Source organism: Psittacula echo, assembly GCF_963264785.1.
Source record: "Psittacula echo genome assembly, chromosome: Z".
Lineage (NCBI taxonomy): Eukaryota > Metazoa > Chordata > Aves > Psittaciformes > Psittacidae > Psittacula > Psittacula echo.
The window spans coordinates 68,120,086-68,192,174 of record NC_137742.1 but is presented as its reverse complement, the minus strand read 5'-3'; the positions used below and the strand labels follow the sequence as shown (position 1 = coordinate 68,192,174).

The 72,089-nt window shown below is 40.8% G+C and overlaps 1 protein-coding gene across 1 annotated transcript; it reads right to left on the bottom strand.

Annotated features, from left to right (window-relative positions):
• Positions 1–17,266: 17,266 nt before the first annotated feature.
• On the bottom strand, positions 17,267–56,478 carry GRAMD2B (GRAM domain containing 2B; the record flags this gene model as incomplete). Its single annotated transcript, XM_080637110.1, has 14 exons — positions 17,267–17,308; positions 20,989–21,082; positions 22,640–22,741; positions 23,152–23,239; positions 23,433–23,555; positions 25,280–25,391; positions 26,054–26,149; positions 26,267–26,338; positions 27,450–27,545; positions 31,479–31,582; positions 32,535–32,601; positions 32,927–33,014; positions 35,046–35,168; positions 56,354–56,478. The coding sequence occupies 14 exons, from the start codon at positions 56,476–56,478 to the stop codon at positions 17,267–17,269; spliced, it is 1,332 nt and encodes a 443-aa protein (XP_080493236.1).
• Positions 56,479–72,089: the final 15,611 nt, after the last annotated feature.

Below are 72,089 nucleotides of genomic sequence, written 5' to 3'. Positions count from 1 at the left end.
ACAAGGTCTTTTTTAATGTCTTGTGTCTGGTATTCTGAAATGTGTATTCCTTAATCAGCAAAATATGCTGTCATTTGCTACATGGCTAGTGTTTGAAAACTAATAGATTGTTTGCATTCAGTTGTTTGCAGATTGCTGCTGCCACTAAAGTACTTCTTTTCAAGCAGTGAAGTGTCTCATCTAACCTTGCATTTTGAACATGGTTGCCTGATGGTACCTGGTACCTGGTACAAAGGTTCTGTCACAGATTAAGTCTTCTCGTAAAAGAAAAGCAACAATATACGTTATTGACACAGCAAAGTTCAAAGGTAAATGTGACAGTGGTTTAACAATATCCAGTGGCAAGGTAGATTTTATTGTTTACTTGTGTATAGGATGGAGTCAGACAGAATTGTCAGGGAAGCCTTCCCATTGATGTTTGTGGGAGTCATGATGTTCAGAAAGGACCCTCTTGCTTTCTAAACCTCCTTCTCAGAGAGGAGTCCAGGTGCAGCTGCACCCACCCCTAGTCCCAGACTTGGGCAATGGTTTATGTCTGAAGGATTATATATGCACAACCTTTTATATTACTTAGCTAAGATTTCAAAGTTTAGCATGCTGTTAATCACTTACCAAGGATCTGTTGTGGCAAGGAATCTCTCATCCTTGGAGAATAACTTTGGAAGATGTCCCTACTCAAGGGGAGAGTACAACTAGCTGCCTTGCAGGAGAGTTCACTGGGGCTTGGACCTGGGCTCTCCAGTACTTCTATAGCAAGATGATTGATTTGCATACCAGCAGGAGGTCTGGGTCAGCATTCCAGATAGCTCTTGGCTGCCATGTAGCCATCTGTTTCCCGATGTCCAGAGTAAGCTGGATGCAGTCGTTAAAATCCCCACTAGTGGTTACGGCTTAAGTAGTGGGGGATCACACTGCCACAGGTGCATACTTGTTCACAGCCTCTCTCTTCTGCTAAGTGATTAGCTTAGATTCTCCGTACAGCTCATTGCTTTTCTCCAGATAGCAGGGAAACTCTTCTGCATTTTGAGACAGACTTGCACGGGAAGGTGGGGCACAGCAGTTTTTTTTACTCGCCCTGTTCCTCCCGGTGTCACTGTTGATCAGGCTAAAGCCCTGCTGAGGGGCAGCCTTTCATTCACTAGCCGCTTGTATAAAACACAAATCTTCATCTGAATGTCTTTGGTATTCCGGCACATCTGGAAACACTGCTTCCGAGCTGGTAATTAAATACACTTTATTCTGCAAAAGCCTCAGCTGACTTGTGCAATTCTTACATAAAACATTAACTTCAAAAGAGAAAGGATAAAATTGTTTCAGCCAGGTACTCATCTCCAGGGAAGAAAAAATGCTTAATACATACTTGACCCCATGTATGACTGTTCTCTGATACTCAGCTCTGTTTTCTTGAAACCTGATTTTAAGGTGAGGTTAAAAGGAACAAATAGTGCAAGCTAGTTCTCTGAACTTCAGAGGAGGGCACTTCCTTTTGTTACGTTGAAGTCTGGAATGCTGGAAGTTGCTGTAATTGTTTCATGCTTTCCTAGCACTATACTTAGAGGTGTCCCAAACCTCCTTAGATGTGGTAATGAAGTTAACATCACCTGTTTACTTATTTAAGGGAATGTTACAGAGGTAGTGAAGTGACAGCATGCAGGTTTAAAAGTGAAAGACTGAGAAGAACAGAGGATAAATACCATTTCTTTTGCTCTTAAAGCTTTCATTTAATGCCCAATCTATTACTGAGTACTAATCATCTTGGGTCTTTTGCAGATTTTAAGAGGCTACTCACTGATTTGCCTGTGATTTAGACAGACCTGTAATGATAGAAACCTCTCAGCCTGGGGCAGCAGCTGTATTTTAAAAGTATCTAAAAAGTGCAGCACGTACCTGTTCTTTCAGTTGTATTTCTTCTAACTACATTTTTTACCACAATTGCTGTATGTTTACGTACTCAAATAATCCCAGAGTATGAACTTCTTTCTAACACACATGTGACTGTACCCCCTTGTGACTATATGCTTACAATTACATGTTTCAGAAATCACGGGTATCTGTTTGCCCCATAAAAGAGTAAAGATATTCCTCCTCCTCAATTTGACAGAGACAGCACTTGATTTATGGTCAGGGTTTAAGGCAGAACAAATAGCAGAGTAAGGTTATGGTGCTATTTCATGATAGTCAAACAATTCTCCTAAACTTTGCTACAGTATTAAATATTTGTAGGTTGAAAAGACAAGGTGAAGACCTTATCTGAAGGAGAGGGTATGTAGGATCATAGAATGACAGCAAAGGAAACAGAAACTTAGGGCAATAAGAAAAAAGACAGGGATGGAGCACAAGGTAGAAAATCTAAAACTGGTGAGTCAAGCACTGCTGTTCCAAGCAGGCTTAACCAACATTAGTTACTGTGCCCCAGTCTCGTCTCCTGATTTCCATTCTATATTTTTTGGTTAGCTGTGTTTCTGATATTTATTTTCATGAGAATGATGTAATGCTGAAGGGACTCCATGCAAAGCCTGACAAGCACCATAAGTGTGCAACCTGTAGGAAGGCAACAGCCACTGGCTGTGAAAAACCGATGCGCCTTGAAAGTGAGAATAAGGAATTCAAAACCACCAGCAAAGGAGGTGGTGAAGCCAGGGTGAAAGACATAGGCAGTGCTGCAGAGAAGAGAGAGGACCTAATACTAGGCTTTTAGATGCTGGATGTTACATTGGGAATACTGGGGAAGACAAGGCAGGACCATTGCATATGGGACGTAGGGCACAGTGCACAAAATGGGACATATGTGAACAGCATGTTTCTGAATATAGTATAAAGGAACCAAAGGATAAGAAAGCTATTGAATGATAACAGAGAGAGGTGTCAGATGCAGTTTAACGTAACACATAAGGGTGCAATTAGGGCAGATAAAGCATAGACAGACACATTCACTACGGAATGACATCATCACCAAAGGAGGAGGTGATGCGTGCTGAAGAGGCCCCACCGTATAATAAACTATCAGAAAGTGAAAAGCAGTATGCCTTGTTTACTGATGGGTCCTGCCATATTGTGGGAAAGCATCGGAGATGGAAGTCAGCCGTATGGAGTCCTCAACGACAAGTTGCAGAAACTGCTGAAGGAGAGGGTGAATCGAGTCAGTTTGCCGAGGTGAAAGCCATCCAGCTGGCCCTGGACATTGCTGAACGAGAAAAGTGGCCAGTACTTTATCTCTATACTGACTCATGGATGGTGGCAAATGCCCTGTGGGGGTGGTTGCAGCAATGGAAGCAGAGCAACTGGCAACGCAGAGGTAAACCCATCTGGGCTGCTGCACTGTGGCAAGATATCACTGCCCGGGTGCAGAACCTGGTGGTGAAGGTACGCCATGTAGACACCCATGTACCCAAGAGTCGGGCTACCGAAGAACACCAGAACAACCAACAAGTGGATAAAGCTGCTAAGATTGAAGTGGCTCAGATGGACTTAGATTGGCAACATAAAGGTGAATTATTTTTGGCCCAGTGGGCCCATGACACTTCAGGCCATCAGGGCAGAGATGCAACATGCAGATGGGCTCATGATGGAGGGGTGGACTTAACAATGGACACTATTGCCCAGGTTATTCATGAATGTGAAATGTGATGCCATTAAGCAAGCCAAGCAGTTAAAGCCTCTCTCGTATGAAGGACGATGGCTGAAGTACAAATATGGGGAGGCCTGGCAGATTGACTATATCACACTCCTACCAGCCTTCCAAAGCAAGCGCCATGTGCTAGAACCACAACACTGTGAGCTGCTCAATCCTATTATCGGCACAACCAATAATAATAATGTAGCCAGCCACCATTTTTTGTGAGGAATTGTTCACTGCAAGTGCTAGAGAAGTGGCAGAAAGACAGCTAGTGCTGGTTATTCAGAAAGCCCTGCACTCCCATGGCCTAGCTCATGACATACATTATTGCCAATGAAATGCTAGGTGACCAACAACCAACAACCAGCCCTAGGAGAGAACTGGGCTGATTGCACATGACTTACTTAGAGGAACAAGAACCACTGAGCCTACAATAGAGGTGTGAATGGATTTTTTTTTTGTTGTTTGTTTGACTGATTTGCACTTCCTGAACTGTGCCCTCAGTAGGACAATTAGATTTTGATAGTAAAATTATTGGTCTCTCATTTTTCCTCAAGAAGCCTATATTGAAAGTAGCAAAGTGGCACCAACTTGCGCAGTGCTGCTTCTCAGGTGCTGGCATTTGCACTGCTACCAAAAGGCTGTCACTCCTCTGAGCCAGAAGGCAATGTTTGCTCAAACATCTTAGCCAGTATACACTTACTCACTGCAGCAATTCACACTTAAATTGCATTACCGTATATGTTATACAATTGTATGTGATGCAAAGCAGTGGGGAGTCCAAATAAAGACCATCACAATACAGAGACTTTAATCTTTTGGAAAAATTCTTGATCAAAGATTGATTAGATAATACTTTTTGATGGGGCAGATTTTCTACCAACTTTTTTAATAAGGTTGCCAGAATTTGCTCCGGAGTAATGGCAGATATAAAGACAACGTTGGAGACTTCATTTCAGCACATAAAAGATCTGGGTTTCGTGTGCCCAAACTAAACATCCTAATTACCCTGCAATGATGGCAGACTTTTGCAGCACTCAATGTTACACTTTTCACCCTGGCATGATTGATAGGAATGCTGCAGTCTCCTGTCATGAAGCTGTGGTTGCTAGCCTGTGTGCAATCCTACTTGCTTTGAATTTTTTGTGTCAGGTTCAATGTAGGGCAGAATAGTTCTCTCCTCTTAGGGATTCCACAAGTGACCAGTATGGGATAAGCATCTATTAGAAGTGCATCTCCTCATCCAACATCAGTGGCACATGGCTTGAAGTGGTGGTTACTTCACCAGAAGTAACATCCAGTAAAAGTGGTGAAATAGCTAGAGATTTAAAATTTTCCCAGTGAAGGTACAATGTGGAAAGACTTTTCCTGGGGATGGCGTGTGTGGAACTGGCACTTCCCCAGACAGAGCCAGGAAAAGGCAGTAGGATAAATCCTGTGCTGCTCTGAGGTTTCCGAGTCCAGGCTTCCAAGCACCCGTCTAGGGTGGCCCAAGGACATCATGCAACAATAATTTAGTGGCTAAAGCAGCATAGCTGTTACATGCTCACTCATCCATGCTTGAGGGTACTGTAACAAATTTTACCTTGTTGGAAAAACACCATATAAAAAGCATGTGCTATGATTTAGACATTAACATCTCTGTTTTTCCAGTGTGATTTGAATACATCTGGTTTTGCAGTACATTCTTGCACATTGTATAAGAAAGAACAGATCAATTCAGACTAGAATAAATACCTACATTCTGGAAATCAAGCTAGCTTAAAGATCTCAGTCTGGGAGCTGAAAATAGTTCCAGAAATACAGAAAAAAAGCTTTTGAAAAGAACACTATATAGCACACTGTACAGTTGATTCTGTATATCATCAGCACAAAAAGAACCACATTTTTATCTCCAAATGCAGAAATATAAATGGAAGTTCTAGCATTAGCCTGAAGAGCTTATTATAAACCTTAAAACAGGCCTGGTATTTGATGGCCTTGGTTCTTACAGCAGACCAGAGCAGATTCATAAAGAAGAAGTGAACAGGAAAATAAAAGTAGTAAGCAGAGAAAAGAAGAGATGGGGGAGATGATTTCTGTTTGGTGTCAGTGCCTGGAGACTGATTTCACTATTCAAAAAAAGGATGAAAAAACCCAGTGAGGTATGCCAGCATATGGCCTTGATTTTGCAGGAGCAAAATTAATTATTGCTCTTAGCTTACAGCCCATCTTATCCTGAGGCATAGTTTTTATGGCTGACGTGCTTCCAACTTTGACATTAAAGGCTAAAGGTCAAAACTTTAAAAAAAAAAAAGTCTGATTTCTATAGGGTGGTAATAGTAATAGAGGCCCAATTACAGCTTCTACCAGCTTCCGGAGGGAACACAAACAAACGATCACAGGACAAATGCATTGTCCTTTGATAATCCTCCATTGTCATACGTTAAGAGGAGTTTTCTCTGATGCTTACAGTTAAGAAGTGCAACCAGAGCTGTGTAGAAGCCTAACTTACTGCTGCTGATGCATTTGGCCCATGTCACTCATCTGTGTCCATGGCTCCTTGGGGAAGCAGAGAGGTGTGGGGTGGGTGCACAGAGAATTTGCTTCAGAACATTCTTGCAGTTTCCAATGTTGTTTCACTTTGCATGGAATAAAATTACAGAAAACAATAGAGGGAAAAGTAACAATATCACAAAAACTCCTAAAAGGCATTGCTGAACAGGCTTGTCTTTGATACTAGGCTGTCTTTCTGTTGTGGTTTAAACCCAGCCAGTAACTCAGCACCACACAGCCCCTCACTCACTCCCCACCCCAGGCAGGTGCAAAGCCATGAGTTGAGATAAGAACAGTTTAATAATACAGTTTACAGCTTAAAATATAATATGATACTACAACAACAATAATAATTATAATAATAATGTGAATAACAAGGGGGAAAATTGTTTTTGGATGGGTTGTTATTTAGCAGAAGAGTTTTTCAATTCGGGTTGCATCTGTTAGCACAAAAAGGGAAATGTAGGCAGACAATGGGCTTACAAGAAGATAGAGGGATCTCTCAATACCTAACTCTGAACACTCTTGTTTCTTTAGTTCTAACCCCAATTCAACTGTTATGCTTCTACTAGTTTAATTAGATCCTAAACCACAAAGTCTTTTCATGGCAGGAGTCACTGTGATAGTCTAAGTGTGATATCAGTACCAGAAATACATGAAGGGTCTTGAAAGAGAAGTGTTGAAGTTGTGTTCCCACAAACAAGAAGTTCAAGACTTTCAGCTCAACAAGAGTCTTCCTCATAGCCCTTATTATTGAACAGTCTTTAGAAGGCTGACCACTTCCAAAGCAGCTAATGTAGATTTCTCCGGGTTTTGATTTTTTCTTTTCCCCCAGTAGCATTGGTTCGACCTGTTTAGGGAAAACATGGAAAAACATCTCTTCATGCTAGTGGCATAAGCCAGTGTCATAAAGCATTTATTTTTCACATGACTAATTTGTGAGAGAAGGTTCATTGTTCATTACATATGTCGCAGAAACAGCTGTTAGTACAAGCTGACTTTCTTTCTACCTTGCCCCTACTCCAGAATGCTGTTGATTGTGCATATTGCCACGATAGCAAGGTACAAGTGTGGGAAGGGTTCAGAGCTGTATTTTGCCTTGTGTGTCAGGTCCAGCATGTAAGGTTATAATTAAGTTACCTATTAACTTTTCTTCGTGGAAGAAGCCCTTATCTGTCTATCTGTAGATAGGGCAAAGATCTGTTTTCTAATTCTGTACTTGACAGCATATTGTAATGGTTTTCCTTTAATCTCCTGCTAAGCACTGCTAAAATGCCAGGTCAGTGGAAATTTGCCTTATCGATACCATTAAAGTGAGAACAGCAGTTGAGAAGGCCCTCACTGTACAGTCCAAACTGCCTGCATTGCCAAGGACTAACAAATGCTTGGTATGAAGCTTAACATAGAACGTCACACCTCCAGAACAGGATACAGTTAAGAACTGACATGAGCTTACTGTTTGTTACGTAAACCCTGAGAAAAGATACCTTTTTAACTTTAAGAACAAAATGAACTTTTAAACAGTATCCAAACAAAAACTGGCAAGGCAAGAAGGTCACATACACAATAAAATACATTGGCACTGGCTCCACACACAATAAGCAAAAGGGCAAAAAGAATGGGGGGAGAAGACCTCTCTGGATTGAATTCAGAGTCAGCTAGGAAGCCAGTGAGCCCAGTCAGTCTGAAATGTATATGGAGGGTAATAAATTTTAGGACACTCTCTTCAGGAAGCTAATTTCTAATTTTTTGGCACAGAGGTCTGCTTAAGTAAACAGACATCCAACTCAGGGTGGTATTCCTTCCACCAACAGCTACACTCTTGGAAAGGCATTTGGACTTCCAGGAGAGGAAAGATTGTTGGCACAAATACTGCCCATAGTGGCGAAAAATGGTAAAGTGCTTCATGCAAAGCATTTGCAGCTTCAGGAGGGAATAGCTGGAATATTCTTACGCTTTTTTATTAGAAACACAAGTTTGGAGAATGCTTCGCTAACATGCGTTTGCCTTGAATTCTTGCTTGAAGTCTGCTTGTTATGATTCTGCATCCTGGCCTCTTGTTTGCAAATTAGAATAGAGATGATACCAGATACATAAGAAAGACAAAAGGTTTTTTTTATTGTACCAATCCTGCTGGCATCCTCTCAGAGCACTTTATTAATCAGTTCTTTCTTGGGATCATTCCCTTTAAGGGTTCTACGTGGCAGGTGTGAAGACACAGGCTCTATCCACAGTGCAGTAAGCATGTAGGCCTAGTCATCCAAACCATTTCAGATTTAATCTGAGTAGGCACAGTATTGCAGGACAGTTTGACTAAATAGAATCTTGGGGGTCATTAGATGTCACCAGGAGGAAAAACAGAAGATCTAAAACCAATTATACATGCACAAGTAAAATGCCTGTATTTTTGACAAGAGTAGTTGCAGGCATAACATTGTGTGAAGCTCAGGGAATAAACTCTTACAACAGCTGCTGATTTAGTGCATATAGAATAGATTGTTTTATAACATGCATCTGATATTACTTTTTTTTTTTTTTTAATCCGGGAAGGCTACTGATAAAACACGGAATAACTTAAGAGACAATTAAATGAAATTTGCTGGCATATTTTGTTGTGGCTGTCCGCTAAACAACAGGCTATCACAAAGCTCCACAATTAAAAAATTGTATCACACCGATTTTATAACTCAACAAAAAAAACCACTCATCCCTTCTGTGAAGTCTCATTACATGTAACCATGTTTAGCAGAAAGCTCCACTGCGTTTAAAGCATAAACCTAGGAGTGTCAAATGAGATTATTCAATTTTCCCTGTTGAGCAAATTTGCATGTGAGGCTCAGATAGTCTCGTCAGGCAAACTGAAAGCAGGTGCTGGCAAAATCCTTCCAAGTGATGTTATTGCTCAGTTGTTTACAGAAGTGTACGCACAGAGGCTGTTTGCTCAGTTTTCTGTCTGAATAGCCAGCTTTTTCATGATTGTTACTGCATGTCATATCTGCTCTGTAAATGCAAAATCTTCTGTGTTCTTGGGAGTCAAGCCCCACTGGCAGCTGCAGCTGAGCCAATAACACTATCCTGGAAGTTTATATAGTGTTTGTCAGCTGACTGTGCAACTTGGAAATGAAAGTGCAGGCTTAGCAGGAAGTGGGGAGCATTAGCACACCTGCATGAAGGTTCAAGTGAAAGCAGTGACAGTATTAAATTGAAACACATGCACACACATATCTGTACGTCTTTTCAGCAAATGCTAATGTGGGTCACTACATTTTATTTTCTGCTGAGAGGGAGCTTTATAATACTTCCTCTTCGTAGAGGTGCTAGCTTTATCCTTCACACTAACAGCATCATAAACTTAATAACCTTCAGCCCAAGGCAGGTCAGGCAATTTGTTTGGCAGAAAACAAATTCAACAACCCCCTCACCCAACCAGCCTCTCCAAACCCACATTACTTTTTCCTCTCCTTTCTACTATCTGGGAGAATGCAGAAGAAAATAACAACTGGGAATATGGAAGAAAGGAGAAATGGAAAGAGGACTCCTCCTCTTGGCAGCAGCCTGAAGATAGGTGAGCTCTAAAGCCATCAGAAAATCATGCCTATAATATACTTCCATTCTCCCCGAAGCCACCTCCGCCAGTGACTATTAGCTATTTGGTACGTGTTCATACTAGTGAAGTGGAGAAAAACACTCTAAATTAATCTTACAAGGCCAGGAGTCTTGCTGGACAGTGCCAGAATGTGCGTCAAAAAGTCAAGTCTTGTCTATGGCTTCTACCCACAACCACCAAAGTGGCTTGGAGTTTTTTCTTCAAAATTAATTTTCAGTTGTTTGTTGCTTTCCTTTATATCTTTTTTCCCCTCCTTTAGTGTAAGCATTCATATGAACTAAACAAGGCTGGGATAAGACTGTTAAGAGAAAATAACTGGATTACGAACTACAACTACAGAAAACATTAGTTAGTGATGTGTCCCTGTTGCCTTCTATACATCTGCAGTTTCAAAGCACCTTGCCAGAGCCTGGTACTACTACTAGGTCCTTCATGGCTGGGGGAACCCAGTTGTTTTTCTAGCCACCATTCTATGACGGACAACAGATAGACGAAACTGGAAAAACAAAACCAAGAGAAAAAGAAAATTACCTTTTAAAAATCAGATTTCCAGGTAGACTACACAGCAAATAATAACTGAGTTTTATTAACACTGTGTGCTAAACATTCGGTGTAGATTTCAGACTTCCCTGAGGTTGCACACTTTTCCCACCTATTTCTGCAAACTAGCACTTCACCTGGACCCAACAGCACAACCTCTCCTCATGACCTCTGTTTCACTGCCTAACACAGACACTGGGAGGATAAGCCGCCTTACTCTTTGCTTGACTCCCATCCTCAGAGGAAGCAGCTTTTCCTTGTTCATTACTGCTGTTGGTACTTATCTCCCAAACAGGACTGGGACAAACCCCTCCTCTTCAGTTACAAGACTGAATAACTTCACTCACACTTCTGAACTTTGCCACACAGGGTTTTGTGTGGGCTCCATCTCCCAGTTTAGAAGTACCACGGTACTACATACACACTGCCCAGCTGCAGCACACTATGAACAGTGTGACATCCTCCAGACATCCTTCATCCTCTCTCTTGCAAAAGGAGGAGAGAAGGTACCAGATAAAAAGCAGAGAAGAGGCCACACTGATTGCCCCATGAGCTGATGTGACCACAGGTCACAAGTGCTAAGCACCAGCTCTTTCTTTGCAGTGCAATTTGCTTCTCTGCCATTTGAAAAGACACTGTCATGCCTTTGTCCACACTCACCTTCTCTGGCATGCTGGCGCAGTGGGCCAAAAAGCATGCATCCAGCTTCGATTACATTCACCCTAGGATTTATTTTGGTCGCTTATGGCTAATGATAAGGACTTAGCCTGCCTGCTTCACATAAGTCACATGGCAAATATTCTCTCTCTCCCCTTGTTTCCCTAGTGAACACATCCTTGCTGCTGTAAAGGCTAACTCAGTTCAATCGCTGGGTATAATTAGATTTCCTTGAAGTTCCTTTGAAAAAGATAAATTGTGGCATCAATTTTTAAACCATAAACAGAACTACAGATTTCTGTTACTTAGGGAAGGAAAGGGAGGAAAGTAAAGAAGAACAGAGAGGATGAGGTCAGAGTCCAAAATGTTACACAAGCTTGTGGGAATACAAGTGGCCTGCCAAAAACCTCAGGCAATTGAAGATGTGAGGGACATAACCAGAACAGCTGTAAAACATCACAGATGTGAATAACAAATGTTGGTATGCAACATATCCTGTATGGGAGGACACGAGCTGATAAGCGGGGATGGTGTGAATCGTAGTGTTGGAACTGATCAAAGCTTAGCTAGTAAAAAAACAAGGATAACAGTTGAATAGTTAAGATCTAAAAATAGCTTGTCTAAAAATAGCTTGTGTGATTTTGTACAAATATGGCAAGAAACTCAGTAAAAGTGATTCAGTTTGCACACGCGTGCTGTCTCTGTCTCATACTTCACTGCAAAGGATGCCCAAACAGGGACTCTTCACTCACTGACTGAAGTACCCCCAGTGAGCCAAACGGGAGAGAGAACTATGACACGTCCATCCTTCCCTGCAGGTATTTTGCACAGGTATACGGAAGTGGCCAGAGTAGCATAATGGGGCAGACTGCAACTAAATCGCAGCAATTACATCACCAAATGTTGATGCTGATTACAAAGGAGCAAGGGTATCATGTGGCCCCCCAGAAAGTGACTCTTTTGCTGCTATGGATAGGACGCAATTGTCCTTGGTACCCTTCTACAGACTCTGATGAAAAACAGGATTGGAAGTGTGTGGGACAGCAGTTACAAACTGTACAATCTGATGACCATGATATTAATCCTGCCCAGTATATAAACTGAAGGAGTTACTCAGAAGGGCTAGATCACTGCTGGGGGCGGGCTGGTGTTTTCAGTTGTTGCTCAGTAATGTTTACTCTGACCAAGGACTTTTCTGAGTCTCATGCTCTGCCAGGGAGGAGGGGAAGCTGGGAGGAAGCAGGGACAGGACACCTGACCCAAACTAGCCAAAGAGGTATTCCATACCACAGCACGTCATGCCCACTATATAAACTGGGGGGGAGTTACCCGGAAGGGAGAGATCACTGCTCGGGTCTGGCTGGGTATCAGTCAGCAAGTGGTGAGCGGTTGTATTCTCTTCCCTTGTTATTTCCCTTATCATTATTATTATTGGTGGCAGCAGTAGTGGTTTGTGTTATACCTGAGTTACTGGACTGTTCTTAGCTCAACCCGTGGGAGCTACATTCTTTTGATTCTCCTCCCCATCCCTCTGGGGGCGGGGGGAGGAAAGGGGAGGGGAAGTGAGTGAGCTACTGCGTGGTTCTGGGCTACTGGCTGGGCTTAAACCACGATACATTGGCGAACTTGGTTATGGTACATTTGATCCCACCATCCAGATCAGCTATGTGAAGACATTGAACAGCATTGGGCCCAACATCGATCGCTGAGGGATCCCACTGGTGCCAGGTCACCAGTTTGAAAAGGAGCCATCTACCACCACCACCTGGTCTCACCAGCTCCCCCCCACCACATTGACTACCTGTCTAGAGCTTCTCTGGGAGGAGGGAAACAGTATCAAAAGCCTTGGAGAAATCCAGACAGACACCGTCCACCACTCACTGTGCATCAACAGAGCAGTTGTTGTAGAAGGCGATCAGGTATGTCAAGCATGATTTGCCCTGAGTGAATCTGTGCTGTTTTTTCACAATCATGTGTTTCATTTGACTTGTGATAAACCCAGCAGGATTTGCTCCATAACCTTCCTGCAGGCTGAAGGAAAACAGATGAGCCAATAACTTCCTGGATCCTTCTTTAAGTCTTTCTGGTAGATGGGAGTGATATTTGATTTCTTCCAGTCTCCACAACTCCTCAAGGATTATGGAGAACAGCCTTGCAATGATGCCAGACAGTTGTTTTAATACCCTCAGGTGGATATTGTCAGGGCCCATAGATTTGTAGGGTCAAGCTCCTGTAATAGTTCACATACCAACTCTTACTTCGCTGAGGATGGGTCTGGATTTTTGTTCCCAAGGCTTGGGACTCAGTGCTGCTAAGACAGAGGTGACAGAAATGTTGGAAACCTCTGCCTTTTCAGTGCTGTTGGTGACTAATTCACCACTCATGCTCAACAGTGGGACAGTATTTTGCTACTGTTTCTGCTTGTGTTAACATACCTGGAGAACCATTTCTTGTAGTTTTTGATATTTGGCCAGTTTCAATTTGCCTGTTTTTCTGTCTCTGGTATATTTCTCCTTTGGTTTTGAGCAGACTCAGAAGCTTGAAGTTAAGCCAAGGAGTTCTGTTGCACCATCTGCTTTCCTTAAAGCAAATGAACCATTTTTGAGATTCCAGGACAGTGTTCTAAAAAATCTCCCAGCACTCACTAGCTCCCTTATGCTCCATAGTGTCCTGGGTTCAGCAGTAGCAGTCATTTTTCTCCTTCTTAGTAGCTGGCGCAGTGCTGTGTTTTTTGAATTTCAGCCTGGGAACACCACTGATAAAACTGATGTTTCTAGTTGTTGCTAAGTAATGATTACTCAGACCAGGGATATTTTGAGGGACACTGAGGAACACCAGAACAACCAACAAGTGGATAAAGCTGCTAAGATTGAAGTGGCTCAGATGGACTTGGATTGGCAACATAAGGGTGAATTATTTTTGGCCCAGTGGGCCCATGACACTTCAGGCCATCAGGGCAGAGATGCAACATACAGATGGGCTCATGATGGAGGGGTGGACTTAACAATGGACACTATTGCCCAGGTTATTCATGAATGTGAAATGTGATGCAATGTTAATGAATGTTAAGCAAGCCAAGCGGTTAAAGCCTCTTTTGTATGGAGGACGATGGCTGAAGTATAAATATGGGGAGGCCTGGCAGATTGATTATATCACACTCCCACCAACCCGTCAAGGCAAGTGCCATGTGCTTACCATGGTGGAAGCAACCACCGGATGGCTGGAAACATACGCTGTGCCCCACGCTGCTGTCCTGAACACTATCCTGGGCCTTGAGAAACAGGTTTTGTGGCAACACGGCACTCCAGAGAGAATTGAATCAGACAATGGGACTCATTTCCAGAATAACCTTATAGACACTTGGGCCAAAGAGCATGGCATTGAGTGGGTATATCACATCCCCTACCATGCACCAGCCTCTGGGAAAATCAAACAGTACAATGGGCTGTTAAAAACTACACTGAGAGCAATGGGTGGTGGGACTTTCAAACACTAGGATACACATATACCAAAAGCCACCTGGTTGGTCAACACCAGAGGATCTGCCAACAGGACTGGCCCAGCCCAGTCAGAACTTTTACATGCTGTAGAAGGGGACAAAGTTCCTGTGGTGCACATGAAGAATTTGCTGGGGAAGACAGTCTGGGTTATTCCTGCTTCAGGTAAATGCAAACCCACTCGTGGGATTGCTTTTGCTCAGGGACCCGGATATACTTGGAGGGTAGTTCGGGAAGATGTGGAAGTCTGATGTGTACCTCAATGGGATTTGATTTTAGGGGAAAACAGCAAATGAACTCAGTTGTATGCTGTTGCCTGCTATATAGCACTTTTATAGCCCACCAACTAGATGTCTTCAGGTCACTTCCCTCCGATCATCACCCCAACAAAGAATGAGCGTTGATAAAACCAGACAAGCTCCGTGGTGTCATAAGCAGGCAACAATCCAACACTGCACACAGCCTCTCTTGCTCTGAAAGACTGTTACAAGAGATGGAACTTGACATCATGGACCGGATAAACTCAGCAGCTTTATAGGGATTGGTCCATGCACTAAGGAATAATATCTCTTTGTGTGTGTGTGTGTATATATTGGTCGAGATATATATATACATATATATACACACATTGGCTATATATATACACATTGTTATATTTATGTGATACATGTAAATATATGTGTGTATATATATATAGGGGTATATACATATATGTTGGTCGATGAGAAACTTAACATGAGCTGGCAGTGTGCGTTCGCAGCCCAGAAAGCCACTGTATCCTGGGCTGCATCAAACGGAGCGTGACCAGCAGGTTGAAGGAGATGATCCTGCCCCTCTACTCTGCTCTCGTGGAGTATTGTGTGCAGTTCTGGTGTCCTCAACATAAAAAGGACATGGAACTTTTGGAACAAGTCCAGAGGAGGGCCACGAGGATGATCAGGGGACTGGAGCACCTCCCGTATGGAGATGGGCTGAGAAAGTTGGGGCTGTTCAGCCTGGAGAAGAGAAGCTGTGCTTCAACCATGTGCCTCACAGCAGCCTTCCAGTATCTGAAGGGGGCCTACGAGCATGCTGTAGAGGAACTCTTCATCAGGAGCTGTGGTAGTAGGACAAGGAGTAATGGGTTCAAACTTAAACAGGGGAAGTTCAAGTCAGATACAAGGAAGAAGTTCTTTACTGCGAGGGTGGTGGAAAACTGGAACAGTTTGCCTAAGGAGTTGTGAATGCTCCAACCCTTGCAGAATTCAAGGCCAGGTTGAATGGAGTCTTGGGTGACATAGTCTAGTGTGAGGTGTCCCTGTTGATGTCAGGGGGTTGGAACTAGATGATCTTAAGGTCCTTTCCAACCCTATTCTATGATTCGAAGATTTCCTCAAAACTCTGAGGGCCAAGTTTGCTTCTACTGTTATGTCTTTGCAGTCTGGGAAGACCTTGAGTACAGCTGAATGAGAGGAAGCACATCGTAATTCTTTGTGTTGGGTACTGGGTTTTGTACTGTGAGGAATGACCCTCATTACCGTGAATATCATGTTTGACTGAAACTTATGGACAGAACTTAGGTTCATCCAAATTACAGTATAACAAAGTGTAGTTTTAAATAACTTTATTTAAACGAAGTAGGTACATTTCACAGAAATGGTTATAAAATGCATAGCATATTACAAACAACACTGTTATTATACAGATACTAGTTGTTATCCTAAATACTGCTTTTTGAAAACTAACCAGCCTGCTTGGTGAATCAGAAAGCTAAAATTCCCCAGTTATCCTATCTTAGGCACTATGGAAAAAAAAAATTAGTATGATATAGCATAGCAGGTGTCCACTTTTTTATTCACTCTACTGATTGTTTGTATTGCTGCATCATTAATTTGCCAATTCCTTTATGTAGAAATATCTGGTCCCTGGAGTCACATACTAAGACTAGATTTCCATCAACTGGAGCATAAATTGCACTTGCTCAGTCATCCAAAACCCCATGCAACTCTAAGAAAAGCTGACCGAAGGTTTTCACACCGATTAACTTAAAGGATAGAGACTGTATGAGTGAACAAAAAAACCCTAACAGTTTTTCTAAGTTGTGCAGATATGTCATCCCCCACACTGCTATACATAAGCAACTTGATTGTTAAGCTGGCAAGTCCATACATATTTCAAGCTGATTTCAATGGAAATTGAATCCCCAGTAGAAACAGACCTTACCCTCAGCAGTGATGCAATGGAAGTGAGCCTCTTTAAAGCACCTGAGAATGGAGCACACCTTGAACATTCAGAACTTCATGTTACCAAATCCAGAGGTGTTTGTTTTCTGATCTTTGGGATGCCAGGGCACAAAGTATAAAAACGAAAAGCACAGCACTGGTCCATAACCATAGCTTAGACAGACATCAGATCATTTACACAACACTTCAGCACATAAGCTGTGACTGAAATCTTCCCATTTACACTTGTATGACAATAGGCAGAAAGCAAATGCTGAGGTAAAAGGAGATAAACCAGGTTTACACTGGTGTAAGCAAGTCTAAAATCAAGCAAGCTATAAAATCCATTAATTCACACACAAAAGAGAAGAAAAAAATCCCCATATTTTCAAAACATAGATACACATAGATCAAAACATGTATGTTTTCAAAACATATAGGTACATGCTCAAGAATAAACTGACTTTCTGCATTATGACATAGGTTCTACAGTAATTTAAAGCTTGGCTTGGACTGAAAATAAAGAAGCTTGAACTCTGGCCAGCAGAGCTCTTTTGGAACTGTTGTCAAGAGAGAAGAATTAGGTCTGAAGCAGTCCAAGAACTTCGATGCTTCATTCATCATCTTCAAGTAGTTTTTGTAAGTTGTTCTGTATCTTTTAGAAAAAGAGAGAAAAATAATTGGGAGGTACAGACTGTTATACTGCATTTAAAGTGATATCAAACAATCAAGACACTTTATAATACACTCTTTGTGCATGTTATTTCTGTCCCAACTATTCATACTAATGGTATTCATGTTTAATGCTTCCTATACTAGAGTCAAGGAAACATACGAATATGATCAGCCAGCAGCACACCTAGCTCTTACATTATGAGTATCTCCTGCAATGTCCTCCTGTAGACTCCCTCCTTCATCTGGTATGAGAAAATAAGATAGAAGAAAAACTAAAGCTATAAAGAAAGAGACAAGAAACCCAATTATTTTCAACTTCATAAAAAACCCAAGAAAAGCCTCAAAAGTTCAAAGCTGCAGCTCTTAAGTGGGTAATTCAAGTAGTTTTGTAAAAGCTTCAGCTACACAGCCGGCTGTGATGTGTGTGCACCAAAATAAGGTCTTCTAACCATTAGCAAGTATGGCCCATTTGCCAGGTTTAGTGTACTCACTGAGGCTATCTTCCCTCAGTTACACTGAACTTCAGCAGCAGCCATTTGCACCCTCAAGGATGATTTGCGCAGACCTATTTCACACACCATATTTATCCACCTTTCATCTCCTTGTCCTTCAAAGCAGAGGGAGAGGGGAATATAGCGTGTCATATCCTCTGGCACGTGTGCTCTCTATCTTAGTAACTAGCAGTCACTGGCACAGGTTTAGTCAGCTACTTTCAGGCTTTAACTAGAGGAGTTGTAAGCTGTTGTTGTGAACATCATACTTCCTGTTCAATGATACTACTTCTTAATCCTACCCCATTATTTCTAGCTTTTTTTTAAGAGGGGTATCTTGGCGAAAGGAAAACAGTAAGAAGCACCTAATTTTCTAAGAGTCACCTAACATACACAGAGAAATTTCCTTTTAACAAGCTACATTAGAATAAGGGAATGAGGAATATCTGGCTATGTTTTATTATCCCAAATTTAATGCTTTATCCTCTGATACACATGGTGCAATTTAACAATCTGTTAAATACACTTAAATGCCAAAGCAAAACTTGGCCAAGTAATTACTTGGCTCCACAGATGAAGCAGAGCTTGTAAAAATCAAAAGGTCACACTGAAAAAGTCATTTGCAACATACTCTTGCACTGAATATTTTTAACTGGAGAAAAATTTTTCGTTTCTACATCTAGCTAATTTCTGTGCTCTGGTTTACACTGCTGCAGTCACATACGAAATGAGGGGAGAGATGACAGGTTATACTGGAACTTCAATGTTACCTTTGCTGCTGAAGCCAGCTCCAGCCAATTACTAGCCCTTTTCACTGAAGCTTATGAAGCAGTTAAGCAACTGCAGTAACTTGACTCAGGAAATATAAAGCTATTAGATTTTTAATAGGATTTAATTTCTAAAAAACTTAGTTTTGCAGTTGAAGAGTAGGGTCAAACATCCTGTTCTAACCATTGCTCATCTAGATGAGAGAGGACTGGGATGTGGTAAAATGCAGCTACAGGCAATACTCCTTTAGCTCATGTGCACATTGGTCAACTGTGTCTTGAGTATTCGGCAAATACAACGTAAGACCTTAAGAGGCCAATCCTGTAGGCACTAACTGAAAAAAGCACACGACTTAAGTTAATTCACGATAGAGGTTCACTTCTCTGGGAATAGCTGAATGATATGACCATCCATCTGCCTTTTACTGTGTCTCCAAGCAAAGACCATAAAAGGGAGTGGGAAAGTGCCTAGCCCCACTGCAAACAACTGGCTGGTTTCCCACTGAAATGAAGCAAGGTCTCCCATCAACCATCTTGCCAGTCTGCCCCAGAGGGCTGGAAAGCAATAACCTCTTAAATGACCTAATTTGGCTAAAGATTTTAACTGGTCATCATCTGGTAAGCATTTTCCCCTTGTATTCATATTGTTATTATCCAAGACATACAGAGGGGTTATGCTGGCATTACTCTAGACTTCCACAGCCAAGAGGGTGGAGATGTGGGGGTAGAGACCTTTTTTTTGCCAGCCTCTAAAACCTGTGCTGCACACAGAACCAAGTGATGTTATGTAACCCTAGCTTTATGCTACTTGGGAAACTTGGTTTGGGAAAAAAAGGCGTTGAAAGACCTTGGCATGCACTCAGTTTTAGAAATGGAGACAACAGTATCTAGTGTGACTTAAGCACATAGTAATTCAACTAACTTTTATTTTCACTCCACTAATACTTTTCTTTCACGCTTGGCCAGTGTCTGTGTTCCCAACACATGATATTTTATATTCCTGTACAGCTGTCAAGGTTTGGGGGCAGGGGTGGAACAGGGGGCTGCAGGGGCAGTTGTAGTGGGAAGAGGCTAAGGGCCGCCCCATGCTGGAGACATCCCTGCCGGCAGCCTCCAGTGCACCTACTGCAGAGTACAGCTGGTGGTGAAGCCTCTGGGAAAGCATATTTAAGAGAAAACACTGCAGAGAGACCAGAGGAGAGCAACATGATGAGAAACGGCTGAAGCAACACCAAGGTGTAAGAAGAAGAGGAGCAGAAGGTGCTCCATGGCAGAGAGGATGTCCATGCTGCAGTGCATGGAGAATCCATTATAGAGGAGGTGGTTATTTCCTGAAGACCTGGAGTCCTTGGAGGAGCCGATGCTGCAGCAGGAGGAAAATGGGGGAAGAAAGGAGGAGCAAGGAAAAAATTGTTATGTACTGACTGTAGCCCCTTACTAGCCCCATTTGCAGGGCAGGGAGTGAGTTAAGTAGTTGGGAGTGAAAGAGTGAAGTTGAGCCTGGAAAAAGTGGAAGAAAAGGTGGTGTTGTATCATTCGTTCTTTCTCACTACCCAAATCTGTTCTAACTGGTACTATATTAAATTCATTTTTCCTGAGTTGAGTTTGTTTTGCTTGTGATGGTAACTAAAAAGCAATCTCACTGCCTTTTTCTTGATCCACGAGCTTTCTCATCCTATTTGCTAGGACAGGGGAGTTACAGAGCAGCTGGGTGGGTGTCTGACTGTTGGCCAAAGTTAGCCCACAACACCACCTGAACTGGAAATCAGGTCTGCACACCCACTCTTCTTTTGCATAGGTTTCCAGTTTAAGTCAGCAAGTATATTTAGTTTTGCAATTAGAGGATGGTAAGAAGTAAAGGTCAGGTATAGGGAATTGGTGTAGTAGAATTTGTTTTACTAAAATGAAACATGTAGATTCCAGACACTTCATATGAAGAAGCTGACTACATACAGAAGTCAGCATCATTTTTCTTAATGAAACAAACAAACCAAACAACCAAAAAAAACCAACAAAAACCCCAAATCAATCAAACCCCAACAAACAGACAAGCCCTCAAACAAAATCCCTAGACAGAAAAGTTCATCAAATAATAGTTCAGAATTCTTAGCCTTGATGGACAAAAAAAATTGAGACCATTACATGCAATAATCTCCCTTGAAGTGTCTGGTTTATTAGTATTCCTGGTTGTAAGCCTCACCTCAAGGCAATATAACACGTATCAATGCTTGTACTTGGCCTAATTTATAGTCCAAAAACCAAGCCTTTGTCTGGGAAAACATGACAGGTTCTGGTATCAAATCTGGGGGTAACTTGTCATTTTTCAAAATATGAGACTGTAGAAATTCAGCAAGAACCTGATTAGTACATCAGCATTTGCATTATATCATAAAGGAAGTTACCTTTTCCAATTTTATAAGATTAGCAGTTAACTCATCACAAAGGTCATCAGCATTAATTTGCAGATGAGATCCCAAACCTTGGTGAACTGGATGTCTATCGAACAGAATGAAGATGTAAGTCTTACAGAAAAAAAAAGAAAAAAAGAACTGAGAGATACATGTAGGTGGGAACACAGTGGCGACATTGTTAACTGTACTTGTACAGAAACAAAGGCCTAAGTCACTTCTACACTTTAGACTGCATTCTTTATGTGGTCTCATTCTCCAGAAGTTTGCATAGAAAACTTTACAGCTATTTCCACTAGATAAAAGTTGAAAAGTTTCTTGTTCTGTGAGCTGTGGGAAATCAAAAAGCCCAACCCCTTAACACTGTAGAAGTGCACATTACTTGTACTGCTTAGGATCAGAGCAACAGAAAACAGAAGTTTCTCACATAAGAGTGCTTCAGAAGAGGGACACAGCATGCTGCTAGTAAAAACATGCCAAAAGTGGGAAAATGGCTTTTGACATTGCCTATTAGAGATAGGTTTACACTTCTCCTTGCATTATTGGTTTGCATTTGTATTTTAAGATAAAGAACCATTTCCTTCCTATTCCATTATCAAGAACCTAGCTCTGTCTTCTAACGCATACATAAAAGTCCTACTGCTTTTTACAGAAGACAGCTGAGAGCAGCTGGATCCTAAGCAGCACAGTCATTCTTCAATATGACCACAAGAGCATTGCCAGTGACCTCTTTGTCGTTAATAGATCACAACAGAAAGCTGAATTAACAAGCACGCTTATTCAACAGCTTGCTATAGGTCTGAAACACTTTGTAGACAGTTTCACCCAGCCTGGGTATAGCACCGTCTTGAATTTTATTTCCCCACTCTTGTTTTTCAGGTGGTGCTTAACCAGCATTCCCACTCATGTTGCATGTGGCGGCAGGTATTGCACTGAGATTTACAAATCACTTGAAGGCATGTTTTGCAGAGCAGCTTAGAAAAAAAACTGTTATAAGAAGAGTCAAAGTGTTAATGCAAAATTTAATGCTGAATAAATCAGTATTCTCAGAAGCATCCAGTTAACTGCCTTCTGTCCTAAGAGAGGAGCAGGAAGCTAATACAACTCACAGTGGCATACCGCTGTAGTGTATGCCCCTGCACTGCCTCTCCATTTGATTTTTCCATATTTCCTATCCATGCAACACAGATTAAAAAAATCAAAAAAACTAACAATACCAGTTTATAAAGAGAATAGGCAGCCCAAAGCTTTAGAAATCATTAGACAAGAAAGTCAGATGTAGTAGCCCAAAGATTATGAAGTACCTTATGTCATCTTAGGCTAATCAAATGATATGAAGACTGAAGACAGAAGTTATATATTTTCCACAGAATCACTGCTCTGGAAAGGAACTGCTCACTTGAGCAGTTTACAATGAAGTTACTAACAGATACCTGAAACATTTTCCTGGCAGTAGTACACCATGACATACCACATTCATACTGAAATTCTTAAACAGAAAGCTGTGAGATAAGGCTAGAATAAGAACTACAGGACACTGAAGTAGCATGAGGGCATGACAATATCACAGTTTGTGAAGAAAACAGATAAACACGACAGATACTGGAAATATTAACCCCCCAAAATTTTACAGAGTATATCTTACTCCTTAATATGTGAATCAAAGGATGTTATGGAAATCAGACGTTCCTCCAGCACACTGATTTTATATCTCATGTAGAAGGTAGAAAATATTAATACACAGACACTGTAAGACAGAAAAATAATGTACACCAGTTAATGGACTCTTTACAGGTACCTCACATTTATTTAAATTGTTACTTGCATATGTTGAATAATAAAGGTACCATTCTGATAAACATCTCAGGAATACCAGTGGCGTTCAGACAGTTATGAAAATCTGAGCATTGAATAAAACTTTGCTAAGCAATATATAAAATAAAATCATTTAACTACTTGCAAGATCAACATTTCCTGAAACAAAAAAATCCTTTGCTTTTAAAAATAAATGCCTCTTAAATAAGCCTGCCCCAGTAATTCTACTTCTGAAAAGTATAAAAGCCACAATTCCCAATAATTTCCTTTTTTTGAGTGAAGCTGAGATTATGTTAATTAACCCCAGTATTTTGATGATCTTGTTATTAACTGCTCACTTACAGAACTGCGTAAAATACAAGTACATGGTTCAGAGACAACAGCTTTTGGGACTTCACTTTGTGGAAGAACCTGAAGGCTTCAGAATGGCCTGCAAAGAAAAGAACCAAATGTTAAGATTGATCAAAGCAGACCACAGCACGCAAATGGGCTTTCGAAGCATTCAAGACTATATAAACAGAAGGAGAAACAAAAAAGGGATGTTCCAAATTTGTGAACCGACATAATTATGCAAAAACTTATCTCTACTAACTCCTGCCGAAGATCTGCCCTTGACTCTTTACCATTTTGAGGACTGTTCTGGGCTTTTCCGTCACTTCCACGTTTACCATGTGAATCTGAACGGACAGACTTTGCCTCAGTCTTGGAAACTTTCAAGTGAGTCTGAGTCTCAACCACATGATAATCTGTCAAAAGCCAGATGTTTAATAAATCTGAAATATGAAGTCAAAGAAAGTTGTTGTAGCTTAAGTTAGTCAAGGAGCTGGGGACGCGTAGGATTTTAATAGGAGCACTTATGGACTTTGATAGAAAGCAGCAGTTGGTTTAGTAGTCTTAAAACAGTTTACATAGTAACTCCACATCATCACAAAATATAAAGAAGCACCTGGACTGGAAAAGGATGATGAATGTTGTATTTACATTTCTAGATTATTTGAAAGGTGGCAACCAATGCAAATTCTGAATTACCAGAAGATTATACTGACACAAAAGTCATCTTCCAAAAGGACTGAATGTTCTAGAGTAATGATTCCAAATGACTTTAATAGCGACATCAAATGGACATATTGTGTTGTTACTTTAAAAAGGAGATTATAGCTCCCATTTCTTGACTGTTTTTTAAATACGGATGATGTCTTGAAAGAGATGGAACAGAAAAATCCAGTCGCACTCAGTTTTGTTCAGGCTCTACTTGTACACCATGGACTGCTCTAATGATGCACAAGAAACAGAAGCTCACTTGGTGACAGATCTGCTCTCCCTCACCTCTCAGTTCCTTTTTCTAGGGTGATTGTTTAACTGGATATTGGTTTTTATTTGTGGAAAGGGAAAACAGAAAGTTTTGAAGTAGTTACTAGCCGTAAAGAAGTAAGACAGCAAGTTAAGATATTATTCAGAAACATTCATGTGGCAAGCGATGACAGCACAATTTAGTTACTGCTTCACAAACACACTAAACAATTACATATAACACACAGTAAATACCAAAGACCAATGAAAGCAAATCATACTGCTGAACAAAAGACACATAACAAAAAAAGAAAAATCAATTAAAACTAATGGGACAGAAAACTGCTATAAAAAGGGCAGTATTTAATTTAAAAGCAAGGGCAAAAGTTTCTTATGATACTAATTCTATTATAGTCAAGATAGAACCTGGAGTAATAATACCATAACAACACATTAATATATTAGTTGTACAGCAGAAGAATACCCTAGGCTTTGCTAATAATATTCAGCATGTGCTACATAAACCAAATTCTGCTATACTTATGAACTTGTGACTTTCTACACAGTATTCCTGCTGATTAGGTGAAGAATTTGAGGCATATGAGATTACAAACAGCACTGTTAAGTAGGAGCAGCTTTGGACAGCATCTTCAAGTTCTTAAGGACTGTAAAGAATAAAATGAGGTTTTAAAAAACAAACCCACAAAAACACATGTCAAAAATAACTTTTTTTGATGACCAAAAGCTACCACAGTACAGAACATTATTTGCATAGATTAGAAGAAGTCACACTGTGATTTGAACTACTTTAGAATAGAGAGTTTTACTTGTTCGTTTTCCTTTTATGTAAAGGAGGAACATCTCCTACATTATATCTCTGCTAGCATAACTGATGGGGGATGTGGGAGAAAAATAGTACATTTATAAGCAACTGGATGCACTAGTGACAATCAGATCCACTGCTGACCAAGTCATTGCCTGTTTGGATTGCAAAGGAAGATAATAATGAAAATGCAGCTATTGCGGCTTTGAGGAAGACCTTAGAAAACACGTAACTCTCTAGGATTCCCCTCAGGGGGGGATTACAGAAGCAAACCTGAGAGCTAAGCCATTCTCAGTTTCTTGGGGGCCTATGATCTCACTCATTCTCAGTTTCTTGGGGGCCTATGATCCCACTCACCTTCGAAGCATTCCAGCTCTGGGGTCTGTGAGCTTGAGCTGCTGGACTCTTCCATCTCTTGTCTCCGCTGCTCCACTATTCCATCCAGATCAGAATAGTCTTCATTGAAATCCTGATTGGGAGAAAAAGTCACCAGAAAGGTCAGCCAAGTTCTAAATCTAAGCAACCTTATTTTCTCTGACCTCTCTTCAGAAACTGAACCAATAATTAAAACTGTTTAACCATTGACGATCTCTGATATCAAGATGTTGAGATCAACTTAGCAAAACAAGCTTCCTGTGATCACCAGAACTCAAGCCTCATTTCCTGTCTTTATTTAAGTGAAAAGATTAAGTCTGTGTGCAAAAGCCAGACTGTTAAATTAGACAAACTGAGAAGTCCAGGACAGGTGTCACTAGACTTAGACTCTAGTCATCACATGTGGCTACACAGTTCTTTCAGATGTTTGAACTGGCTCACAGAGAAATGCCTGCAACTTCAAAACCTGTTCATGGAGAGGAAGAGGCAACTTTAAGTCACTGCTGTGAAACCCGACTGCTAAAGAGTGGTATGTAGAGCTTACAGGCTTTGGAATATATTCAAAGCCTATGCATGTATATATGTTACATGTGATAAGATCAAATTAAACCTATGCTAATCATTCCCACTGCTTCCTAATGTTAACAAACTCATGGAAGTTTTGGAAACACACACCATGATTTCCTTCAGTTTTCTTTCTTCAGACTTTCTAAGTAGTACTTGTACTGAAAGGTGCTATACAACAGAATAACAATCATCTAAGCCATTTACCAAAGACAGAGTTGTAGGACGATCAGCCCTGAAGCTGTTTTCTGCAGAAGAGGGATTTGAACTGTTGCCCATGCTCATATCCTGAAAAAAGCAGCAGTGTTAACAAGAACACTCAGAAACTACCTAGCATTTAAAAGCAGTAAAGCAGTAATAATAAACACAAAGCTACATACCACCTTCACTGCCATTGGTACCTACCTCAAGATGTCTACAGATAGATTTTAATAGCTTGTAGGTGGTATCTCTGGAGAGTAAGGAGACAAACATGTACTGAAAAACAAAAGTTCAAAAACTGCTTGAGAAAAGTCATACAGTAAAAGCTTTCTCTTACGTAAATAAAACTGACAGATAGTTTTGCTGATTAAGTAACTATTGTCAAGAACTTACACATAGCAGGAAAAACCTCCACTCCTTCTAAGCCTATGACCTGAGGTTAATCACAAGAAACACAGAACAGGCACATAAAAGTTATCATGTTCCACTGCAGGGATTGAAGCATAGTCCAGATCTGTTCTTTTTTTAACAAGACTTTGCATACTTTTTAAATCTACCCCTTAGAAACAAAACAAAGCAAAAAAAAAAACCAAAAAAACAACCACCAAAACAAAACCCACCAAAACCCCAATTAAAAAAACCAACAAAAACCCCAAACCCAAACCCCCAAACTGAAAAAACTAAAAACCAACACAAATCAACCACTGCAACTCAATTTTTGAACAGTCTCCTGTACCCACAAGATGTGCAATGCAAACGGGCTGGTTCTAAAGCTGTGCTTAGAATAATCACATTTCCTACTCACTTATGCAACTGTGTTGCATCACGGAGTACCATCGCAGGCAACCATATTTTGTGCATCTAAGATATTGCTGGTCAGGGAAGAGACCCAAGTAAGTGAAAGAATACTGTCAGAGCTGTCAACAAGGCAGGAAACCTTGTGTATGCACTTCCTGACCCAGCTGTCTAGTTCACCCAGTGCTACTACACAGCAATCTTGGAGAACAGGGAAGGAGAGATTACAGAGAGCAGGTGGCAAATACTGATTCTGTTATTCTGTTTCTTACTTTCTCACCAAGTTCTACATAGCTTTGTTTACTGCAGATCCAAGGAAAAAAGACAGGGAGTAAAAGGGAAAAAAAACGTCATTGCCTATTAGAAGAGAGGGAGCAGAAGCTAGAATTCCCTAAGAAACCAGATCCTCCAAGGTCCTGAGTCTAAATGCCCACATGTGACCAACTCCTATAGTTGTTTAAGTGGCCACTTGGCACTTTCAAGAATCCCCCATATTAGTGCCAAGTGGGGAGCAGAGAGGGGAAAAGTAGAAACAAAAAGGACAAAGAAAGCAGGCAGAGTGCAATCAGCTTCACTCTCTACCAGTACTTACCCTATCTGTGACTGTTGCTATGATCACAGCATTTGGCACAAGAAGGGCAGTTTTGGTTTTCTTCAAAAGTGTCACTGACAGCACAGGTATACTAATCTAAAACGAGATCAACATAGCATTAGAACCCCAATGTGCACATACAAATCTGCATGCTCTTTCACAAGGAGCCAACCTACCAATTGTGATAAGGAAGTCCTTAAAACACTCTCCAAAGATTTCTCCACTATGTCTCTGATTACTAATATTTCATACGGAACATGTGTGGTTTCAGATTATTACTATTTCTTAACTATTTCTACTTCTGTTTTTATCAGGTGACAATCCAAGCTTTTGTTTGTGTCTTCCTTTCCTTATCCCTTCTGGCTCTTATAAGACTATAGGCTCAGTTCACTGTAGATCTGAAGAACAAGCCATTCAAAGTGAGGCTTCTTTGTTTAGAAACATGTCAGACAAGAGAGGCTTGTTGAGGAATGAATATAAAAGTCTTCTCATGACTTGCAGATACTTCAGTCTGCAATGAGCACCTGAATAAACAGCTTGTCCTTCAGTAATGTTGAAAGATTCAGTATCCATACACCCACTGACTTACATGGATTCCTATGTGTGCCATCCAGACTGTCTACATTTACATTGAAAACTTCTCAATTTTCGTTCCTGCTTTGTGTTTACATCCAGCTCCATAAGTGTAATGCCTGCTAAGTTTCAAAGTACTTAACTACTGATATTCTGTATGAGCTCTTTTTGTAAACCCCGTCTTACAAAGGACCAAGTACCTGGTCTGACTTCCAGTTGAAAAGCCTTAAATTTAGCAAGTTAGCAAATACAATACAGCTCCTGTTAAAAATTTCGCAAGCACACACTGTCACAACTACCCAAGTAATTTGGCAGCAAGATTAAAAGTGTCCAAAGATTGTCAAATGAGCGATCACAGCACTGAATTAAAAACATGTCAGTGCAGAAGAAGAATAAAGCTACTTTGCCCATAGTTTCATAAAACCTTGTTCAGAACCTTTTGTTACCTTGCATTTTGTTCAGAACAGCAAGACAAAGTAATGAAATGAAAAACTGTTTCATGTAACAAAGCAGGGCATTTGCATACATTAGTCTGAGCCCGAGATTGCTGCCACTGTTGGAGCATGGCTAGTGAAGCACCAGCCTCTCATATAGGGGCTAGAAACTCACTCTTGATACATAGTTTCACTAAAGTGTGCTAGCAGAAAAAACCCAAACCAACTCAAAGCATATGATTTTAATTACTCTTAGCCCCAGGCCTGGGTCTAAAAATCGGTAACTCTGGTCAGCATTTGTTCTATTGTGGTTTTATCATATCAACTCTTTTAGTCCTCCTTCAGAAGCCATGTTTTCTGAAAACAGGTGATTAAACAGGCCCTCCATTTTAGCTTTTCTTCTTAAACTGGACATTGTTATCATTCCACAAAGTTTTAGCAACACTTTTAGAAAACAGCTTTTTTTGGGAGTGGCATGAATAAAGCAGCTACAACACATGTTTGATGAGAAAAACTCAGAATCTTCAAGCAGCCAGAACAGAATCTGCATAACTTTAACAAACCAAAGCCACAAACCAAACCAAAACCAAACCAGCAGATTTTTAAGCAAAAATCCTGCTAACAGTAATGATAAAAAAGCAGTTTAGAAGTTTTGCACTTGGTTCAGTTCACCTCAAAGAACTTTAAATCAGAAATGTTAATGACATTCTACTGTACACTATTTTGATGGATAACATTACTCTAATTGAGACTAAATTGTACTTACTTGGGATTAAGTACTTGCTTACTGCATTGCTGCCTCAGCATTAGATTAAAATGGCAAAATCACTGCAAAGTACTTTCTTTTTATCTGGAGTAATAATTATTTCAGGAAACAAGGCTTACCTGCAGGCAATTTGGAGAGCAACTAAAATGTGTAAGAAAATGCTTATCTCCAGGAAAGACTCAAGGCCAACATATACAAATAAACAAACCAGAAACATCTGGAATGACAGTGATGTCCTTTAAAGCCTATTCAATCCTGCAGAACCAGTCTTTTTTTTTTTTTTGAATACGCGATGTTTACACTGCTGACTCAAATCTCCTGACTTGCACAGCTATAACCTCCACCAAATCTTTCAAGAAAAAAAAATCTGCAGGTAGAAGAATTTATGTTGAAAAATTTATTAGAACATGTAGACCTTTCTCTGAAACTTTGTTAAGTGTATCTGACTACTAAGCACGTTCCTGTCAAACTTGATTTCCTCCTTCCATTATAATATTTTTCATTATATACCTGAGTTTCCTGCTTTTTTGTTGATGCTATTCCTAAAAACTTGTGCCTGCTGTATGTGACTGAAAAAAGTTTCAAGTGCATATTGCAGGGATAGAGAAAGCACGAAGTAAATGGTCAGGTGCATCTCCTTCATTCTTAATTTGCTCTGCAATGTTTTCTGAAAACAATGACCCAGAATTGAATAATTTGGAATATCACTATAGCCACATCTACAAATACTGTCTACTCTACCTTGTCATGTAATATGTTTCTCCTTTTCATTGTACACTTAAATATGCACATACCTCTGCATTTTAAGCCTTCTAGACAAAGATAATAATATGTTATACTAGAAAAATTATTATGCTTCTTTTTTCCCCAGAAATTACTTGGTAGGGTTCTACTAGATTTTTGTAAATATTTAGCTTAATTTGAATTTAGAAAGCTGTCCCACAGTTTGAAGTAGTCTTATTTATTTCTGGTGAATGGTGGATTACTAGTACAAGATTCAATTTTAATGAAACTAATTGCCAAGATAGCCACTACAGTACCCAACTATTTGTTAACTTTTATTTCCTTTGTGCCACATGGCTTTCACCAACACACACACCATCTGCATTAACGTACTGCCTCTGACTAACAAAATCCATTAACCAGGAATCAACAAGAACTGAATTTCTTAGGCCAAGTAGTAAAACAATAACCCATAAGGTCACTATGAATAATGTATTGTTAATAATTCTAAGCATTCTGTAAGCCTATTCCAACTTTTTAAAAGCCGTTTCAAAGACAGGTGGTGTCCTACCAAAACAGATGACAGCAGAGAAACGAGATACTCTGAACTCCTAAACTGGTTTCAACACCGAATTCACTGAGGGTCTGGGTCTAATCTATGTTCAAGGAAGTACTTGAGAAGGAGGCCAAAGAAATCATTCCAGCAAATCCAGCTCTCTTCCAATAAAAATTCAAAATCAAAGCAGGGTTCATGTAAACAGAACTACTTCAAATGCTCCAAATCAAGAGAACTAGAACACAGATCTTTTTTGGAAAGGATTTATTTTTATCTGTATGCATATTATTTACCACAGGGGCCCGAGCCCTAGGTTGGTCATATCTGCCCCAAGAAAGTGTAAATGATGATCTGGTATATTAGGATCTTCCTGACTGTACATGTCTCATTTCTGCTCATTTCTGCTCACAAGTAAAAACCTAGCAAATTGGCTTTTCTGTCCCTATTCTCAGTTTATGCATAACAGGAGTGCTAGAATTATCCCTTAAAGGCCTTTGCCCCTCACCTCAGAAGCCTCTTTAATTGTCTTAATATCCCTCATCTTCCCTTCCTGTTTCCCATCTCCAGACTTACAGTTCTTACACTTCTCAGCCTCCCTTCCTCCTCTTCTCCATACTTACCCCAAGGGAGACATTTTTGTATAATTTATGCTACATGGGGTTGGCAATGCTCTCACTGCTGCATGTAAGATCCTTTCCTTTCATCTGTTTGGGTTTTGGTTTTTGGTTTGGTTTTTTTTTGTTTTTTTTTTTTTTTTTTTTCCAGACAGGAAGTCTTTAACAGAGAGACTCTGATCTTTAATAATAAGGCTTCAGTTCTAATGTGACTTTCAGGCATCACTTCTGAACAGTGACTGTATTCAGTAATACACAGAAGTATTAGTAGTGTTCTAGCCTTGCATAATAATGTGAACTTCTGGTGATGAACGAAGTGTTAAGGAATAGCATTACTCTTCTGTACATAAAGATTTTACTAACCTTGGTGTCTTTACCAAAAACCTTAGAATGGAAGCAAATCCAGTTTTCAGAAAGGAATAATCTTCCTTGGTACAGAATTTCTTTCTGAAGAGCACAGGTAAAGCCTGAAACAAATAGATACTCTATAATTTTTAAGGTATTCACAACCCAAGCCAACTGTTATCAGTTTGGCTTTTGTTTTGCTCTTTTTCCAAAGCTGTAATAGGTACAGGTTTACACCTTTTGATAAACGTTGTCAAACCTTGAAATATTCAGTAAGTTTAAATAATACTGACAGGCTCAGAAGATTTCAGAGGCCTAAGTTTAGACTCAAAATACCTGAAGGACAAAGACTGAAATGCATAAAACATGCAACTGGCTCCCAGACGCCAAGAATTCTTTCTGAGAGACTACTACCTAGCTTCCTATAAATGTTTTTACTACCTTTCAGGTAACAATATTATGTAAATGTGAAGAGTTTAATGAAAAGGTTTTAGCTTTAAACTTTTAGATCCATAGCAGTTATCTAGACTAAGTAACAACAGAGGTACAACATGTGTAAAGTAATACTGCTTTTACTTCACAGCCATTAAGCAAAGCATTTCTCACTTATTAACTGTTTTCCTTTCAAGAAACATTTTTTATACCTATCTATGTAGAATTATGTGTTATAACTACCACAGAGAACAGCAGAATCTTTAAACATTTCAAGTTCTAGAAGTGTTTTAGATCTTAAAGCATCATCAACAGCAAAAACTTCAGCTAGTCACTTGACCAGTGGTCTCAAGTACTGCCTTTAGTAAGGAAGCTTCAGTACCAAAAAATGTCGTACTAGGTTGCTCTGCTAAGAAGTACAAAGGGAGCTATGATTTCCAAAGATGCCCAGCATCTGAAGATTTAAGTTTTCCAAGATTACAACAAAAACACCCACTGCAAGCAGGTGAAGGCCTTGTAGCTCTAGGCAGCTGGAGTTTTAGGTTTTTAAAATTTAGGTAGTCCGTCTTGTACATCACCACAGTTGGCAGGAAACATCATTTTAGATCCACAGCCAGCAATGACAAGGGAGTTAATGCTTACTTTGTTTCAGTGGCTCATCAATAGGAACATCTAGAAACAGCTTATGAAAGTGTGCATTTGCCTTCAGCTGAAAAACAAGAAAGCCCACATGCAGAGACACATACCTTATTAGACAGGATTAAAATCACATGACCCACTCCACTTCCTGTCCTCCCCGTACCTTCTCATTTTTGACCACTTGTTTTACAATAAATTCTCTTTTTTGCTATGTGACTATTAAGTCTGTATTTTGCTTACACCCACACTCTGATGGTACGTAATACACTGATGAAAAAGGAACCTACGTCCTTATACAACCATGAACTATAATATTGCTAAATAAGGGGGCTCTTATGGTAGGTATGTATTTATTCTTGCTACATACGATTAAATAAGCCCATCCTCTGGCCTACCTGATTTGAGGCACGTTTTTTTCTTTCAATCTTGGAGTGACTCTTGATATCCATTGTCAGGAGTGGACTATCTGTGCTGCTCTTTGTCCTGAAGACACAAAAAGACACTCCTTTTCAGTTTGGCCTCAGTTCACTAGTCTTGGTAAGTTACTAACAGGATGCGCTTTTCCATGAAACATATTAATCCTTTAATAACTATTATCTGATTCATCAGGGATTATACAGCAATAAAGAGGAACATATATTATTATTAAACTATGCTGACTCTCACTGAAGGTCTTCTTTTATTCCGAAATAATATCTTGAATTACTAGTTGTAAAAAGGTAAAGAAAGTTCAAGACATTTTTATAACTTAATTAATGACCACAGTGCTTAGGTCCACATCTGTTTGTTTCTCAGCAAAATGTGAAATACTAACACTAAGCATGTTGCTTACTAATGTCAGATAAATTAAGGTAAAACTTGGTAGCTGAAAGTGCAAGGTAGTATACAGAAAGCTGTGAACTTTAATTACAAAATCTGAGCACATTTGGAAAGTGCAACTGAGAAGAAACAGGTGCACAAGTCAGAGGATGGCTATAAACTGTGAAGTACAGTGCAATGAAATCATTAAAATAGCCAGCAATCCTAGAGGAGGTGAAATAGAATTATGAGTGCCAGCTGTATAGGAGGCTGCATCTGTACAGCTCTAGCCATACGTATTGGAAAAACAAAACCAACCAAAAACCCAACAACTCTAGAGCAGAACAAGTACAGAGGAAAGCATTTGCAGATGGCTGGGAAAGGTTTTGTTTGTTTCATACAGGAGAAATTAATGGCATGGACTGTTCAGAAAACACGAACGTGTAGGATAACAGATTCATAAATCAGAAAGAGACAAACATTATTCTTGAGAGCTATTTAGCATAGAACAAAAGCATATTAAACATTTTTTAGAGACCTTCAGATGCAGATTTAAGAGCAGGACTGAAGAGCAAAATGAAAATCACAATGCAGGACTCCTGTACTGAATGACCTGAAGAACGTATTGTGCTTCAGAGTCAAGGGGGAAAGGAATACACTATAAAAGTTTCCATTACTGCACCTTATCCTGCACAATAAGTTTTCTTTACTTTCCTAAACAGGAGATGTTCAGGATTTCCAGGAAAAACTGTAAGGGTGAGAGGAAGAGAACCCCCAAGTGTAACGGAGATGCAGCTGGATTTACAAAGTGATTGCACAGCAGGGCTGATTCAGGTAGCAGGGAGACTGGCCGCAGATCTCAAGTGGCCCCTCACAGAAGAGAACTCTAAAATACACTGTACGCATACTTGTGTGTGTATGCAAAGCACTGGTGAAACTGAAATGAACAGTGAACATTTTAAAAAAAAAAAGCTCTTTTGCCAAGCCCTGCCCAGCACACACTCAGTTACATTGTGAGAGGTAAGACTGGAAGGAGAGTTTGCAAAAAAAAAAAAACCAACAAACCTCCTCAAAGATGCCTCAGGAAACTGATGTTTTTTAAATATCTGCCTTGTTACCAAAACCACAGTCAGGCTGACTGCTGACTTTTGCGCTGGCTGCTCAGTTGACAAAGTGAAAGGGATGCAAAATTTGTATTCAGGCCCTCCCAGTGTGATTTTAGTATCATTTTGCTTTCTTTTACAAGAATTTCAAATGCATTCCAGTTCTTCAAAAAGGAAGAATGACTGTTTTTGCAGAGACATTGCAATAATGATGCAATATACAGCACAGAGTCCAAAATTAAAACTTATGTCATAGTTTTACCATGATCAATCAATACTCCAGAATTAAAGTGTTCTGATAAAAGCTCAGTACTCAAACTACAGATCAGTTTGACTGCCTGTGAAATTTTCTGTGAAAGGGATGTAACTAGTAGTATGAGTAATTAGTAGTATGAAATAGTTCAATGTATTTTTGACTCCAACAAGGAAGCTATGGCAGCCCAAGTCTAAATTCTGACTGTCTGTGGTGGGCAACAGCAACCCCTGGAATGTGTCTCTGATTACTGTTTGTAAGTAGGATGTTTGATAAATCTTGCTATTCAGTGTAGCTTCTTGAAAGGGTTGTAAACATTCCTTCTGACTAGAAGAAAACTGACAACATTTCTGACATTACCCAGCAACATCAACTTTCTTCCGGTCATCAAAATATTCCATTTCACTCGTAGGGGTCTGCAACAACACAGTAGGCAATTTTCCTGCCTTTCTTTTTTCATCTGTTCCATTTTCTCCATCTGAACTGCAGAAAGAAAAATAAAATAATTAAGAAGATACAAATGTGTACTGCAGGATTCATACTGATGTCAAATGGCACTGCAACATGTTGACAGTGCAGCACATATTAAAGAATAAAATTATTACATGTCTTTTATAGTAAGGCCTGAAAAGTCTTCATCTACTGACTTGAAAGCATTATATACCTGAAAAATATTTTGAGCTCCAGCACTGAAATTTCAGCGATGAAGAGAGGAAAACTGAAAAATTGCCATGGACATTTCAGCCCTCATAAAATTTGTAGCTGTAACTTCCATTCCAAAGAGAATGCCTTGTTTAGGAAAAACTCATTCCATCTTCAGTACTCAGATGTGATGACTAATGGAAGTTAATTTGATTGGTGAGTTTGGAGAAAAATATCTTGTGTGACAGTACTTAGCTCTTAGCAGATGATTTGTGGCTCAGCGTTGCAAGAGGAAGCTAGGTCCTACTTTGTCTTTCATTTCACCTCTTCTCTAAGAAGCCATCTGCATGATTTTCACAATAAAGGGTCCTCCACTTAAGAAACAAAATGATGCTCATTACAGGTGTTAGGAATAGTTGCATATAAGTGAACTGTATTTGCAAATATCAGGGCAAAGCATGTAAACTGTATGACATCAGGACTTTGTTGATATGAAAATAAAAAAAATTAAAACAACATATATTGTGTATTTGGTACTACTAACAAGCCTATTTAAAATAACAGCTAAAAAAATAACTGAAAAAAGTAGTCTCTAGTTTACAAGAAAACAGTTGCTATAGGGAGTATTTTCAAAGCCAAGGCTTGCACTCACTAGGGGATTCTATCTTTTATCTGAGTTAAATTAAACATTAATTGCTAGCACTCTAACTAACTTCTTGCAAGAGATGTTTCTTTTCCCTTTTTAAGTATACACCAATAATTGAACTGAGTAATTTAAGGTTAAATCACAGAAAAGGGGAAGTGCTATGAAATATATTAACCAAGGCAGTGGTCTAAGTTTCATGCTAGTGAAGTGTTCAGAAGCACATTATTCGTCAACATATTTTAAAAGTCAGAGGAACTTCATCTCTTCTGATTTGAATGGTTTCTGTGAAACAAAAACTTTCTGACAGGTATCTTAAGTTCCTCACACTGCAGAAAGTTTTCTGAATTTCAAAAGGTTTTCTTGTTTGGCATTAACCTTCTCCTGGACCTGAGAAATCCATACTCCTAGTAAAATTATGCTGTGTCATATTAATTAGGATTTTTCAAGAGGAAAATAATTAAAGACAGCAATTTAAATATAAACTGTTTTCTTGTTCCCTTCAGAATTAGCTTGAATAAGAAGCAATGAACAGAAATAATGTGAGAGAGATGTGGTAGTAGGCCACAGTTTAGAAAGTGAGCTTCAAGGAACAACTGTTGTCTTTGACAACCCCAATATAGTCTTACACACGTGAACACTTGTCAGGCATATGTAAGAGGTAACAAAAACTCTGGAACTGTACAGCGGTTACTGTCTTTAAATCCCCACAACCACACCAGCCTTTCTACAAAGCTTCTTCAGATCCACCCCAAAGGACACCCATACTACTTGATCCGTCTGGTAACGGGTCTAAAAAGTTCAAAAGCCACAACAAGTTACAACTAGTCCCCCAGCCCACAAACTGCACATCAGTTATTCAGGAGGAAAACTGCATCTTGAATAACCAGAGATTCAATTTCAACTGTTTGCAAAACTGTAGCCAAACTACAGTTTCCTTAGGGCTTAAAGTGAGTGAGCATTGGTGCAACCCCTCAGGTGCATTCCCGTCTGTAAATGGAGCATACATATCAGGTCATCATGTTACCTTAGAAGCCCTCTTATCCTGCTTCATCTCTTTTATACAAACAGGATTAATTATGCAACAGCTGTTAGACTGTTGCAAATGATCAACCAAAAGAGTGTAGAGTAACTTCTCCCCTAGTGTCCATAATCATGCTTAGTACAATGTATGAGGAAACATCCATCAGAAATACAATGATGTACTGTATCTTTTGGTTCTTTTGGGTAACTATTGGATTTACTGACTAGCTGTTAGGCTGAAAGACTTTGACCTAGGAACCAAAGTATCACAAAAGGCCCAAATACTAAGAGATAATGTTATTTAAGCTATTCTTATACCCAGAATTGAGTCTATTCAGACAAAGAAATTGGTTATTCTTTCAGAAACTAAAAGCTAAAGGAAGAGGCTCAAAATCAAGATTCAGGATCCTAAATCAAGATGACAGACTTTGGCAGGCTTAAAAGCAGAGGAGATGGAACAGGACAAAGATTGTTAATATTCAAGGATCACCTTCTCGAGGCTCAGAAGCAATGCACGCTTACAAACAGGAAGTTGGGCAGGAATGCCAGAGGCAAGGAGCTCCTAGACAAACTTTAACACAAAAACAAGGCCTACAGATGGTGGAAGCAAGGATGAGTAGCCTGGGAGGAATACAGACAAATAGTCAGAGCAGCCAGGGATCAGCTTAGGAAAGTTGTGGTCAATGGCTCAATGTCCATGTGGAGACCAGTAAAGAGTGGCGTGCCTCAGGGGTTGGTGTTGGAACTGATCCTGTTCAACATCTTTGACAATGACACTGGCAGTGGGACTGATGCACTCTCAGCAAGTTTGCTGATGACAATAAACTATGTGGTGTGGTTGACATGCAGAAGGGAAGGGATGGAATCCAGAGGGACCTTGACAGCCTCGAGAGGTGAGCCAATGCCAACCTTATGAAGTTCAACAATGGCAAGTGCAAGGTCCTACACCTGGGTCAGGGCAATCCCAAGCACATATACAGGCCGGGTGGATGACAGGTTGAGAGCAGCCCTGAGGAGAAGGACTTGGGAGCAGTGGTTGGTGAGAAGCTCAACAAGTCCCAGCAGTGTGCACTTGCAGCCCTGAACCCAACCATGTGCTGGGCTGCACCAAAAGCAGCATGATCAGCAGGTTAAGGGGGGGATCTTGCCCCTCTACTCTGTTCTGCAGAGAGACCCCTCCCCTGCAGTCCTGCATCCAGCTCTGGGGCCCCCACCACAAGAGAGACATGGACCTGCTCAAGTGAGTCTGGAGGAGGCCACGAAGATGATCAGACAGCTGGAGCCCATCTCCTATGAAGACAGGCTGAGAGAGTTGGGCTTGTTCATCCTGTAGAAGAGAAGGCTCAGGGAGACTTCCAGTCCCTAAAGGGGGCCTACAAGAAATATGGAGAGGGACTTTTTAAAAGGACATGCAGTGACAGGACAAGGGGGAATGGCTTTAACCTGACATGTGGTAGGTAAATCACAAGGGGTGATTTAGATTAGACATTAGGAAAAAATTCCTTACTGTTCAAGGCCAGGTTGAATGGGGCATTGAGCAACTTGGCCTTGTGAAAGGTGTCCTTGTGTGTGGCAGGGGGATGTAATTAGATGACCTTTAAGGTCCCTTCCAACCCAAGCCATTCTGTGAATTAATCTATCTAGGAAGCATCCTGGAGACATACTGCCAACATGCTTCAAGCAGAGGTGACTGCAAGGGCTTAAGATGAAATGTGTTAATTCTTGAAAGAACACCCTGCCAATCATGCTGCAGGCCTCCTCTTCAGCATAGACTTTCCTTGACCTATCACTCCCTGAAGGGGTAATCATCTCAACCTTCTTTTTGCGAGGCCTAAAGTCTTAAACCTTCTTTCAGAAGGTATGGCCCAACATTCCACTAAATATCTTCACTATGCCCCAAAAGCCTGAACAAACCATTTTTGGATGTATAATCAGAATTCAGAGTGCTTTATCTGATGAGCTTAAGCTTACTTTCATATTTTACACAGTTGAATTATTTCACCCCTAGACTGAAGAAAATACATTTTCCATCGTAAACTCTGTTTAGACTTCTGCTGTCCTACTCTTATCAGTTTAGAGTGGTTTATGTACTGGAAAAACTAACAATAGTCTTCAGGTCGAGGATTTAAATGTTGTCTGTTTCTACAAACTCTGGCCACTCAGAAGCAAAATGCCTTCAGTAGCTCTACAGCCATGCTCCAATGGTAAGTGGCACAAGGCACTCTTTATGGGAGAAAATACGTCTCCTGAAAATACATGCCTCAGAATAATATTATGATTTCATCAACCTCTAAATCCAAGTATCACTTCTACTGTGCAAATGGAAAACCAAACACTGACTAGCACTAAGACTCCAAAACTGTCAAAACAGACAGAAAATGAGCTACAGCTATCCTAGTCACAAAACAGCAGAGCTGCTTAACACCTGCTATAATAAATGTTAAGGATAGCCATAATGTATGCGTTTGGTATTTGTATAATCCCACACACTTAGTACACAGCCTCTATTTAAGGCTGAAAAGTGAAGGAAGTAAAGCAGCTGATTCTAAAGTAAAGCATTTCTTATGTATTTTGTATGACAGATACACAGCCAAAAGATGTATTTATACTGAATATGGAGATACACAAAGCATTAATCAAGGAGTAGAGATTTGAAACCCTGCATAAGGGAAAGGGTCAGTTTGTTAATAAGGATAGGTATGAACCAGACCGAGATTTAAGTGCCTCAGGTTGTTCAAGGAGCAGGCCCACTCTCTTCTCATGAGATCGCAGTCAAACATGACGTAATGGAGACCAAGTTATACAGCTACACATTAACTGAATATAACATTTATATGGATGAACACACATGCATATACATCATATGTTTCTCTATACATTTCTAAGCTGAAACAGGTCTGCAGGCACAGGTGGAATCTCTTTTTCAGCTATCACTGAAAGAGGAGCCAAACCAATTGTTAAAGACTTTTTAAAGTTGTGAATCTTACTTTATATATGAAGGTAATTAATTTCAGAAGTATTTACTGTGATATATTTCACAGCTTGGAACACAATTGCTGACCTGTGAGTAGTTTTGTATGTCTGTGTTGCTATATTTTTATTAAACGGATGAATGGAATTTTTGAGTTAATACTGAACAGAAACCCCTTCAGCACTGTTAAAAATAGAGGAAATCCTGAATTTTTTTTTCCTCAGCTGAACAGACATTTCACATAATAAGCAGATCAAGTTTTGCACTTGGACATCAGCAAGATCACTTTGACACTGCAGATGTCATTAGTAAGTATGTAGATTCTCCTCTCTAAATACCATCTATTATTAACTATCTGTACTCCCTGTCTAATCAAAATCAGACTGCTATCAAGTTCGGCAGAAAAACAAAACCAAACAAAACACCACAGAAGAATTCCCTGTGCTCTGATACATGAGACACTATAACGAGATATTTTATGAAGTTAACACTGGAACAGCAACATAAGCCATTTAGCTCTCTTGTCTTTTCAAGAGTTTCCGTTTCAGATACCCGTTTCAAAAAGCAAATGCCTTCTCATATATATCTTTACTCAACTCCACAAGATTCCCACGATGCAAATTTATGGAAGTCCAAGCAGGGTTACCAACAACTATTTTCATGAACACAGCCAGGGCTAAACCCAGTATATGACACAAATCTTCGGCAGGTGCATTTCGGAACAAATGTGAAGCAACAGATTTTAGGGGAGATACTCATTCACATCTGCTTTGGACTGGAGCATGTGGTTTTTTCTGCTTTCCAACTCACTGGCAGCCTTTTGGAGGAAAAGATTTCCTACCTTCTAGTTCTAGTCTACCTTAGTTTTTAACCCAGAACAAGACAAAAAATATTACCACAATTCCTACGGAAGAGGAAGTATGCAACCTTGTATCAGATCCCATTTTTATCTTTAGCTTACAGAGTTAACTGGAAAAAAAGCAAAAGAAAGAAGAATTCCTGATCTACAACTGACCAGGGTACAGAAAAGAGGACAAAGGCACTTACATGTCAGGTCTACCAATTGTTCTATGCTGAATTCAGAAAAAAAAGATAAATATTGCATCTAAACATAATTCACGTGTTCAGTATGACCTCCTAGGCATCTATCAATTAGATATTCTCCGTAACTCAGGCAGAAACAACACAAATCTTTCCCTGGAACAATACAAGTATCTTTACAAATGAGGCTTGATCATCACAGCATAAGCATAAATATTTGGCATTGTTACCTGAAACTACACCTCTGTTTTTTTGAGAAAGAACTCCAGAGCAACATGCCTCCACATGATACAAGATTTGGCTGCTAGTTTTCCAATATTACTGTGATCCTGAAAAAAGTTTATGCCACAGAATCACAGAAGTTGTGCATTTACATCAAACTGAATTAGGTTGTTTTTTTATTTGAAAAGGCAAAAAAAAAAAAATAAAAACAGACACCAGCAATTCTATTAATAGCTGCTATTAAGAATTCAGAACAGTTACAGATGATGATAGAGGTATGGGAGCAATCTTGCCAACATCATTATTCCTTTCTCTGCTGTTGAAGGAAAAAAAAAAAAAAAAAAGGAAAGAGTTAAAAATGAAGCTGCCATGAATCACTTGATCAGAAGCTTTTGTTTTATGGCACGTTTAGAAATAACGACTCAATATGCTGCATAGAGACATTCATTGTCTCTAACACAAAGTGTTTCAATCAATGTACATGGGAAAAATAATTCTGGTTCTTCATACAGGTTGTACACAAAGAGAAGGGATGCCAGAGAACAATGGCTTTGTAAGTTCTCCAGCAAGAACAGTGCAAAACAACAACTAAGATGAAAATGAACATATACTTGTGTCTATCTCCCGTTCCCTCACACCTTCCATGTGGATGGAAGGGGATCAAACTGAAATCACTGTTGGAGGTTCACTGTTTACGAAAGGCCTGGCAATGCTGAATTTCTCACCATTATCTCTGCAACCTATGATTTTTCTTACAGGCCTGCCTCTCTGTTCCCAGAAAATACAGAACGATGTAGACGAATTATTATTTCACAGTAGGAAATACTAGCTTCCAACAATGGGTCTGTCCTGGGTTCAGCAGCAGCAGTCATTTTTTCTCCTTCTTAGGAGCTGGTGCAGTGCTGTGGTTTTGACTTTCGGCCTGGGAATAATACTGATAAAGCCGATGTTTTCAGTTGCTGGTCAGAATGTTTACCCTGACCAAGGACTTTGTGAGTCTCATGCTCTGCCAGGGAGGAGGAGAAGCCGGGAGGAAGCAGGGACAGGACACCTGACCCAAACTAGCCAAAGAGGTACTCCATACCACAGCACGTCATGCCCAGGAGGTAGAACTGAGAGTTGCCCGGAAGGGTTGGAACGCGGCGGGGTGGGGGTGAGGTACCAGTCGGTGAGCAGTTGTATTCTCTTCCCTTGTTATTTCCTTTATCATTATTATTGGTGGTAGCAGTAGTGATTTGTGTTATACCTTAGTTATTAAACTGTTCTTATCTCAACCCATGGGAGTTGCATTCTTTTGATTCTCCTGCCTGTCCTTCCAGAAGCAGAGGGAAGAAAGGTGGGGGAGGGGAAGTACACTGCGTGGTTCTGATTTACGGCCTGGGCTTAAACCACGACAGGGTCTTACTAACGCTATTCAGAACAGTGCCTTTTGACTCTGATATATATGTCTATACAGAACAATTTTCTTTCCAAAGTCTTGGAAAAAGATATTTTTATAAGAAGCAGATGTGACATGTGGTGGCCAGATACCTGCTAGGGCCAGCTTGACTTTATTTTCTGTCACCAGGACACTGTCTGAATGTTCTGTAAGCCTCTTTCTTCAGTATGAGCCCTTCCACTGGCCACACACTGTCCTCCACAGCAACACTCTGTCCTATGCTGCCATAGCATATTTATGTAAACTTTGCCACAGCATTACAAAAATGACTTTGACGAAACCAAATGGGCATATATCTAATTTTGTTATTTACTGGACGTTTTTGTACTATAACATTCTTTCTTGTCCAGAAAAGGCTGAACAAACCTAAATGCCCCTTCTTGAACTAGCAGAGCACAAATGGTAGCTGCAAAATTACCATCAAGAAAGTTCTTTGCCTTGGTGGTCTGTCCTTCATAAACAGTCCGGATTCTCTACCCTGATGAGTTTCTCTGCTGCCTGTTTGCAATCTCCACACCATTACCTGCCACTTTCTGGAAGCTTATTAATCTCCTTCAATTTAGTGTGCTATTTTCACAAAGCTAGTCTGTGTCAGGTAGAAGTTTAGTTAAGGGACATGTATTTCAGTACAGCACTAAAGCTCAGTTAGCAGAGAAGTAAGAAGAGGCAAGTGTGTTTCCCCACACCCACTGGTTCTCCATTTTATTTAGGTGTCCCACCTCCCAGTACGTAATTCCATTACTATAACAATCACGCAAGAATGAAACAGCACATTATGCCATTTTACAAAGAGACAAGGGCCTTTATACAGTGGGCTGGCAGGGAGCAGATGGCCATGTCCTCCTGGAATCTCCCACTTCTATTACTTGGAAGGAAAAATGGGCGTTTCAAATATTTGTTTACAGAAAACATAATCCCTCTGTAATTTTGAATAGCTCAGAAATCTTCCTAGATAAAACAAGAAGTTTCTTTTCAAGGAAAAGTGGAGAAATCGGGAAAGACAACTTGTCCTACTGCATTCTGATTATCTGCAGAAAAATTATTTGCTCTGTGATGACAGTATTTGAAGAGACCTTTGCTGATCAACCTAGCTGGGTCCAGATAGCTACCTATGAATTTTGGTTAAAATAAGTACCACAAAAGAGGTCTGCAAAGGTTGCCAGACCAAACACAAAATCTCTCTGGTGTAACAGTAACATAAGTCTAAAAAGGCTGACAGAAAAGGAATGGTCTTGGCAACAGCTATGTACAGATCATTAACCCCAGCAGCGGTATTATTAGATAAGCACATAATTTCTAACCATATGACTGCAACATTTATGGAGATGGTGGTAAGAAGACAATCCTCTGATACTATGTTTATGCATCACCTGTCAAATAGCAGCAGCAAATCCTGCTGACCAAAGCTTATCTATAGTATTATGTTGCCTAACAAGCATTTGTCACAGACTGCATATAACCAGCATTTGAGTGCATTTCAAGTTAGCCAATGAGGCAGCTTGCTACAAAGACAAGGCTGTTCAGATTCATGGTGTGCATTTACACACAACACGACTATCTTTAAAAAGTTTCTTTTGTAATTTAAGGATGTATATACAGTGAACAAAGAACAACAGGATTATAATAAAAAACACGCACTATTAAAAATCATCATCATGAACAAATGGAGGTCATCCAGAGTGGAAACCTCTTTTCTATCATACCTCTAATTTACACGATTCACTTTGCAAGGCTATCCTTTTCAGATCATGCATTACTACTTTTGCTATAAAAAACAGGGAAAAACTACCATGGAAGAATTAAAAAATATGACACTTAACATGTGTTAGTATCTTCAACTACTGAACATACAGATCATGAATAAAGTAGGTACATACCTATATCTTTTTCCCTTCACAAAAAAATCCCCAACCCACAGAAGTTTGGTTGCTGGAATGGAGTTAATCTGGTTCAAAGCTGAAATAAAACTTCAAATCAGTAATAAATAACCTCCCCTTTCCTCTCTGTATTGTGTATTTCTCTCTAGTAAGAGACATTTTAGGAAAGTCAGTTTAGGAAAAATGACAGTTTAGGAAAAAAGGTTAGGGAGTTGTGATTATGTACAGGTCGGTCAATTAATGTCTTTTAACTTATCAATAGTTATTAGGAAACACCTGTTACAGTAGCATAACACATCAGGCAAACAAACCATAAAAATCACATTCCCTCTTTTCCCGGAATTATGTAGTTTGCCTGCCTGTAAGAATTTTCCACTGCTTTCAGTAGCATATTTTCCACAGTATCTACAATGTATTTTTTCCTCAAAAAAACCCAAAATGCAAAAACCCAGTAACAAAACAACAACAAAACCCTCCACCAAACAAAAACCCTCAAAAAAACACCCACTAAGACTTTCCAAACATTTTGGAATCTGAAGTCCCAGCCTCCTCATTTCTTTAAGTTTACACTCAGTAATTGGAAATTACCTTATACTGTAAGGGAACAAAATGTGCCACTTAACGTAGTGGAGTGTCTTACCACACAGCAACTCAGCACATTGCCCTAATACAGACAGATTTAACTGTATTAAGCCAAATACTACCTGTGGAAACCAGATAATAATATACTGACTTCAACAGAAGCAAGTATGTGTGAAAGCAGAAAGAGGCTGGCATGGAATACAGACTCCTCGTTATTATACCTCTGCCATTTCTCCTTAATATACCACAGTCTGTTTTCAACAATACAACATCTGTCCCACCAGCTGTCCCTGTACTGGGGCTGACAGCTTCTGAGGCAGGTCCAGCTCCACAACACACACAACAAGCCTCACTTTCAAGTCAAAAAAAAAAAAAAAAAAAAAATCCTCTAAATACAAAACAAGGTCAAATCGTTTTTGGCCAATCAGGATGCAATGGTCACAGAACACCACTTGGAGGGTTTTTTTCTGTTCAGGAGCTTTTGATTTGCTTGGGAAGAATTCCACATAATGACAAACTTTTTGCACATAGCTATTTTGAGTCTGGATAATAACAGCTCCCGTCTTACACACAGATTTATCTCTGGGGTTGTACAAACCACAGAGATGTATGGCACACTTTTCAAAGATATAACTGTTGCTAAGCATAGAATCATAGAATAGTTAGGGTTGGAAGGAACCTTCGAACATGCCAGAGAAGCCCATTTTCTAAATCACTGTGAACATACTTAACTCCTTCTGTATAAAGCCCCTGAATCACTTCCCAGATCTAATCCTGCAATAATAAAAACAACCCAACAACAAAAAGCCAAACAAAAAACAAACACAAAAGATCACCCCAAAATGAAACAAACAAAAAGCAACACTCTGAAACATTTCTGCAGCATCAGTCCTTCAGAAGGACTATCCCCCAGCAACACCTTTGTGAAAGCAGCAGAAGCATACCAAGCTATAAAGTCCACCTCTAAACTGAACATTTTAAGCATACCTCCTGAAAATTCAGGTTACAGTACTCACCTAAATCTTTCTCCCCTGCACTTTGAAAAACACTGTAAGATTCCCTGAGACTCTACAATGCTGCTAGTTTTCTTTTTTTTTTTTTTTTTTAATAGAGGTCAGCATGAGCTGAAGGGAATGAAAACATGAAGGGAATGAAACTCCACCACAACCACACACACTTACTAAGTTTTCTAAAAATAAACCTTCAGCAATACAACTTGTACTGAGTTCACTTCTGACTGAATCAAACCCCATATTATGTTCTTGCTCTTCAGCTGAACAATCTGCCCTGTAGCTTCAAGTTAGTCAAACCAAAGTTACTTGATTTCTAAGGTTAACTCACAGTTAAATGAACATGACGGTTTCTCAGAAGGATCCAGCTACCTGTTAAATGGGATTGGCAAATAAATTCCAGCTTTGTTTCCAGCCAGCAACTACTTAAACAATTTTCTAGTTTAAGACAATGCATTTCAACTTCTTTTGCCTACCCAGCCTTTTCACAGTCTTCAGGCTAATACTGCTGAACACCGCAGCTTGCAGCATAACAGATCACCTAGCTTTCCTCTGCATCACATCTACCTCCTATTGAACAGCAAAAATTGACAGCTAAAAAAGGAGAGTCACAGTGCGCGAGACTCCATTTATCACACTGGTTAAGACTGACCTCACTTTTACACCTGTAGCTGATTCCACAGTCAAAGATTAAACACCTGGAGACAAAACAGAGGGAGGCTTCGATTCCTGGCCAATGCACCCCTTCAGTACAGTCAACTCTTGGAACAGTTATTCCAAAGCTGAAATGATGGAACGGGTGAGATTCTGTTTGAACTCTCGGAGTAAGCGCATGGTGCTTGCCTTGGCGTGTTGGTGGGAGTGTGATATAGTCAATCTGCCAGGCTTCCCTAAATTTGTACTTCAGCCATCGTCCTCCATACAAAAGAGGCTTTAACCACTTGGCTTGCTTAATTGCAGCACATGTTCCACATTCATGAATACCCTGGGCAATAGTGTCCATTGTTAAGTCCACCCCTCCATCATGAGCCCATCTGTATGTTGCATCTCTGCCCTGATGGCCTGAAGTGTCATGGGCCCAATGGGCCAAAAATAATTCACCCTTATGTTGCCAATCTAAGTCCATCTGAGCCACTTCAATCTTAGCAGCTTTATCCACCTGTTGGTTGTTCTGATGTTTCTCAGTGGCCCGACTCTTGGGTACATGAGCATCTACATGGTATACCTTGACCACTAGGTTCTGCACCTGGGCAGTGATATCTTGCCACAGTGCAGCAGCCCAGATGGGTTTACCTCTGTGTTGCCAGTTGCTCTGCTTCCATTGCTGCAACCACCCCCACAGGGCATTTGCCACCATCCATGAGTCAGTATAAAGTACTGGTCACTTTTCTCATTCAGCAATGTCCAAGGCCAGCTGGATGGCTTTCACCTTGGCAAACTGACTCGATTCACCCTCTCCTTCAGCAGTTTCTGCCACTTGTCATCGAGGACTCCATACGGCTGCCTTCCACCTCCGATGCTTTCCCACAATATGGCAGGACCCATCAGTAAACAAGGCATATTGCTTTTCACTTTCTGACAGTTTATTATAGGGTGGGGCCTCTTCAGCACACATCACCTCCTCCTCTGGTGACATTCCAAAATCTTTGCCCTCTGGCCAGTCCATGATGACTTCCAGAATTCCTGGATGACTGGGATTTCCTGTCTGAGCTCACTGTGTAATTAGTGCAGCCCACTTACTCCATGTAGCATCAGTTGCATGATGTGTAGAAGAGACACTGCCTTTGAACATCCAGCCCAGCATGGGCAATCAGGGTGCCAAGAGGAGCTGTTCTTCGAGTTGGAGTAGCTGCGTTGTCTGTTGTGGTCAGGATTTGAGAAGCTGCTGTACTTGTTGCTGGGGTTGGTGTAGTTGCTGTGCTTGGAGTTGGAGTAGCTGCAATGTCTGCTGGCATCCACCCCTTCTTCCATGCCATTCACGTCATGCTCAGATCCCATATTTTAATATACAGTATTGCTTTTGCCTCACATATATATGTGTATATACAAAATGGATGGCATACAAAATGGTGGATACAAAAAGATGTTCCTGGGTCTGATGTCAAAGCAGAAGTACAACTGCTCACCACCTGCCGACCGACACCCAGCCCCACATGAGCAGCTATTTGGGGCTTCCAGGTAACTCCCCCCAGTTTATATACTAGGCATGATGTGCTGTGGTATGGAATACCCCTTTGGTTAGTTTGGGTCAGGTGTCCTATCTGCTTCCTCCTGGCTTCTACTCCTCCCTGGCAAAGCATGAAACTCAGAAAGTCCTTGGTCGGAGTAAACATTACTGAGCAGCAACTAAAAACATCGGTGTTATCAGTGCTGTTCCCAGGCTGAAAGTCAAAAACGCAGCACTGCACCAGCTACTAAGGACAGAAATGACTGCTACAGCTGAACCCAGGACAGAGGGTTAGTCGACATATGTGCAATGCCTCTGACATCAAGCTTTCTATACATTGGCTTGGGCTCCTAGTCCTGTTCTTGAGAGAAAAATCTGATGCAGATCTTGCATACCTGAATAACTTCATTTGGTTCATTGGCATAATTCTGCATGAGGGATCAGAACCCAAGACTTGAAGTCAGAAAGTTCTGAAGGAGATGAAGGAATTATGCCTCATTTGGAACATTAAGTCACTGACTGATGTGACTACTCCATACAGGATAAAGGACACTGAGAAGATACTCAGATGCCCAGTGTTCTCTAACAAGTAAGTTATTTCTGGCAACAGATTTCATTGTGATACATACTTAGAGAATACACCTGCTTAGAGATCAGGGATACAACAAATAAAAAACTCCTCAGAGTTTCTTTCTAGAGAAAGTGCTTGTTCTCCTTTCTCTAGGAGGCTGTTTAATCTTAAATCTTTGTGAATAAAAGTTTTCTGGGAAGGGGAATCATCCCAGAGTAGAAAAAAAGTGAGTTGTGTTTTTTTTTTTTGTTTTTTTTTTTTTTTTTACATGACGGCTTTTTGTTTTGTTTTTCCTTTTGAGGAGAAACCCCCAGATTTTTTAGTTCCTTATTTCTTGCTTAATTTCTCAAACAGCATCCTTGGTAAAACCAAGTCCCGCGTGAACTGGGAGTCTGGTATAGAACTGGACAGCTGCTTGATTTCAGCAAGATTTTCACGTAATGGTCATACCATGGCATACAAAAACTTAAACAACTTGAGACCTTCACAGAAAGGCAAACACCAATGCAGAATATGCAGTCTTTAACACTTGGTATCCCCAAGTAACACAGGAAGGAAGGAACTTCAGTATCCTTGGGGAGTGTGGGGAATACCGCCACCCATGGAAGGGGAAGCCCTCTGACTTCCTTACCTTCCATCTGCTAGCCTAAGCAGCCTTTGCCAGCCACCAAGGCCTCCTTTTCCTCTTGAAGAACATTAAGTATTTTTGATGTTTTCACCTGCTCAGTTTAAACAGTATCTCTCAGGTTAAAAAGCAGGGTAACACTATGGCCACACTAGGCAAGAAGCATGGTGGGAAACTGTGCCAAGGCAAGCAAGCACGCACTGCCTTGCCGGAGCAGTCTGTCCTGTCTCTGGGATAGGAGTCAGGCTGAGCTTGCATTTTACTGCATCTTGCCTGTACAAAAGCCTGCGAACTTTTGACAAAGTTCTGCATTTTCCTGGCACCCAAAGGACAGTATCACAGCTTCCCGTTGGAGCCATGCACGTGAGTGATAAAGCACAACTGCTTTGTTTCAGAGCCACGGCAGAGAAGGATTTCCAGGATGCTGCATGGAATTGCTCGAAGCAGTACGAGTAAGCCTTGCTCCTACGATTTCGGAGTTTAACGCTGTGCCTGGGGCCGCCTCCCGAAGACCGCGGAACTTGGCTGAGGGGAGATGTTGGTGCTCAACTTCAGCCTGGACGCGGAGACCCCTCGGCAACTCTCCCCTACAGACTCCAAACCACAGTCGCAGCCCAAGGTCGCGAAGCCCGCCCCGCACCGCCGAGCCCCGCGGCCGCCTCGGGTCTCTCCACAGCCACCTCCCCCTCCCCGGCAGCCAGCCCGGGTAGGAGCCGCACGGCCGCAGAGTCCCCGGCCTGGGCAGTACTCACAGCCGCAAGATGCCCTTGTTCTCCCGCTTGCTGACTGGCCGCACCACCTTCGGCTCCTCCGCATCGCACCGCTGCTCAATCATGAGCACCATCGGTACCACACAATACACCCAACCACCACCGCACGGAACTCAACCGCCGGACCTAGCAGCGGAGCCCCGCCCCGAGGCGGGTCCTGTTGCCGCCATGCTGGAGTCAGAGAACGGGGGTGGTGTGGCGGGCTGCGGAAACCGGTTATGCCCGCCTCGGGCAGACTGCAGCTGAGAACGGGTCAGCCCAGCCGCGAGAGCCCTGTTCAGCGTGGCTCGTCCATTATGTACCTTAAATGATTTAGCCGGGACGTTGTTGTGTGAAACGGTGCTTCCCGCGGTCCCGAACAAAAGGCGCCCTCAACGGGCGAGCGGGGCCCCGAGATGAGGGCAGCCGGGCCGACCAGTGAGTGGCGCGCGGGGCTGCTTGCCCCGACTCACCAAACAGGCGGTATTCCAAACAGCGATTCCAGTGTCCGGATACGTGTACTAACACGGATTCGTGTGGTGACCATGTGGCACTTCCACCTGAGGCTGCCTGGGGTGGCTTTTTGTTTCTAGAGCAGCTCGGGCTGGTTTGTCTGCTCGGGAAACGACCTAGCGTTGTACAAAAAGCAGCGAGCATAGCCTTCCCCTGATTTTTAGGCTGTTGAAACAGGGAAGTACAAAATAAAATACAAACTTTTGTTCAGAAGTAAATGTAGTTCTGCTTTGTAGCTAAGCAACATTGACCTTGATGGCAAGTAATAATAGCAAGAAGGAAATATTTTGGATAAATGTTTCAGAATGACCACTTAGAACTGAACTAGTGGTGGGCAGCTTGACAATGGAACTTTCCAAACCTAAAGTTCAACCAAAGAATGAAGTGATGATGAAGAAATGACCACCAGCAATCTCAAAGACCACTACCACGTTGTTGTGTGCATGCACAACATAGGCGTAAACTATGTAAAGTAGTTCTGGGAAATGCTATGAATATGTATATCATATACTGGAAATATAATGAATATGTATATTAAACAACAATAAAATCACAGCCTGGTTGTTGCTGGGATGAGACACGTTAGGTGGAGATATCCCCCATGTCTCCCAGTGCTGCAATAAAGAATACCTGCCTGCCAACATAAACTTTGTTGGTGAGTTCTTGGCAAGTTCTTCAAATCACTGTTGTGGAAGCTGCATGCCCTCAGGAATGTTAAAGGCATTTCCTGCTGCAGACATAAACCAGCAGCATGCATGTGAGAAATCTCTTTGTTACTCGGTTTATACTCAAGTCAGTGTTCAATTTGGTGAGCTATTCGCAAAGTGAAGATGGAGTCTGTGGCTATAATGATACAATCTAAGGAAGGCCAGTCTTGGGATAGACCTCAAACTAACATCTCTAGAAAAAGGCCTGTTTTCATGTTTTAATGTGGTATTATTAATTCTAATTAAAATTAAATATCTAATAATCTAAATCACTTAAAGTAAGATGAGAACATTACAGGAGAGTGGCCTCCTGTTACTGGACATCAGGGTAGGAGATAGTTACGAATGTACATTTCAGATTAAAAGATACATGAAGCAATTCAGTTACCTTCCAGTAGTATTGTTCAGATTGCTTGATGCTTAGAATCATACACTGGTTTGGGTTGGAAGGTAACTTAAAGCTTACCCAGTTCCAACCGCCTGCCACAGGCAGGGACACCTTCCACTAGACCAGGTTCTTTGAAGCCCCAAACTGGCCAGGGAATACTTACACTGTATTTTGAAGATGCAAGAACTAAGTATTAGGTATTGTTGCTATATATTCAGAAAATCAGTAAAAAGAAAGAGGTGTTAACGGTGACAGGCTCAGGACTGCCATAGCTACTTGGGCACACAGATCCTAGAGAAAATGTGCGAGTGCTGTATGATCTTGGCTAGACCATATGTGATATTAACTAGTTCTAGTCCAAGAAAATTTAGACTGTACCAGGCTGCATAGAAATGAAGACATTTTAAATGCCTGTATTTATGGGAGACATAATTAACTAATGTTTATGTATTATTTAAAGTAGAGACCAAGCTGTACCTGGATGAGAAATGAGAAGTAATTTACAAGAAAGATTATTCAGACCTGTTAGGTCCTGCACCTGTGAAACTTTGGTTCAGCACCTGAGCAGATTTGCTGCTGCATTGCAGAGCCTCTCCCCCCCTCCAGTGCCAGACACAACCTCTGGCTACTTAGAGGCACCCTGTTTATCCAAGTGATAACAGGATAGGCCCTGTTTCAGTTCTCTGGGCTGCGAGTAGAGCTGGAACTGAAAGAGCCAGGGAAGGCAGGGTTGGCATTCTGTGTCTGCTTGGACCCAGGACCCTTTGCTGGTGTCCAGCAACCTCTGTGAGGCCTTGGATTCCCTGGGAATTATTCTCATATCAGTGTGCACTACCAAGGCATGCACAATGTGTTTGGAAACAGTAGATAAAGTGACTGCCTACCCTTCATCTCATTTTTGGAGGCTTTCCATTACACTAGAAAGGTATTGGTTGCTATTTTAGTGCCAATTTTGAGGCCAAGTCAAACTATTCTGCAGTCATTCTACTCACTCCAGCAGAATAATTCTGGGTTACAGTAGGCAAAAATCAGACTTTTTAATATTTGAACAAATAAATAACTGTCTTTTGAGTGTTTATATGCTCAGTCTCTGGAAGGTTTAGCTGCAGGAAATAAATGCTGTCACTGAGTGTTTTTTTCACTCTTCTCCAGAGGTTCCTGTCTCTATCACAGTGGTAGAGACATGCATAGTGGAAAGAAGCTAGCTGGTCCCTGGAATACAGTCTCTGTTTTAGTTTCATCTGGCTCCATTCCCAAGGTATGCAAAGCACTCCGTTTAATTAATCAAGTCATTTAGTGTAGAAAACCCCCTATATTCAAAGAAATTGATACCTGCAGCACAGTAAAAATGAGTCATTACTAAATACTTGGTTCCACAAATACTTGGTTAAAAAACAAAAGTGAAGCATTTGCCAGTAACATTCATATTAGGTAAAAATTGTTATTATCATATATTAATATTATTATATAATTATTATTATTATACCACCACCAGGAAAAAAGTACAGTATGGAGACATATTCTGCAAATGCAAAGTTGTGGAAATGGGAGCCAAAAGGGTCCTTGACTCTACTCCTAGCTTGGCAGCTCATCTGATGCACTGCATTAACCAATTAAATACAATAGTTGTGTTTTTCAACTGTGATCTGACATTAGTATTTACCTATCTTCTTGCACAACAGAAAAACTGTATGACAAGTTGTAACTAAAACTATGAAGATTGTTTGGACACAAGACTGGTTCTGTGTATTCAAGTTTTCTCTCTGTAGATGTTTTTTAATGAGCATTTGATATATAACCCACATTTGATTATTGCTAAGGTTGATGTTAACATACACACCATGTGTGACACTCACACAGCTGGTGGTCAGCTGATGTATATTGCTTGAAAATCTCACTCTCTTGTGTTCAGTGTACTTTTTTCGCGGTCATTCTGAAGGCTGGTCAAAACTGCAAGGCTTAAGATTCTTCTAAAGTTAGGAGATCTGGATGCAGGGTATTGGCTCACATTACAGAGGTGGGCTCCAAAAGGGAGGTTGGGATCTCTATTGTTTTGCCAGTGTTTTGATCTGGACTACTGGAAAATGTTTTATTGTAATGTCAGAGCAAGTCTGTACATTCATGCTGATAAAATGCTGCATACACATGTGGCCAATACTTTTAGCAATACAAATCTCTCATTTATTATGCATGGCTGACATGTCCTCTATAGCTCCGGAGTCTTAATTTGCTTCTGAAATCAGTTCTGCTCCATGTCAGGAATAACATGCTGCCATGGTGATAAACTGTGAGCTTCGCTGTCTGAAATGTTAATACCCCCCTGAATTCTGGCAAATTTGTGCTTATCCACATGGTGCCAATTGCAGTGAGTGGAAAACAGAGGTATATAAAACTTATGCATATAGTCAGGTTTTGTCCTCAGGCATGAATAATTAGGATGAACAAGAGCAATCATAGATGTATCTTTATGCTCTAAGTAAATAGGACCATATTGAAAATAGTACCTAAAAATGCAGAGCCTGCATTTCTTTCTCCCAAAAGCATTTTCCTTCATTTTTCATGTGGCTCATCTTGGAAAAGTGTATCATGATAGTGACAAACACATGAAAAGCAAGTTTGATGACAGCTCAAGCTTCCCTGGCCAGTTTAGATGGGGCTTTGAAGAACGTGGTGTAGTGGAAGGTGTCCCTGCCCATGGCAGGGGGGGCAGAACTAGAAAATCTTTGAAGTCTCTTCTAACCCTTTCTATGCTTCTGGGATCATGCATTTTCGTATTAGATTGACTAGTATTTGCATCCTGCTATTCCATCTTTTCTATTGATAGAGGTATAGTTTCACAGTAGGGTTTTTTGATCATATTATTCTTACTGAAACAGCAATTGAATGAGCTGGCTTTCTAGAAGGCCTGCCCTTGCCAGTTGCTACTTGGCAGGCAGGTTGATTATTGAGAAATCTGAGGCAAAGTACTCTGTTCTTTGTAAGGGCTTATCACATTGCTGTCAGAGCATATATAGTAGGGGTTTTTTTGTGTACTGGTTATCAAGTGGTAAATAAAAAAGTAGGTAAATCTGTCTGCCCAGTGTTGGACAGAGAAAAGAGGACAAACTTTCTATTGCCCAAATTAGAAGTGGTTAAACATCACCTACTTGTGCTGAAGCCTCCACACGCTGCTGTACATACATGGGTTACATGCCTAATTGGAGGATGAGATCAAGAAAGGCATAAAACTCCACATGTGGATGTTTTTAAAAAGCAGGCTGTAAGGGATTAATTCTAGGTAAGAGCCTTTGAGGGCTTGTCCTCGGTTCAGCTTAAACCATGACAGGGCTCTAATTAAAATTTCTGATTCCTTATTCTCTGTTCAAACAGACATTATCTCTTTGACATTTGAGTTGGAAGAAAGGATGCTATGCAGATAAAATATTAAAAAGCCCTAATAACATTTCAAAAGAGAAAAAATGAGGCCAAGAGACTTATTTATACTTGTGACCCAATTAGTGATATGAGGTATCACCCCATATAAAGAATTTGTGCACAGCTACAAAGAAATGTAATTCAGCTGCACAAAGACATGTAGAGGTGCCTCCTCCAAATCACTCTTCAGGGTGGCTGGGCACTGAGCAGACGTTAAGGATAGCACTTGGTAAAGAATTTTCAAATTGGTTAAGAACTAGTAAATGTCTAAAGCTACTTTGAATATCTTATTTTATTCATAAGGAGTTGACATAAATTCTATGGATGTTTCCTTGTGCCTCTCCTGCAGTAGATGGGGAAGGATAATAGTAAATGCCAGTAACCCTCTGATGCAACATTCCCTCATGTATCTGTGCTGTCTTAAATGTGCATAATTTATCCAGAACTCTTCATTACAATGAATCCCATCTCATTTGAAGTCTACAATCCACAAGAGTTCACCCTTCCAAAGTAAGAAAACAGATTTCCCCTTAGAAACTGTTTGCGATTGTTCTATCAGCAAAGCCTTCAGCAGTATTCATTCATGTGAGTGTTCAGCTTCCATGAATACTCCTTGTGATTATGGTAGCTTTTGTCTTGAAACACAGTTTAAGAAGCATTATAAAATAAACATTTCATATAGCCAAAACACACATCAAAACATTTTGTTAAATTCTCTGTTCAGAGCTTACGTTTGTTTTGTGCAGTGATCCACTCAGATATCATAGACAGTGTTGGATGACCTTGCAGAGGTCCTTTTAAGACTTTGTGTACAGTTCTATACACACTCAAAGCCCTACTTCGGCGTAAGCAAAGAGAGAACAAAATTGCCTCCTTTACAAGTTTCTCCTTTACAGTAGTGCTCCCCTTTCCTGTGCAATCAGTAACATAGGTGAAATTACCAACTCTGCATGCACTGCCATTTCATATTAAAAGCTTCCTCATCAGGGTGTATTTGTCCACATGCCCTCCCCTGTTGCTGCCTCCTATGTTGTCCCCCCCAGAATAAAGTACATACAGAACACTCAAAACACATCAGGATTTACCTTATAAATACTGATCCAAAACTCTCTGTCGGACTGACTGGAGTGTCGTTACTTGACTTTCTGAAGCTGTTCTGAGTTTGAGAATGAAAAACAGAGTCCTCTAAGGAGCTCTTTTTTCTCCTCATTTTAATGGAGTTAGCTGCAGAGCTTGGAAGTTGAGTTCCAGTATGCTCCTTCAAACGTGCAACTTTTCACTGCTGTAGGAAGTGCAGTGCTGCTGTGACTCCAGCTCAGGTTAGTTTTTAAAATCAGTTAATGAGTAATATATTCATGTGACATCATAAGCTTGTTTTCTTTTTTCTCTGCAGCACTTCATAGGTTTACTTGGAAACAAAAATAATCAAATCTAGGTGCACTGTGTCTTTGGAATGTCATTAATTTGTTTTAATGAATTAAGAAAAAGAAATAATGTAAAATAAAAAACTCCATCTCGAATGGTGTGTCATTAACATGTTTGTACCAAAAACTTTAAGTTGATCTTTCATAAATTCTACTTTGTGAATTACCTACCTCACTCTGAAGTTTGAGTAACATGATTGTTTAGCTTTCAGAAGTGACTATATCCACCTGTCCTGACATGTCAAAACTATTATATTGCACTTCTCTGGTGACACATTGATGCACATATGTGCATGTAGCTTCAGTAAAGTCAAGTCATTGCGGTTCAGCTTAAATACAGACAATCTTTTAATTCTCAATGCACCAAAACTGAACTGAACAAAATCAGTTTGTTTGTGAAGCAATACAAATTCATTTGGGCTGTTCCCAGGTTTTAAGCGTACACTCAAAGACATCCAGTTAAATTGCAATGTCTTTCTCTGTGTGGTTTTTTGGGGTTGTTTTTTTTTTTTGTTTTTTTTTTGTGTTTTTTTTTTTTTTGTGTTTTTTTTTGTTTGTTTTTGTTTGTTTTTTTTTTGTTTGTTTGTTTGTTTTGTGATTTTGTTCCTGGTTTCTTTGCATGACTACTTTTTAAAATATAAAATGTGTTTTGTGGTAAGTATTTAGCAAACTGTAAGGAAATTATAAATGTCAGAAACAACGGGAGAAACAGTAACTATCAAAAGCAGGGTCAGCATAACAGCTAAGAAGGAATGGATAGACAAAACAGTAGTTTCCTTGAAAGGGAAGATTCTGCAAAAATGTGAAAAGTCTTGAAAGAAAAAAGGCAGAAAAATAATGAAATACACACTCTTTATTATGTTAGATATTTCCTGTGAAACAGAAAAAATTGAATGCTTGTACTCACGAGTAGTATTTAAGCTGCTTGGAAATTGAGTTGGACTTCCTGCTTTTCCTGAGTTAAATGTTCTGAATTAATGCCTCCTTCGGTACCTGTGCTATACATCATTGGTTTCCTAGGCCTTTTTGTTACCCTGATTCTGCTTGATCTTGCGTGATTGCAGGCTACAAACAGAGGGCTGCCTAGCTAGGCAAAGTCTCTGTACTTTATTAATTCTCCATAAAACAAGCAATATAACCTTCAACAAATACAGTAAAAAAAAAAAAAAATCTCTTTTCCTTCTCTAGTCACAAGGAGAATTGGCCTTGGCTCTATGTTGTTGTTCACCTCTATCCACTTAGGATAGGAAGTGTTTTTTCTTCTAGAAGAAACAAACATCCTTAAACCTGATTAGAACTCTTAAATGACATAGTGAACTCTGAAATTATTAATATGAAGTATTTATCTTTGAAAACAATCTATTTATATAGTAAAATGTAATGAAACCCTTTAACTAACAGTCAAAATGGCAACTATGTTACTTCTCCATGTTAAAGAGCAAGTACACGGAGAGGGCAATTTAATTTTTTCCTGAATGGGTAACTGCAGGAACATTTTTAGCAAGAAGCAACCATGACACAATTTCCTCCTCTCAATTTTATGTGACTTTGATGTTGTCCACAAACGTGTTAAGTTCTCTTACAGAGCACCATGCTCCCCTCTAAACTGCTGTATTCCATCATATATGCTACCACAGGCTAAGTTTATGCTTTCCAACCTGCAGTTATATGACCACAATCACATGTGCCTGTCCTGGAGGATTTCTAGCTTTGTCCATGCTAGTGCTATACTAACTAGGCCAGGTACTTCGCTGGTGAGTTAAATGCTGTTGTGGCTACGCACCTGGTATTACTGAGCTAGTTTAGCAGTAGGTCAGGGCCTGACTACATAGAATCATAGAATCGTTTAGATTGGAAAAGACCTTAAAGATCAAGTCCAACTGTAAACCTAACACTGCCAAGTCCACCAGTTGAACTCTGTGGAAGTGACATTGGCATTATGTATGGCCATATGAGGCAAAACAGGCTTGTGTTACAGTGCCAAGAGACTCTTACTGCTGCTGATTATTAAGAGGGCTCACCTTTCTAGAGTGTTGCAGCAGTAATTGCCTGGATTGTTGGAAAGAAGAGGATCAGGCCTTCAAGATGCATTTCAGGGGGGAGCAGAGTGGTACAGTGGTGGTAGTGAAATCATTATATGCCCAAAGAATGGAGCGTTCTTAGTATAAGGCTCAGACAAACTGAGTTTACTATTGATACCTAGTGCCACGGCACAATTGTGATCTTGAGATGTTTTGGAGATTGTTTTGGGTCTGGAAAAAGAGGAGATGGCAGTTTGCAGTTAGGAGCCCAAGAGGAGTGATGTGATGGTGCCTTTATAAAAGACTTGAATTCATGCCATTTTTATTGAAAGAGAATCTAAGAAGTAGGATAAGCTAAAGGATTGCCCTGTTTTGATGCAAGTCTATGCAAACTTTGTGCTTTATAATCAGTATGAAAATTTTTTAAGCAGTCAATCATACCCAGTCTTTCTGATTCCTGGTACCTGTAAAATTTTCCAGGGGAGGTTCAGATACCTACAGAAATGCCACCTATAAAGGCATATGGCAGATACAGTGCTTACTTTTTTTAGCTGCTTGCTTCAACCTCTTAGCAGTAGTTAACGGACACCAATATCTTTTTTCTTTCTGAAGTAGTGGATCAGGTGTGGAGAGAAGTTGATACCCCTGATGATGTGGCTATCTGCTGTACGCAGAGTTTTCCCCAGAGAATTGTTCTTCATGTTCTGAAGAAATTAGTACCTCAGTGACTTGTAAGCTTGAGTACATGTTTTGGCTGTCTCTTTCTGTCTCATATAATGAAAACAGCTCTTTCCCTTCTTTTCTTGTAATGTACTTTTCTTCAACTCCATATGTATATTTGGCAAATTGTATCCTTATTTTTCTCAGTTATCAAGCTATGCCCTTTAATTCTGACCTTTGTCACTGACACTTTTATCTTTACCTGTGAGGCCGTATCTTTTGGAGTCTAGCACTGTTACAGTTGGTTCTGATAGGCAGACAGAGGGTGAAAAAAAAAAAAAAGTGGTTGGTGTCCTTGAACATCACACAATTTTATTCTCTATCTGCAGTGGCCATTGCTGAAAGGTTAGAATTTGTCCTGAAAAATTTACAATTCTCTTCTTTTAGCCTCATGACTGCTGTGCATTTTTTGATTTTTTTTTAAAGTGAGTTACTCCAGGAAAAGAAATGGTAGTTTATTTTTGCTTTCTCAACTCCTGAAGTATTTTTTCTGAGAAAAGAAATAGCAAGAAATACATTAGCAATACCAATTGTGTTGCACCTATTTTAAGTCCCAGGCCTGTAAACTGGAATAAGACTGCGCATAATAAGAGGCTTATAAAAGTTGGAAGCAAGGACAGGCGGCCTGGGAATAATACAGGGATGTTGTCTGGGAAGCTAGGGACCAGGCTAGGAAAGCGAAGGACCAGTTAAAATTAAACTTAGCTGGGGATGTGAAAGATAACAGGAAGGGATTCTATAGGTACATTGCAAATAAAAGACAGACTAGGGACAATGTGGGCCCTCTTCGGAAGATCACAGTATCACAGTATGTTAGAGATTGGAAGGGACCTGAAAAGATCATCTAGTCCAATCCCTCTGCCGGAGCAGGAACACCTAGATAAGGTTACACAGGAATGTGTCCAGGCGGGTTTTGAATGTCTCCAGAGAAGGAGACTCCACAACCTCCCTGGGCAGCCTGTTCCAGTGTTCTGTCACCCTCACTGAGAAGAAGTTTCTTCTCAAGTTTAAGTGGAACCTCTTGTGTTCCAGTTTGAGCCCACTACCCCTTGTCTTACCATTGGTTGTCACCAAGAAGAGCCTGGCTCCATCCTTGTGACACTCACCCTTTATATATTTATAAACATTAATGAGGTCACCCCTCAGTCTCCTCTTTTCCAAACTAAAGAGACCCAGCTCCCTCAGCCTTTCCTCATAAGGGAGATGCTCCACTCCCTTAATCATCTTTGTCGCCCTGCGCTGCACTCTCTCCAGCAGGTCCCTGTCCTTGAACTGAGGGGCCCAGAACTGGACACAATATTCCAGATGTTGTTTCACCAGGGCAGAGTAGAGAGGAAGGAGAACCTCTGTTGACCTACTGACCACCCCCCCTCTGATACACCCCAGGATGCCATTGGCCTTCTTGGCCACAAGGGCACAGTGTTGGCTCATGGTCATCCTGCCGTCCACTAGGGCCCTCTCCCCTACACTACTCTCTAACAGGTCATTCCCCAACCTATACTGGAACCTGGGGTTGTTCCTGCCCAGATGCAGGACTCTACACTTTCCCTTGTTATATTTCATCAAGTTATTCCCTGCCCAATTCTCCAGCCTGTCCAGGTCTCGCTGGATGGCAGCACAGCCTTCTGGCGTGTCAGCCACTCCTCCCAGCTTAGTGTCATCAGCAAACTTGCTGATAGTACACTCAATTCCCTCATCTAAATCATTGATGAATATATTAAATAATACTGGTCCCAGTACTGACCCTTGAGGCACTCCACTAGATACAGGCCTCCAACTAGACTCCGCCCCATAGACTACAATTCTCTGGCTTCTCTCCTTCAGCCAGTTTGCAGTCCACCTCACTACATGATCATCCAGACCACACTTCCTCAATTTAGCTATGAGGATGCTGTGGGAGACTGTGTCAAATGCTTTGCTGAAGTCAAGGTAGACCACATCCACCGCTCTGCCATCATCCATCCACCGTGTTATTTCCTCATAAAAGGCTATGAGGTTGATCAAGCACGACTTCCCCTTGGTAAAGCCATGTTGACTGCCCCTCATAACCCTCTTATCCTTGACATGCCTTAAGATGGCATCAAGGATAAGGTGTTCCATCACTTTCCCAGGGATGGAGGTGAGGCTGACTGGTCTATAGTTACTCGGGTCCTCCTTCTTGCCCTTTTTGAAGACTGGAGTGACATTTGCTTTCCTCCAGTCCTCAGGCACCTCTCCCATTTCCCAAGACTTGGTAAAGATGATGGAGAGTGGTCTAGCAATGACTTCTGCCAGTTCCCTCAGCACCCGCGGGTGCATCCCATCTGGACCCATGGATTTATGGATGTCCAAATTGCTCAACTGGTCTCTAACCCATTCCTCATCGACTAAGGCAAACTGCTCCAGTGACCTGACTTCATCTGAGGTCTCAGGAGTACAGGGCTCTTCAGGACTGCCTCCGGCAGAGTAGACACAGACAAAGAAGGCATTCAATAACTCTGCCATCTCTGTATCTTCAGTCACCAGGGCACCCATCCCCTTCACCAGTGGGCCTACCTTGCCTCTGACGTTAGTTTTATCAGCTATGTATTTGAAAAAGCTCTTTCTGCTGTCCTTGACCTCTCTTGCCAGATTTAATTCTAAGGAGGCCTTAGCCATCCTAGCTGCCTTCCTACATCCTCTAGCAGCAGCCTTATATTCCTCCCAAGTGGCCAGCCCCTCCTTCCATGACCTGTAAACTCTCCTCTTCCACTTGAGCATAGCCAGCAGTTCCTTATTTAGCCACGCAGGTCTCCTGGCCCTCTTCCTTGACTTCCTACGTGTCGGGATGCTCTGCTCTTGAGCTTGGAATAAGCAATTCTTGAATGCCAACCAACTATCTTGTGCCCCTTTACCTTCAAGCAGCCTTGCCCATGGGATTTCCCCTAGCAATTGCTTGAAAAGGGCAAAGTTTGCCCTGCTAAAGTCCAGGGTTGCAATTCGACTTGCTATTGTACTGGTCTTACCACACAAGATCCTGAATTCCACCATCTCGTGGTCGCTGCAACCAAGGCAGCCCTCAACCTTTACTGCTTCGACCAGACCCTCCTTGTTAGTGAGGATGAGATCCAGCAGCGCTCCTCTCCTGGTTGGCTCATCCACCATTTGCATGAGGAAGTTATCATCCATACACTGGAGGAACCAACTGGACTGTGGCTGGGTTGCTGAGTAGTCCTTCCAGCAAATATCAGGGAAGTTAAAATCCCCCACGACAACCACGGACTGTGACTGTGAGGCCGCTCTCAGCTGCCTGTAGAAGGCCTCGTCAACTTCCTCACCCTGATCTGGTGGCCTGTAACAGACACCCACAACAGTATCACCCCTGCCAGCCTGCCCCTTAATTCTCACCCACAGACTCTCAATTCGCTCGTCCTCTGTCCCTGGACAGAACTCAGAACATTGCAGCTGCTCTCGCACATAAAGAGCAACTCCACCACCCCGCCTGGCTGGCCTGTCTTTCCTGAAAAGGACATAGCCCTCCATGAGTATATTCCAGTCATGCGAGCTGTCCCACCACGTCTCTGTAATTGCCACCAGATCATAATCTCCTGACTTAACACAGGTCAGAGAACATCAGGAGAACTGGCTACCCTGGATTTGGAGAAGGCTGAGGTCCTTAATGACTTCTTTGCCTTGGTCTTCACTGGCAAATGCTTTGACCACACCACCCAAGTCTTGGAAAGAAGATGCAGGGACTGTGAGAAAGAAGACCTTGGGCCACTGTAGGAGAGGATCTGGTTTGAGACCATCTTAAGAACGTGAACGTACACAAGTCCATGGGACCTGACGACATCCATCCGCGGGTCTTGAAGGAACTGGCAAATGAAGTTACTAAGCCACTGGCCATCATATTTGAAAAATCATGGCAGTGAGGTGAAGTTCCCAACGACTGGAAGAAGCGAAATATAACCCCCATTTTCAAGAAGGAGAAAATGGATGACCCAGGGAATTAAACAGACCAGTCAGTCTCACCTCTGTGCCTGGCAAAATCTTGGAGCAGATTCTCCTGGAAGGCATGCTAAGGCACATGAAAAACAAGGAGGTGGTTGGTGACAGCCAGCATGGCTTCACTAAGGGGGAATCCTGCCTGACCAATTTGGTGGCCTTCTATGATGGGGCTACAAAACTGATGGACAGGGGTTGAGCAGTTGGTGTCATCTGCCTGGACTTGTGCAAAGCGTTCAACAATGTCCTGCATGACATCCTTGTCTCTAAATTGGAGAGACATCAATTTGATGGGTGGACCACTCGGTGGATAAAGAACTGGCTGGATGGCCACACGCAAAGAGTTGTGGTCCATGGCTCAATGTCCAGCTGGAAACCAGTAATGAGTCGTGTTCTTCAGGGATCAGTGTTGGGACCGATCTGGTTCAACATCTTTGTCGGTGACATGGACAGTGGGATTGAGTGCGCCCTCAGCAAGTTTGCCGATGACACCAAGCTGTGTGGTTTGGTTGATGTGCTGGAGGGAAGGGATGCCATCCAGAGGGACCTTGACACGCTTGTGAGGTGGGCTGATGCCAACCTGATGAAATTTAACCATGCCAAGTGCAAGGTCCTACACCTGGGTCAGAGCAATCCCAGGCACAGCTACAGGTTGGGCAGAGAAGAGATTCAAAGGAGCCCTGCGGAGAAGGACTTGGGGGTGTTGGTCGATGAGAAAATGAACATGAGCTGGCTTCAGTGAGCGCTCGCAGCTCAGAAAGTCAACCGTATCCTGGGCTGCATCAAGAGGAGTGTGACCATCAGGTCGAAGGAGGTGATCCTGCCCCTCTGCTCTCGTGAGACCTCCCTTGGAGTATTGTGTGCAGTTCTGGTGTCCTCAACATAAAAAGGACATGGAACTGTTGGAACAAATCCAGAGGAAGGGCCAGGAGGATGATGAGGGGACTGGAGCACCTCCCGTATGAAGACAGGCTGAGAAAGTTGGTGCTGTTCAGCCTGGAGAAGAGAAGGCTGCGTGGAGACCTCATAGCAGCCTTCCAGTATCTGAAGAGGGCCTATAAGGATGCTGGGGATGGACTCTTCCTTAGGGGCTGTAGTGATAGGACAAAGGGTAAGAGGTTCAAACTTAAACAGGGGAAGTTTAGATTGGATATAAGGAAGAAGTTCTTTACTGTTAGGGTGGTGAGGCACTGGAATGGGTTTCCCAAGGAAGTTGTGAATGCTTCATCCCTGGCGGTGTTCAAAGGCCAGAGGCTTTGGTGTCATGGTTTAGTGTGAGATGTCCCTGCTCATGGCAGGGGGGTTGGAACTAGATGATCTTAAGGTCCTTTCCAACCCAAACTATTCTATGATTCCATGATTCAATAATTAGTCTGATATGATCCTTCAAATAACTGAGGGTGGGGGGGAGGGACGACAACATTTAAGTAAGTAGCCTAGAGCACAGATTTCTTGCATTATGGTTTTGACTCACATAATTTTTGTTTTCTGTGTTACGTAAAGAAGCAGCTGTTCTGATTCAGAGCTGACATTGTCTTTCATGCTTTGGATGACATCTAGTTTTTTTCTTTTTCTGCCTGGACCAAGCCCGTGCAAAACATAGTATTTTTTTCTATGAATTCTACATTTGAAAAGTGCAGCTTTCCACAGATAATTCCAGAATGAAATATGGATCAGATATAATTCACAATAAAATCAGTTTGGACATTTTTAGATAAGTTTTACTTTTAGGTTCCTATATTCTATTCCTCTTTCTAATATTAGATTTCTTGGTTTTCCTCTCGAGCTTGTATTTGGTCTTTTGTACCCTATGCTTAGTCTGAAAGCAGTGAGATACACTCAATTTGTATGCAGTGAGTTTTGAGTTGTGCCTGTTTGTGCTTAAACTTATATCAGTACTTTGTTGAGTATGTGGAATGCTACAGGCATATACCTAGGATTTCTATGGTTCCTTCTGTGCTGCTCTGAATGATGAATGAAAGCAGAACTGGTAGAATCAGAAACACCTTTATGGAGCAAGGAGACGAACTTAAAGAGGTCATGTGCAGTGAGAGGTAAATGAAAATGTAGCTAAGAAGAATGGCAGCTGCGGGTATAGAGGAATGAACTGAATGGTGTGGTGTCTATGTTTATGAAAGCCAGTGACTAATTTTCTCTCTTTAAAACTACGTCTTTTTTGCTCTCTGACGTGGTGGTCATCTCAGTAGATGTAGTTGTGCTTACTCCATTGTATGAATGCTCACCTTCCTCTCTTCCTCTCCCTGGAACTTCTGGAACCACATAGATGAGACTTACCCACATGGAGTATACTTGGGTGTATTGTATTTAGGAGCCTCTTCTTCCACTGGAGGCACTGGAGGCTGATAAATATGACAAAGAGTGCCTGAGTTTGTTGCCCAGTGTGAGTGAGAGACTTAAATTGTTAATAGCAGTGACAACAAAAAAGAAAAAAAAAAGAAAAAAAAAACCCAAACCCAAAACACCCATCTTCCAGCTGATGGAAGCCACTCACTCCTGCTGGTCTGAGTGGCTTGGGTGAGAATGAGAATACAGACTCTGTGGTAGTAAACAAGAGAATGTAGGCATGTAAAGTAAATAAGCTACTGCATGTGATTTTTGCAGGCTGCTGCTTATTTGAGCAAATAGCCCATTCTTTGCCTTATGAATGTTTCCAAGATATGCTTTAAAAAAGTAAAAAATTTTGTAAATAGCTGCATCTCTCATTCCTGAAGTGATGTCTAGAGGCTTGCAGCACTGTCAATCTAAGTATTAAAAAATAGGAATTGATTCTTCTCTTCTTCCTCTTCGTCTTTGTAGTGTAAGAAGACAATAATAAACACACACACAAAAAAAACCCACGAAGTTTTTATTTACACATTTGAATATGGTGAGTTTGTCAAGGTCACTTTTTCAAAGCAGTAACAGTGAGGATTACAGCCAGGCCTGGAGTAAAATGTTGCTAAGAATGAGGAGTTCACTCAATATCTTACCAAGCTAGTGGCTTCTGATGTGAAAGGAAGAAAGAAATTCAGTAAGCAGCGTTGTAAAATACTGATTTCTGCTTACCTGTAGTACTGTAATCTCTAGGTGAGCTTATGCTACTGCCTTCTATCTAGATCTCTGCTCTATCAAACACCTGGTAAATGAGGTACTGCACAGTGTAAAATACCGTTGCTGATTGTGTAGTGACACCCCATCTCAAGGACTGAATGGCCCAGTGAATCAAACAGGAAATTCCAGTAATGTTTAGCTAGTGTAGCACTAGGTAGACTTGTGAGACAGTATTGATGTCAGTGAGATAGCAGCTGGTCATACAGTTGTCGGTAAAATAACAATAAGGTAGTAATAAGAATAAAACTCCAATGAGGACAGCTGTAATATGTCAATGCAGCAAATCCTTAAAATGGGAAGGACATTTGAGACATTATACAGCCCTCTCCCTCCCGATAAACAGAAGCTTCATCAGATCAAACTTCTAGTGAGATCCTGTCAGGCAGCCCTGTGCTGCAACAGTGAGTGAATTTATAGCTGGCAAAAACCTCGCTTAATATGAACTTGCCTACTTTATTGAAAGACAGTCTGAACCATCATGGATTTGGTTACTTGGATTTTCTCAGGCTAGCCCATAAAGAAAGTAAGCAAATCCAAGAAACTTAAGCACTTTAAAACTGATTTTCTTTGTAATAAAAGTGGCAGCATACTGCTCTGATGAACTGCTGATCAGAATATGGGCCCTGCTGTTACATTCCATAACTCTTACCATATATTTTTATTGTATTTAACGCAAACAATAGGAGGAAGAGTTGGAGAGACAACTTTAATCTTAAGTGATTGCACATATTTTTTTTTAAAAAAACTTTTTCCTTTTGAATGTCCTTTCAGAGATAAATTTCTATCTCACTGCATATGCAAACATCTATTTTAATCTTCTGTCTTTCTCTGTGCAGCTGTGTTTAAACCAAAACTGGTTTTACCCAGGTATGAGAGTTAGAAGGAATCTTGTTAAGGCATCAGGAAAGATAAGGTTTAAGGTGCGGCTCTTTTCCCTTGAAGACTGTTTTATATTTAGCTTTGTGTACACAGTTTAAATTGCATAAGCCTCATGTCTTTCCTTCTTGAAGGGCAAAGGAGAGCATAGATATTACATTGTTCAGAAACTGTTTCAGAAGCAGACTTCCTGTTTGCAACCTGGGCATTGTTTTGTTTGGTTTTGGTTCTCCCTTGATTTGCTTAACTTGTTTAATCCCAAAATACTCTTAGGTGTTGCACATGAGTTGCTGTATATACCAGTCCTGCATAGGGTATTATTTGCTGCATCTGCTCAGCAAAGCAGGCTGCCTAGTAGGGCCACAGAGAAAGAAGGAGGCTGCAGCCCTGTTCTGCAGGGTGAGGTGTTGGTCACGTGTGTTGTTTTCTTTCTATTTTTGCCTCTTTTAATTTATATTTTTTTGTCTGTATGTTGTAGATGTACAGTCTGCAACCTAACGTGATTTATTTTAAAGTACAAGTCAATGAAAACTGTTTGCTATGCCAGTATTTACCATTTAAGAGAGTTTGTGCTACAACAGCTACTTAAAAAGAAATTGCAAATATGCAGCAATAAATATGCAGGTTATAAAAATAGAGCCTCATTAGTCTAAAATACTCCTGTGCATGTTCTAATGAGGAGCTTAAAACATTGTACAAACAGCACCTAATGAATTTAATGCCATGGAGAGCTGATTAACAGTAGACCTCTTTTTACAATTACACTAAGTGAAACTTGAAGATGTGAGGGTATTTGAGGAAGGTTAAAGGAACTTGCAGGGAAAACACCTGTATTAATTATATGATTAGCATAAGCAGAAACATGAAAAAATAAGGAAACACTTTTAAAATCTCTATTAGATCTGTCACTATGTAACAAGCATTTGTACTTTCCAGTGGTACATAGGTTATAATTTAAAAAGAATTAGGCTTTCCATCCAGATTCTTACTCTGTATTATGCTGTATTGAAAAATATCTTCTATAGTGAACAAAAAAATGTAACAAAGATACCTAGTAAGCTAATAGCATAAGATTGTTGTTGATGTGTCCAAAACAATGTTTTATGTTTAAATCTACGTATAGATTTATGGGTCATTTCGCTATGCCAAGCTATCAATTTGTTATTAATAGTATAACAGTACTGAAAGTGAACAAAGTGTGTTTATGCTTAAACAAGAGATGTAGCCCAGTGTTCCTTAAAGCTGGAAACAGTACTACTAGGCTTTTTAAAAGCTAGCTTTTATTTTTAATTATTAACGATTTTTACTTATAGCAAATATTGCCTATTATTTTGCTTTCTGAGAGATCTAATCTGGCAGTAGATTATTTGTGTTAAGGAAGGACAGAAAATAACAAAAATATTTTTTCTTCATTTGATTTTTTTTTTGGGGGGGCATCCCTTAACATTTTTGTCAGTTTTATACCTAAAAGATTAAATTAAACCTCTGCAGTCATACTTCGAATAAATTTTGGTTTATAATCAGAATTGTTGCTTACTTTAAGAAGCCTGGTTTTATGTCAACCATTCTAATGTAGTGTTAATCCTATGTGCTTGAGAATGCTGTTTAAACTCACTGGTTTATACTAAGTTCTTGAGTTATGATGATAACTTTGGATGTATAATAGAAGTTTTTTTCATCAGATTGAGTATTGCTATTCAGGTAAGCATTGGAATTGTTCTTTGCCTAACATATGTTCAGCCTAACTTTTGTGTTCTGTCTTGTTTCTGAGCTTTCCCTTAGAAACTGGGAAAGGTAGTTTGTAATGTGATTCTTTACTGACCATCTGCAATTGCTGTCTTGAGTTCTTCTCCTCTAGCTGTATTCAGGCCTTCAGCAATAAGATACTCATTTTCTAAATTCTGTTGAAAGTGCTAATGATTAAATCTCCACTGTTTTTTTAATTATGATTTAAATCTTTTCTGATGCAGTCTGCTGTGCTTTATTGGCTTAGCTAATTTTCTACACTTTTGTGTAGAAAAAACTAACTTACACTAACTTTCTACACTTTTTTCCCCTTGATCCCCTTCAGTAAAGTTTCCATATGACTCAACCCTTTGTAATCTTGTGGGTATAATTTGAGGTGTTTTATTTATTATTTTGTTGTGGGTATTTTTTTTTTTTTTTTTTTCCATGAGAAGATTACCATCTTTGGTGACTTGTGACATTTATCACTATATAAACTGGAAAAAGTTCAGGAAACAAAAGGTCAGGTTCTGCTCCCTACAGTCTAAGTTGGTTTTGGTGTTTTTTTGGTTTTTGTTTGTTTGTTTGTTTCCCAACAATGTAAATTACTTTTTCTGTGTAAATTTTTTTCAAACATGTTAACTATTTCTTTGATGTAATAAAATAAGAAGACTCTGACATGATATAACTTAGTGTATGTCTGAATAATATACATTATCATTAGGACAGCCTAAGCCTTGAATTGTTTTCGAGAGCAACAGTTAAAGAAGGAAAACACCTCTTCAAGCTTGTAATGCTAGGGCAAAGTTTAATTCTCTCATCTAATGTTGCCTCAAGGAAAAGATATGATGGAGCCAGTACCACTTATAGAGATGACAGAGAGAAAGCTGATAAAATGATCTTCTGAAGCATTATCCTATTTTCTTCTTTTTTAGAAAGCTGCTTCCCCTGTAAATATTCTGCTATAATTTTTTTTCTGTTCGAATTCACGGTTCTAAATATACAGGCAACTAGCACCACCTAATGGCTTCTGCATCCCGGTGGCCTGTGCTGCAGGTGTTTGCTTGCCTCTTCCTGTGGAGCCAGACTGAGGGATCCCAAACCTGCAGCTCTCTTGCTGGAGCTGCAGCTACCAGTTCCCATTTGCTTGGGATGGTGGCTAATACAAATGATAAACTGCAGGCTTGGCAGTCAGTCTTGAAAACAGTACTGCGAAATATTTGTGCATGGATGTTCCATGGTTTGGGGTTAATTCAACATGTTTAATAATCTATTGATTCATATGTTCTAAAAACTACTCTGATAACATTTCAGTTAAAGAGTATCCCTTGCAAATATTTCCCATTTAAGAATGCTCTTGGTTATCTCTGCACTGCACTTATTAATAGTTAACAGAGCTCTTCAACAATGATCTTTCTTCCAAAGAAAATTTTTTCCACTGTGATTCATTAGCCCTTCTCACTCTCATAAAATGATACCTAAATGTAGTTCATTATTGCAGGAAGAGAATTTAAAGATCCTTTAAGGGGTTGTGCCAACAGAGGTGGAACAAAAGAGAAAGTTGAGATCTGAAAGCAGCCAGATGTCAAAACAGGTCCTTGATGATTTAGTTGCTGTGAGTTATTTTCTTGTTTTAATGCAAAATGACGGAAAGAAATAAATTTACATATCAGAGGAATTCTCAAGTATATTTTCTCTATAGAAAAATTATTAGGCTTCTTTTTACTCAAAGTTGTTCACATTCTGTGACAATATTGTATTTTCTACATCTGAACCACATCCAGTCAGTTGCCAGAACCTACAATAAATGCTTGGAGCGATGCAGAGATATTCCAGCCGCTCCAGCCAATGAGCCGGCTTCATTTGGAGCTCAGCTCAGATGCCTCCATACAAACGCCTGTAGTATGGGAAACAAACAAGAGGAATTAGAGATGTGTGCATGACTACGGGAGTATGATATAGTAGGTATCACAGAAACGTAGTAGGATGGCTCCTATGACTGGAGTGTTGGAATGGAAGGTTACAGGATCTTTAGAAAAGACAGGACTGGCAGGTGGGAAGGGGGAGTTGCTATTTATGTTAGGGATAGGCTGGAGAGTATGGAACTCTGTCTGGGGACGGGTGAGCAGTCAACAGAGAGTTTGTGGGTCAGGGTTAAAGGGAGAGCAGCGATGGGGGACGTTACTGTGGGGATCTGTTACAGACCGCCTGATCAAGAGGAATCTGTGGATGAAGCACTCTACAGAGAGATAGGAACAGCCTCACGCTCACAGGCACTTGTCCTCATGGGAGACTTCAACAACCCTGACATCTGTTGGAGTGAAGGTACGGCCCAGCACAAGCCATCCAGGAGGTTCCTCGATTGTGTGGAAGACAACTTCCTTCTGCGAGTAATAGAGGAGCCAACAAGGAGAGGTGCCATGCTTGACCTTGTGCTCCCCAACAGGGAAGGGCTGGTTGGAAATGTGATGCTCCAGGGCAGCTTTGGCTGTAGTGATCATGAGATGGTCGAGTTCAAGATCCTCAGGACAGTGAGAAGAGCGTGCAGCGAGCCCTGGACTTCAGGAGAGCAGACTTTGGCCTCTTCAGGAACCTGCTTAGTAAGGTTTCGTGGGATATAGCCCTAGAGGGCAGGGGGGGCCAAGACTCTTGGTTGTTATTCAAGGATCACCTGCTCCAAGTTCAGGACTGTTGCATCCCAACTAGAAGGAAGTGCAGCAGGAGGGCCAGGAGACCTCCTTGGATGGATAAGGAGCTGCTGAGGAAACTTGAAAGTTAAAAAGAGGCTTATAGAAGGTGGAAGCAGGGACAGGCGGCCTGGAAAGAATACAGGGATGCTGTCCGGGTAGCTAGGGACCAGGTGAGGAAGGCTAAGGCCCAGTTAGAATTGAACTTGGCTAGGGAAGTTAAGGATAACAGGAAGGGATTCTATAGGTACGTAGCGAATAAAAGGCAGACCAGGGACAACGTAGGCCCCCTCC